At 43.1% G+C, this 72,089-nt stretch overlaps 2 pseudogenes; both read left to right on the top strand.

The window, feature by feature from the left end:
• The first annotated feature begins 54,694 nt into the window (after nucleotides 1–54,694).
• Nucleotides 54,695–58,629, top strand: LOC105494276 (keratin, type I cytoskeletal 18 pseudogene; annotated as a pseudogene).
• Nucleotides 58,630–70,305: 11,676 nt separating this feature from the next.
• On the top strand, nucleotides 70,306–71,828 carry LOC105494281 (C-terminal-binding protein 2 pseudogene; annotated as a pseudogene).
• The last annotated feature ends 261 nt before the right edge of the window (nucleotides 71,829–72,089 follow it).

The following is a 72,089-nucleotide window of genomic DNA, read 5'->3' as shown; positions in this document are numbered from 1 at the left end:
TGCTTTCACAGATAGCTTTTTTTCTAGTTTTTATCATGGGATATTCAGTTTTTCACTTTAGGCCTCAATGAACTCCAAAATGTCCCTTCACAGATTCTACAAAAAACAGTGTTTCCAACCTGTTGAATGTAAAGAAAGGTTTAACTCTGTGAAGTGAATCCACACATCACTAAGGGGTTTTACAGATAGCTTCTTTCTAGATTTTATCTAGGGGTATTCTGTTTTTCATTTTAGGCCTCACTGGGCTCCAAAATTTCCCTTCGCAGATTGCACGAAAACAGTGTTCCAACTCACTGCATGTAAAGAAAGGTTTAAGTCTGTGAGCTGAATCCTCATGTCACAAACCAGTTTCAGAAAGAGCTTCTTTCTAGTTTTTATTCTAGTATTTTTTGTTTTTCACTATAGGCCTCAGTGAGCTCTGAAGTGTCCCTTCACAGATTCTACAAAAACATTGTTTCCAACCTGCTGAATATAAAAAAAGATTAAACTCCATGAGCTGAATCCAGACATCACAAATCACTTTCACAGATAGTTTTTTTGTAGTTATTATGGTGAAATATTCTGTTTTTGACTATAGACCTCAGTGAGTTCTGAAATGTACCTTTGCAGATTCTACAATAATAGTGTTTCCAACCCACTGAATGTAAAGAAAGTTTTAATGTTTTGAGCTGAATCTACTCATCAAAAATCTGCATCACAGACTTTTACTTTTTAATGAAGGATATTCAATTTTTCACTATGGGCCAAAGTAAGCTCTATAATGTCAATTTGCAAATTCTACAAAAACAGTGCTTCCAACCTGATGAATGTAAAGAAGGGTTTAACTCAATCAGCAGAATCCACACATCACAAAGTGGTTTCACAGATAGCTTTTTTATAGTTATTATTGTGGGTGTTTGATTTTTTAATAAAGGCCTCAGTGAGCTTTGAAATGTCCTTTTGCAGATTCTACAAGCAGAATGTTTCCAACCTACTAAATGTAAAAAAGGTTTAAACATGTGAGCTGCATCCAAACATCACAAAGAGGTTTCACAGATAGCTTGTTTCTTGTTTTTATCAGGGGATATTCTGCTTTTCACTGTAGGCCTCAGTGAGCTACGAAATGTACCTTTGCAGATTCTACAAAAACAATGCTTCCAACTGGCTGAATTTAAAGAAAGGTTTACATCTGTCAGCTGAATCCACACATCACAAACTCGTTTAACAGGTAGTTTCTCTCTAGTTTTTAACGTGGAATGTTCAGTTTTTCACTAACAACCTCAGTAAGATCAGAAATGTCTCTTCACAGATTCTATATAAACAGTGTTCCCAACCTACTGAATGTAAAGAAAGCTTTAACTCTGTGAGCTCATTTCTAACATCACTAAGCAGTTTTACAAATAGCTTATTTTTAGTTTCTGTCATGGGATATTTGGTTTTTCACTAAGGGCCAAAATGAGCTGTGAAATGTCCCTTCACAGATTCTACAAAAAAACTGTTTCCAACCTCCTGAATGTAAATAATGGTTTAACTCTGTGAGCTGAATCCAGACATCACAAAGAACTTTCACAAACAGTATCTTTCCAGTTTTTATCGTGGAATATTCAGTTTTTCACTATAGACTTCAGTGAGTTCTGAAATGTCCCTTCACAGGTTCTACACAAACTGTGTTTCTAACCTACTGAATACAAAGGAAGGTTTAACTCTGTGAGCTAAAGTCACACATCACAAAGCTGTTTCACAGATAGCTTCTTTTTAGCTTTTAGCAGGATATTCAGCTTTTCAGTATAGGCCCCACTGAACTGTGAAATGTCCTTTTGCATATTCTACCAAAAAATGTCACCAACCTCATGAATATTTAAAAAAAGGTATAACTCTATGTCTGAATCCACACATCACAAAGTGCTTTCACAGACAGCTTCTTTCTAGTTTATATCATGTGATGGTCAGTTTTTCACTTTAGGCCTCAGTGAGTTTCGAAATGTACTTTTGCAGGTTATACAAAAACAGTGTTTCTAACCTGTTGAATGTAAAGAAAGGCTTACCTCTGTGAGCTGAATCCACACATCACAAAGCAGTTTCACAGACAGCTTCTTTCTAGTTTTTATTGTGGAATATTCAGTTTTTCACTATAGGCCTCAGTGACCTTTGAAATGTCCCTTCACAGATTCTACAAAAGCAGTGATTACAACCTGCTGAGTCTAAAGAAAGATTATTTCTGTGAGTTAGATTTGCACATAACAAAGCAGCGTCACACAGAGCTTCTTTCTAGTTTTTATAGTGGGATATTTGATTTTTCACCATAGGTGTCTGTAAGCATTAAAATGTCCCTCACAAATTCTACAAAAACAGTGTTTTGAACCTGCTGTTGTAAAGAAAGATTTAACTGTGTGAACTCAATCCACACATCACAAAGCAGTGTCACATGTACAAAAAGTGTGTTTCCACCCTGCTGAATGTAAGAAAATGTTTACCTCTGAGCTCAATCCAGACATCATGAAGTAATTTCACATATAGCTTATTATTACTTTTTATGGTGGAATAATCAGATTTTTACTATAGGCCTAAGTGAGCTCTGTAATGTCCCTTCACAGTTGCTACAATAACAGTGTTTCAAACCTGCTGAATGTAAAGAAAGGTTTACCTCTGTGAGCTGAATCTACATATCATAAAGCAGTTTGACAGAGAGTTTCTTTTCAGTTTTTATCGTGGGATATTTGATTTTTCACTATAGGTCACAGGGAGCTCTGAAATGTCTCTTTGCAGCTCCAAACAAAGACTGTTTCCAACCTATTGAACATAGAGAAAATTTATCTCTGTGAGCTGAATCTACACATCACAAAGCAGTTTTATGGATAGCGTCTTTGTAGTTTTTATTGTGGAATGTTCTCTTTTTCACTGTAGGCCTCAGTGAGCACTGAAATGTCCCTTCAGAGATTTTACAAAAACAGTGTTTCCAAACTGCTGAATGTAAAGAAAGATTTAACTCTGTCAGCTGAATCCACACATCACAAAGCAGTTTCACAGATAGCTTCTTTTCAGTTTTTATCTTGAGATACACCTTTTCTCGCTATAGGCCTCAGTGAGCTCCAGAATGTCCCTTGGCAATTTCACAAAAACATTGTTTCTAACCTGCTGAATGTACCAACAAGTTTAACTTTGTCACATGAATGCACACATCACAAAGCTGTTTCACAGATGACATTCTTTCTAATTTCTAGAGTGGGATATTCTTCTTTTTCACTAGAGGCCTCAGTGAGCTCTGAAATGTGCCCTCACGGGTTCTACAAAAACAGTGTTTTCAACCTGCTGAAGGTAAAGAAAGTTTATTTCTGTGAGGTGAATCTACACATTCCAAAGTGGTTTCACAGATAGCTTATTTCTAGTTCATATTGCGGGGTATTCAGTATTTCCATATAGGCCTCTGTGAGCTTTAAAATGTCCCTTTGCAGGTTCTACAAAACAGTGTTTTCAATCTGCTGAATGCAAGAAAATATTTAACTCTTTGAGCTGAATTTACATACCCAAAGTGGTTTCACATCTAATTTTTTTATGGTTTTTATCACAGGAACATTAAGTTTTTCACTATAGGTCTCTGTGAGCTCCAAAATATTCCATCACAGATTCTACAAAAACAGTGTTTCCAACCTGCTTAATGTAACAAAATATTTAAATCTCAGAGTTGAATGCAACATCCCAAAGTCATTTCACAGACAGCTTCTTTCTAGTTTTCATTGTGGGATATTCTGTTTTTCATTATAGAACTCGGTGAGTTCCAAAATGTTTCTTCACAATTTCTACAAAAACAGTGTTTCCAATCTGCTGAATGTAAAAAAATTCTGTAAGTTCAATTTACATATCACAAAGAGGTTTCACAGAGAGCTTTTTTTCTCATATTTATCACAGGGTATTCACTTTTTCACGATTCTACAAAAATGACAAATCTGCTAAATGTAAAGAATGGTTTAACATTGAGAATTGAATCCACACATCACAAAACAGTTTCAGAGATACCTTCTTTCAAGTTTTTATCTCAAACTATTTGGTTTGTCAATATATGCCTCAGTGAGTTCCAAAACATTTTCTCACAAATTCTACAAAAACAGTGTTTCCAATCTCCTGAATGTACAGAAAGGTTTAGCTCTGTGAGCTGAATCAACACATCACAAAGCAGGTTTTCAGATTGTGATTTTTATCACAAGATATTTTGTTTTTCACTATAGGCCTCAGTTACATCCAAAATATCTCTTCACAGATTCCACAAAAACAGTGTTTCCAACAGGCTGAATGTAAAGAGAGGTTGAAATCTGAACTGAATCTACACATCACAAAGTGGTTTCACAGAAAGCTTCTTTCTAGTATTTATTGCAACGGATTTAGTTTTTCACTATAGGCCTCTGTGGGTTCCAAAATGTCTCTTCGCACATTCTACAAAAGCAGTGTTTCCAGCCTGCTGAATGTTTGGAATGCTGAAGCTTTTATTGCAGGATATTTGGTTTTTCACTACATGTTTCAGTAATCTCCAAAGTGTCCCTTCACATATTCTACAAAACAGTGTTTCCAACCTGCTAAATGTAAATAAATGTTTAAATATGTGAGCTGTATACATACATCACAAAGCGGTTTCGCAGAGGCTTCTTTCTAGTATTAATCACAGGATATTCAGTTTTTCACCAAAGGCCTCAGTGAGCACCAAAATGTCCCTTCGCAGATTCTACAAAAACAATGTTTCAAACCTGCTGAGTGTAAAAAAAGTTTTAACTCTTGTGAGCTGTATCCAGATATCACAAAGCAGTTTCAGTTTCACAAATACCTTCTTTCTAGTTTTTATAGCAAAATATTTGATTTTTGCTATAGGCCTCAGTGATTTCCAAAATGCCACTTGGCAGATTCTGCAAAAACCGTGTTTCCAGTATGCTGAATGTAAAGAAAGGTTTAACTCTGTGAGCTGAATCCACACATCACAAAGCGGTTTTACAGACACCTTTTGATTTTTTATCACAGGATATTTGGTTTTTCATTATGGGACTCAGTCAACTTTGAAATGTCCCTTCACTGATTACACAAAAACAGTGTTTCAAACTTGTTGAATATAAACAAATGTTTGACTCTGTGAGCTGAATCTACACCTCACAAAGCAGTTTAACAGATGCTTCTTTCTAATTTTTAATGACTGAATATTCAGCTTTTCACTATATGTTTCAGTGAGTTTTGAAATGTCCCTTTGCAGATTCTACAAAAATAGTGTTTCCAACCAGCTGAACATAAAGAAAGGGTTAGCTCTTTGATCTTATTCCACACATCACAAAGAGGTTTCATAGATAACTTCTTTCTAGTTTTTATTGTAAAATGTTTACTGTTTCAACGTATGCCTCAGTAAGCTCCGAAATGTCCCTTCACAGATTCTGAAAAACCAGTGATTCAACTTGCTGAATATAAAGAAATTTTACCTCTGTGAACTGAATCCACATATCACAAAGCAGTTTCACAGATAATTTCTTTCTAATTTGTAATTGCAGGATATTCAGATTTTCACTTCAGACATCAGTGAGATAAAAAATCTCCCTTTGCATATTCAACAAGAACCGTATTTCCAATTGCTGAATGTAAACAATGGTGTAACGTCATGAGCTGAATCCACACATCACAATGCAGTTTAACAGATTTTTTTAAAAGGTTTTATCACAGGATATTCTGTTTGTAACTATAGGTCTCAGTGAGCTCCAAAACCTCTCTCCACATTCTACAAAAACAGTGTTCTCCACCTGCTGAATGTAAATAAAGATTTTACATTGTAAACTGAATCCACACATCACAAAGCTGTTTCACAGATAGGGTCTTTCTAGTTTTTATCATGGAAATATCTGTTTTTCACTATAGGTGTCAGTGAGATCTGAAATGTCCCATTGCAGATTCTACAAAAATAGTGTTTACAACCTATTGAATGGAAAGAAAGGTTGAACTCTGTGAGCTAAGTCCAGACATCAAAAAGCAGTTTAACAGACAACATCTTTCTAGTTTTTAATGCAGGATATTCTGCTTTCTCTGTAGATCTCAGTGAGCTCCAAAATGTTTCTTCACAGATTCTAATAAACAGTGTTACCAGCCTGTTGAATACAAATTAAGGTTTAACTCTGTCAGCTGAATCCACACATCATGAAGCAGTTTCACAATTATCATTTTTCTAGATGTTATTGTGGGATGTTCAGTTTTTCACTATAGGCCTAGGTGAGCTCTGAAATTTCCCTTTGCAAATTCTACTAAAGGCGTGTTTCCAACCACCTAAATGTAAAGAAAGTTTTATCTCTATGAGCTGATTCCTCTCATCCCAATGCAGTTTCACAAGCACCTTCTTTCTCGTTTGTATTGCAAGACATTTGGTTTTACATGATAGGCCTCACTGAGCTCCAAAATGTCCCTTTACAGATTCTACAGAAAGAATGTTTCTAACCTTCTGAATGTAAATAAATGTTTAACTCTGAGAGCTGAATCCACACATCACAAAGCAGTTTCACAGATAGCTTCTTACTATGTTTTGTGTGGGATATTTGGTTTTTCACTTAGGTTTCAGTGAGCTTCAACGTGTCCCTTCTCAGATTCTACAAAAACAGTGTTTCCAACCTGCTGAATTAAAAAAAAAAAAAAATTTAACAGCATGAGCTGAATCCACACATCGCAAAGAGATTTCACATATAGCTTCTATCTAGTTTTTACAGTGGGATATTCAATTTTTCTCTATAAGACTCAGTAAGCTCTGAAATGTTCCTTCACATATTGTATAAAAACAGTTTTATCATACTGCTGAATGTAAAGAAATATTTAACTCTGTGAGCTGAATCCACACATCATGAAGTGGTTTCACAGATAGCTTCTTTCTAGTTTTTATCGCTGGATATTCAGTATTTCACTATAGGCCTCAGTGAGCTTCAAAATGTCATTTTGCAGATTCTAAAAAAAAAAAAAAAAGGTTTCCAAATTCGGAATATAAAGAAAAGTATACCTCTCTGAGTGGATTCCACACATCACAAAGCAGTTCACAGATAACTTCTTTTTAGTTTTATCATAAGATGTTCGGTTTTTCACTGTAGTCCTTAGTGAGATTAGAAATGTCCCTAGGCAGATTCTAAAAAATACTGTTTAAAAAAACCTGTGAAATGTCAAGAAAGGTTTAAATGTGTAAATGTGTGAGCTGAATCCACACATTACATAGTAGTTTAACAGATACCTTCTGTTTAGTTTTTATCACAAGATCTCCACTTTTATACTATAGGCCTCAGTGAGCTCTGAAATCTCCCTCCACAGATTCTACAAACACAGTGTTTCCCACCTGTTGAATGTAAAGGAAAGTTTAGCACTGTGATCTAATTCCACACATCACAAAGCCGTTTTACAGATAGCTTCTTTTTAGTCTTTATTGTGGGATATTCAGTTTTTCAGTATAAGCCGTGGTGAACTCTGAAATGTTCCTTAGCAGATTGCACCAAAACAGAGTTTCAAACCTGCTGATTGTCATGAAAGGTTTAACTCTGTGAGCTGAATCCACACATCACAAAGCAGTTTCACGGATAGCTTCTTTCTAGTTTTTATTGTGGGATATTCGGTTTTCTCCTATAGGCCTAAGGTGAGGTTCAAAATGTCCCTGCACAGATTCTACAAAACCAGTTTCACAGATAGCTTCTTTGAAGTTTTTTTTTTAATTATTATACTTTAGGTTCTAGGGTACATGTGCATAACGTGCAGGTTTGTTACATATGTATACTTGTGCCATCTTGGCATGCTGCACCCATCAACTCGTCAGCACCCATCAACTCGTCATTTACATCAGGTATAACTTCCAATGCAATCCCTCCCCCATACCCCCTCCCCATGATAGGCCCCGGTGTGTGATGTTCCCCTTAACGAGTCCAAATGGTCTCATTGTTCAGTTCCCACCTATGAGTAAGAACATGCGGTGTTTGGTTTTCTGTTCTTGTGATAGTTTGCTGAGATTGATGGTTTCCAGCTGCATCCATGTCCCTACAAAGGACACAAACTCATCCTTTTTTATGGCTGCATAGTATTCCATGGTGTATATGTGCCACATTTTCTTAATCCAGTCTGTCACTGATGGACATTTGGGTTGATTCCAAGTCTTTGCTATTGTGAATAGTGCCACAATAAACATACATGTGCATGTGTCTTTATAGCAGCATGATTTATAATCCTTTGGGTATATACCCAGTAATGGGATGGCTGGGTCATATGGTACTTCTAGTTCTAGATCCTTGAGGAATCGCCATACTGTTTTCCATAATGGTTGAACTAGTTTACAATCCCACCAACAGTGTAAAAGTGATTCTATTCCTCCACATCCTCTCCAGCAACTGTTGTTTCCTGACTTTTTAATGATTGCCATTCTAACTGGTGTGAGATGGTATCTCATTGTGGTTTTGATTTGCATTTCTCTGATGGCCAGTGATGATTAGCATTTTTTCATGTGACTGTTGGCTGTATGAAGGTCTTCTTTTGAGAAATGTCTGTTCATATCCTTTGCCCACTTTTAGATGGGGTTGTTTGTTTTTTTCTTGTAAATTTGTTTGAGTTCTTTGTAGGTTCTGGATATTAGCCCTTTGTCAGATGAGTAGATGGCAAAAATTTTCTCCCATTCTGCAGGTTGCCTGTTCACTCTGAGGGTAGTTTCTTTTACTGTGCAGAAGCTCTTTAGTTTACATAGATCTCATTTGTCAATTTTGGCTTTTGTTGCCGTTGCTTTTGGTGTTTTAGACATGAAGTCCTTGCCGATGCCTATGTCCTGAATGGTATTACCTAGTTTTCTTCTAGGGTTTTTATGGTATTAGGTCTAACATTTAAGTTTCTAATCCATCTTGAATTACTTTTCGCATAAGGAGTAAGGAAAGGATCCAGTTTCAGCTTTCTTCTTATGGAGAGGCAATTTTCCCAGCACCATTTATTAAATAGGGAATCCTTTCCCCATTTCCTGTTTCTCTCAGGTTTGTCAAAGATCAGATGGCTGTAGATGTGTGGTATTATTTCTGAGGACTCTGTTCTGTTCCATTGGTCTATATCTCTGTTTTGGTACCAGTACCATGCTGTTTTGGTTACTGTAGCCTTGTAGTATAGTTTGAAGTCAGGTAGCGTGATACATCCAGCTTTGTTCTTTTGACTTAGGATTTTCTTGGAGATGCGGGCTCTTTTTTGGTTCCATATGAACTTTAAAGCAGTTTTTTCCATTCTGTGAAGAAACTCATTGGTAGCTTGATGGGGATGGCATTGAATCTATAAATTACCTTGGCAGTATGGCCATTTTCACAATATTGATTCTGCCTATCCATGAGCATTGTATGTTCTTCCATTTGTTTGTGTCCTCTTTTATTTCACTGAGCAGTGCCTTGTAGTTCTCCTTGAAGAGGTCCTTTACATCCCTTGTAAGTTGGATTCCTAGGTATTCTATTATCTTTGAAACAATTGTGAATGGAAGTTCATTCCTGATTTGGCTCTCTGTTTGTCTGTTACTGGTGTATAAGAATGCTTGTGATTTTTGCACATTAATTTTGTATCCTGAGACTTTGCTGATGTTGCTTATCAGCTTAAGGAGATTTTGGGCTGAGATACTGGGGTTTTCTAAATATACAATCATGTCATCTGCAAACAGAGACAATTTGACTTCTTTTCCTAACTGAATACCCTTGATTTCTTTCTCTTGCCTGATTGTCCTAGCCAGAACTTCCAACACTCTGTTGAATAGGAGTGGTGAGAGAGGGCATCCCTGTCTTGTGCCAGTTTTCAAAGGGAATTTTTCCAGTTTTTGCCCATTCAGTATGATATTGGCTGTGGGTTTGTCATAAATAGCTCCTATTATTTTGAGATACATTCCATCAATACCGAATTTATTGAGCGTTTTTAGCATCAAGGGCTGTTGAATTTTGTCAAAGGCCTTTTCTGCATCTATTGAGATAATCATGTGGTTTTTGTCTTTGGTTCTGTTTATATGTTGGATTACGTTTACTGACTTGTGTATGTTGAACCAGCCTTGCATCCCAGGGATGAAGCCCACTTGATCATGGTGGATAAGCTTTTTCATATGCTGTTGGATCCAGTTTTCCAGTATTTTATGGAGGATTTTTGCATTGATGTTCATCAGGGATATTGGTCTGAAATTCTTTTTTTTGTTGTGTCTCTGCCAGGCTTTGGTATCAGGATGATGTTGGCCTCATAAAATGAGTTAGGGAGGATTCCCTCTTTTTCTATTGATTGGAATAGTTTCAGAAGGAATGGTACCAGCTCCTCCTTATACCTCTGGTAGAATTCAGCTGTGAATCCGTCTGGTCCTGGACTTTTTTTGGTTGGTAGGCTATTAATTATTTCCTCAATTTCAGAGCCTGCTATTGGTCTATTCAGGAATTCAGCTTCTTCCTGGTTTAGTCTTGGGAGAGTGTAAGTGTCCAGGAAATTATCCATTTCTTCTAGATTTTCTAGTTTATTTGCATAGAGGTGTTTATAGTATTCTCTGATGGTAGTTTGTGTTTCTGTGGGGTCGGTGGTGATATCCCCTTTATCATTTTTTATTGCATCTATTTGATTCTTCTCTCTTTTCTTCTTTGTTAGTCTTGCTAGCGGTCTATCAATTTTGTTGATCTTTTCAAAAAACCAACTCCTGGATTCATTGATTTTTTGGAGGGTTTATTGTGTCCCTATCTCCTTCAGTTCTGCTCTGATCTTAGTGATTTCTTGCCTTCTGCTAGCTTTTGAATGTGTTTGCTCTTGCTTCTCTAGTTCTTTTAATTGTGATGTTAGATTGTCAATTTTAGATCCTTCTGGCTTTCTCTTGTGTGCGTTTAGTGCTTTAAATTTCCCTCTACACACTGCTTTAAATGTGTCCCAGAGATTCTGGTATGTTGTATCTTTGTTCTCATTGGTTTCAAAGAACATCTTTATTTCTGCCTTCATTTCGTTATGTACCCAGTAGTCATTCAGGAGCTGGTTGTTCAGTTTCCATGTAGTCGAGCGGTTTTGATTGAGTTTCTTAGTCCTGAGTTCTAGTTTGATTGCACTGTGATCTGAGAGACAGTTTGTTATAATTTCTGTTCCTGTACATCTGCTGAGGAGTGCTTTACTTCTAATTATGTGGTCATTTTTGGAATAAGTGTGATGTGGTGCTGAAAAGAATGTATACTCTGTTGATTTTGGGTGGAGAGTTTTGTAGATGTCTATTAGGTCTGCTTCCTGCAGAGATGAGTTCAATTCCTGGATATCCTTGTTAACTTTCTGTCTCGTTGATCTGTCTACTGTTGACAGTGGGGTGTTGAAGTCTCCCATTATTATTGTATGGGAGTCTAAGTCTCTTTGTAAGTCTCTAAGGACTTGCTTGATGAATCTGGGTGCTCCTGTATTGGGTGCATATATATTTAGGACAGTTAGCTCTTCCTGTTGAATTGATCCCTTTACCATTATGTAATGGCCTTCTTTGTCTCTTTTGATCTTTGATGGTTTAAAGTCTGTTTTATCCGAGACTAGTATTGCAACCCCCGCTTTTTTTTGTTCTCCATTTGCTTGGTAGATCTTCCTCCATCCCTTTATTTTGAGCCTATGTATGTCTCTGTATGTGAGATGGGTCTCCTGAATACAGCAAACTGATGGGTCTTGACTCTTTATCCAGTTTGCCAGTCTGTGTCTTTTAATTGGAACATTTAGCCCATTTACATTTAAGGTTAATATTGTTATGTGTGAACTTGATCCTGCCATTATGATATTAACTGGTTATTTTGCTCATTAGTTGATGCAGTTTCTTCCTAGCCTCAATGGTCTTTACATTTTGGCACGTTTTTGCAATGGCTGGTACTGGTTGTTCCTTTCCATGTTTAGTGCTTCCTTCAGGGCCTCTTGTAAGGCAGGCCTGGTGGTGACAAAATCTCTAAGCATTTGCTTATCTGTAAAGGATTTTATTTCTGCTTCACTTATGAAAGTTAGTTTGGCTGGATATGAGATTCTGGGTTTAAAATTCTTCTGTTTAAGAATGTTGAATATTGGCCCCCACTCTCTTCTGGCTTGAAGAGTTTCCGCTGAGAGATCTGCTGTTAGTCTGATGGGCTTCCCTTTGTGGGTAACCCGACCTTTCTCTCTGGCTGCCCTTAAGATTTTTTCCTTCATTTCAACTTTGGTGAATCTGGCAATTATGTGTCTTGGAGTTGCTCTTCTCGAGGAGTATCTCTGTGGCGTTCTCTGTATTTCCTGAATTTGAATGTTGGCCTGCCCTACTAGGTTGGGGAGGTTCTCCTGGATGATATCCTGAAGAGTGTTTTCCAACTTGGTTCTATTTTCCCCCTCACTTTCCGGCACCCCAATCAGACGTAGATTTGGTCTTTTTACTTAATCCCATACTTCTTGCAGGCTTTGTTCATTTCTTTTTCTTCTTTTTTCTTTAGGTTTCTCTTCTCGCTTCATTTCATTCATTTGATCCTCAATCGCTGATACTCTTTCTTCCAGTTGATCGAGTCAGTTACTGAAACTTGTGCATTTGTCACGTATTTCTTGTGTCATGGTTTCATCTCTGTCCATTCGTTTATGGCCTTCTCTGCATTAATTATTCTAGTTATCAATTCTTCCACTTTTTTTCAAGATTTTTAGTTTCTCTGCACTGGGTACGTAATTCCTCCTTTAGCTCTGAGAAATTTGATGTACTGGAGCCTTCTTCTCTCATCTCATCAAAGTCCTTCTCTGTCCAGCTTTGATCTGTTGCTGGCGATGAGCTGCGTTCCTTTGCAGGGGGCGATGTGCTCTTATTTTTTGAATTTCCAGCTTTTCTGCCATGCTTTTTCCCCATCTTTGTGGTTTTATCTGCCTCTGGTCTTTGATGATGGTGACGTACTGATGGGGTTTTGGTGTGGGTGTCCTTCCTGTTTGTTAGTTTTCCTTCTAACAGTCAGGACCCTCAGCTGTAGGTCTGTTGGAGATTGCTTGAGGTCCACTCCAGACCCTTTTGCCTGGCTATCAGCAGCAGAGGCTGCAGAAGATAGAATATTGCTGAGCAGCGAGTGTACCTGTCTGATTCTTGCTATGGAAGCTTCCTCTCAGGGGTGTACTCCACCTGTGAAGTGTGGGGTGTCTGTCTGCCCCTAGTGGGGGATGTCTCCCAGTTAGGCTACTCAGGGGTCAGGGACTCACTTGAGCAGGTAGTCTGTCTGTTCTCAGATCTCAAACTCCATGTTGGGAGATCTACTGCTCACTTCAAGGCTGTCAGACAGAGTCATTTGCATCTGCAGACGTTTCAGCTGCTTTTTGTTGTTGTTGTTGTTGTTTAGCTGCGCCCTGTCCCCAGAGGTGGAGTCTACAGAGACAGGCAGGACTCCTTGAGCTGCTGTGAGCTCCACCCAGTTCGAGCTTCCCAGCCGCTTTGTTTATCTACTTAAGCCTCAGCAATGGTGGGCACCCCTCCCCCAGCCTCGCTGCTGCCTTGCTGTGAGATCGCAGACTGCTGTGCTAGCAATGAGGGAGGCTCTGTGGACATGGGACCCTCCTGGCCAGGTGTGGGATATAGTCTCCTGGTGTGTCCATTTGCTAAGATCCTTGGTAGGGTGCAATATTGGCGTGGGCATTAGCCGATTTTCCAGGTGTTGTGTGTCTCAGTTCCCCTGGCTAGGAAAAGGGATTCCCTTCCCCCTTGCGCTTCCCAGGTGAGGCGATGCCTCGCCCTGCTTCAGCTCTCACTGGTTGGGCTGCAGCAGCTGACCAGCACTGATTGTCAGGCACTCTCCAGTGAGATGAACCCAGTACCTTAGTTGAAAATGCAGAAATCACCTGTCTTCTGTGTCGCTGGTGCTGGGAGTTGGAGACTAGACTAGAGCTGTTCCTATTTGGCCATCTTGCTCTGCCCCAGCTTCTTTCTAGTTTTATCACATAATAATCCATTTTTCATTATAGGCCTCAGTGAGCTCCAAAATGTCCTTTGGCTGATTCTAGAAAAACAGTGTTTCCAAACTGTGAAAGGAAAGCAAAGCTTTAACTCAGTGAACTGAATCCACACATCACAAAGCGGTTTCATGGATACCTTCTTTCTAGTTTTTATTGTGAAATATTCGGTTTTTTACTATATGCATCAGTGAGCTCTGAAATGTCCCTTCACAGATTCTACAAAAGCCGTGTTTTCAACCTGCTATGTGTAAAGAAAGTTTTACTGTGAGTTAAATCCACGGATCACAAAGTAGTTTCACATATAGTGCCTCTCTACTTTTTATGGAACATTTAGTTTTTCACTACAGGCCTCAGTGAACTCCAAAATGTTCCTTTGCAGATGTTACAAAAGTGGTATTGATTGTAAATAGAGATTGAACTCAGTGAGCTGAAACCACACATCACAAAACAGTTTATAGATACCTTGTTTTTAGTTTTAATGGCAGGATATTCTCTTTTTCTCTACAGGCCTCATTAAGTTCCAAAATGTCACTTCACAGATTCTACAAAAGGAGTGATTCCAATTTGCTAAATGTAAAGAAAGCTTTATCACTTTGAGCTGAATCCACACATCACAAAGTGGTTTCACAGATAGCTTCTTTCTAGTTTTTATGAGAGGATATTTTGTTTCTCACTACAGGCCTAAGTGAGCTCCAAAATGTCCCTTCGCAGGTTCTCCAAAAACAGTGTTTTCATTTTGCTGAATGTAAGGAAAGGTTTAACACTATGAGCTCAATTTATATATCACAAAGTGGTTTAACAGAGAGCTTCTTTCTAGTTTTTATTTTGGGATATTCAGCATTTCACCATAGGCCTCATGGACTCTGAAATGTCCCTTCACAGATTCTACAAAAAGAGTGTTTCCAAAATCCTGAATCAAAAGAACAGTTTACCTCTGTGAGATGAATCCAAACATCACAACACAGTTTCACAGATAGCTTATTTCCAGTTTTTATCTGTGGATATTTTGTTTTCCAATGTAGGTTTCAGTGGGCTCCCAAATGTCCCTCTGCAGATTCTACAAAAAGAGTGTTTCCAACCTGCTGAATCAAAAGAAAGTTTTAATTCTGTGAGCTGAAACAACAAACTACAAACCAGTTTCACAGATAGCTTTTTTCTAGTTTTTATCGCAAGGTATTCAGTTTTTCACTCCAGGCCACAGTGAGCTCCAAAATGTCCCATTGCTTATTCTACATAAATGGTTTTTACAACCTGCTGAATGTAAAGAAAGGTTTATCTCTGTGAGATAAATCCACACATCACAAAGCAGTTTCACAGATAGATTTCTTTCTAGTTTTTATCTTGGGATATTCTGTTTTTCAATATAGGCCCCAATGAGCTCTCAAATGACGTTTCACTGATTCTACAAAAACAGTGTTTCTAACCTGCTGAATACAAAGAAAGATTTAACTCTGTGAGCTGAATCCACACATCACAAAATGGTTTCACAGATAACGTTTTTGTAGTTTTTATTGCAAGATATTTGGTTTTTTACTATATGCCTCAGTGAGCTTCAAAATGTCCCCTTGTGGATTCTACAAAATCGATGTTTCCAACCTGTTTATTTTAAAGAAAGGTTTAGCTCTGTAAGCTGATTTCACACATTACAAAGTGGTTTCACAAATCTCTTTTGTCTAGTTTTTATTGCAAGATTATCGATTTTCATTACAGGCCTCAGTGTTCTCCAAAATGTCCCATCACCAATTCTACAAAAACTGTTTTTTTAAACTGCTGAATGTAAAGAAAGTTTTAACTCTGTGAGCAGAATCCACACATCACAAAGCCGTTTCACATATAGTTTCTTTCTAGTTTTTATTATGGGATATTTGGTTTTTCAAGGCATCAGTGAGATTTCAAATGTCCCTTCATGGATTCTACAAAAACAGTGTTTGCCACCTTTTGAATGTGAAGAAAATCACCTCTGTGAGCTGATTCTACACATCACAAAGCAGTTTCACAGATACTTTCTTTCTAGTTTTTATTGCAAGATATTCAGTTTTTCACTATAGACCTCAGCAAGCTTTGAAATGTCCCTTTGCAGATTCAAAAACAAAAAAAAATGTGTTTCCAACATGCTGAATGTACACAAGGTTTAACACTGTAAGCTGAATCCATACATCTCAAAATGGGTTCACAGAGAACTTCTTTTTAATTTTTATCAGGGGAAATTCTGTTTTTAAGTAGAGACCTCAGTGAATTTGAAATGCCTCTTTGCTTATTCTACAAAAATTGTTAAAAACCTGGTGAATGTAGAAAAAGGTTTATGTATGAGAGTTGAATTTACACATCAAAAAGCCTTTCACAGATAGCTTGTTTCTAGTTTTAATCATGGGATATTCAATTTTTCACTACAGGTCTCAGTGAGCTCTGAAATGTCCCTTCACAGATGCTACAAAAACCATTTTTCCAACCTGCTGAATGTAAATAAAAGTTTATGTCTCTGAGCTGAATCAACAGATAGCAAAGCGGATTCACAGAGAGTTTTTTCTCATTTTAATCTCGGGATCTTTGCTTTCTCACTAAAAACCTCAGTGAACTCCAAAATGTCCCTTCACAGATTTGACAAAAACAGTGATTCCAACATACTGGTTGTAAAGAAAGGCTTAACTCTGTGAGCTAAATCCACACATCACAAAGTGGTTTCACAGATAGCTTCTTTATACTTTTTAAACATGGGTTATTCTCCTTTTCACTATAGGCATCAATGAGCTCCAAAATATCACCGAGCAAACTCTACAAAAAGTGTTTTTATTCTGCTGAATGTAAAGAAAGATTTAAGTCTGTGAGCTAAATCCACACATCATAAAGCAGTTTCATAGATACGTTGCTTCAAGTTTTTAATGCAGTTTGTCGCTGAACACCTCAGTGAGCTTCAAAACGTCTTTTCAAAGATTCTACAAAAAAAAAGTGTTTCCAACACGCTGAAAATCTAATCTCAATCTACACATCACAAAGGGGTTTCACAGATAGTGTCTTTGTTCTTTTTATCGAGGGATATTCGGTTTTTCAGTGTAGGTTTTGGTAAGCTTTGAAATGCTCCTTCACAGACTCTACAAAAATTATATTTACAACCTGCTGAATGTCAAAAAAAAAAAAGGTTTAACTCTGAATCAACACATCAAGAAACAGTTTCACAGATAGCTTCTTTCTTGTCTTTATCCTGGCATGTTTTGTTTTTACTATAGGTCTCAGTGATCTCTGAAATGTCCCTTCACAGATTCTACAAAATACTGTTACCATCCTGTTGAATGTAAAGAAATGTTTAACTCTGTGAGCTGAATCCATACATCACAAAGGATCTTCACAGATAGTTTCTTTCTGGTTTTTATCATGGGATATTCTGTTTTTTTAATAGGTTTCATTGAGTTCTGAAATGTCCCTTTGGAGATACTGCAAAAACAGTGTTTCCAAAATGCTGAATGTAAAGAAAAATTTAAATCTGTGAGCTGAATCCACACATCAAAAAGTGCTTTTACAGAGAGCTTCTCTCTAGTTTCATCATGAAATATTCTTTTTTTACCTGTAGGCATCAGTGAGCTTTGAAAGGTCTCTTTGCAGATTCTACAAAAATAGTATCTCCAACCTGCTGAACATAAAGAAAGATTTAATAACATGTGAGTTGAATCCACACATATTAAAGCAGTTTTAAACATAGTTTCATAGTTTCTTTCTAGTTTTTATCGTAGGATATTCAGTTTTTCACTCTAGGCTTCAGTGAGCTTGGAAATATCCCTTTAGAGATTCTGCAAAAACAATGTTTTCTAATTACTGAATGTAAAGAAAGGTTTAGCCCTGTGAGCTGATTCCACACATCACAAAGCAGTTTTTTGGATATCTTCTTTCTAGTTTTTATTGCAAGATATTTGGTTTTTCACTCTAGGCCTCAGTGAGCTGTGAAATACACAGATTCTATAAAAACAGTTTCCAACCTGCTGAATATAACCAAAGTTTTTACTCTGTGAGCTGAAACCACACATCACAAAGCAGTTTCACAGATAGCTTTCTTCTGGTTTTTATCACAAGATATTCCATTTTTCACTACAGGCCACAGTGAGCTCCAAAATGTCTCTTTGCTGATTCTACAGAAACAGTGTTTACAACCTGCTGAGTGTAAAGAAAGGTTTATATTTTGAGTTGAATACACACACCACAAAGCAGTTTCTTAGATAGTTTTTCCTAGTTTTTATTTTGGGATATTCAGTTTTTTACCATAGCCCCAATGAGCTCTGAAATGACGTTTTACAGAGTCTACAAAAACAGTGTTTTCAACCTGCTGAATTTAAGTAAATATTTAACTCTGTGATCTGAATCCACATATCACAGAAAGGTTTCACAGAAAATGTCTTCGTAGTTTTTATCACAAAGTATTCACTTTTTTCCTATCTGCCTCAGTGAGCTATGAAATGTCCCCTCGCAGAATCTACAAAATCAATGTTTCCAACCTGCTGTATTTAAAGAAAGGTTTAGCTCTGTAAGGTGATTCCACACGTTACAAAGTAGTTTCACAAATAGCTTCTGTCTAGTTTTTATTGCAAGATTATTGGTTTTCACTACAGGCCTCAGTGTGCTCCAAAATGTCCTATCACCGATTCTACAAAAACAGTATTTCCAAACAGCTGAATATAAAGGAAGTATTAATTCTGTGGGCAGAATCCACACATCACAAAGCCATTTCACAGATAGCTTCTTTCTAGTTTTTATCACAGAATTCTTAGTTTTTCACCATAGGCCTCAGTGAGCCTTCAAATGTCTCTTCACAGATTGTACAAAAAAAGTGTTTGCAGCCTACTGAATGTGAAGAAAACTTTATATCTGTGAGCTGATTCCAGATGTCACAAAGTGGTTTCACAGATACCTTCACATAAGTTTTTATTGCAAGATGTTTTGTTTTTCACTATAAGCCTCAGTGAGCTTTGAAATATCCCTTCACAGATCCTATATAAAAAAAAAATTTCAACATTCTGAATGTAAACAAAGGATTAACACTGTGAGCTGAATCCACACATCTCAAAATGCATTCACAGAAATATTCAGGTTTTAAGTAGAGACCTCAGTGAACTTTGAAATGTCACTTCACAGATTCTACCAAAACAGTGTTAACAACTTTCTTAATGTAAAGAAATGATCATGTATGAGAGCTGAATTTACACATCAAATAGTGGTTTCACTGACAGCTTATTTCTAGTTTGAATTGCAGATACTCAGTTTTTCACTACAGGCCTCAGTGAGCTCCGAAATGTCTCTTCGCAGATTCTACAAAAACAGTGTCTCCAAGCTGCTGAATTTAAAGAAAGGTTTATGCCTGTGAGCTGAATCAACACATCACAAACCGGTTTCACAGATGGATCTTTTTCTCATTTCAGTTGTGGGATGCTCAATTTCTCACTAAAGTCCTCAGTGAACTCCAAAATGTCCCTTTACAGATTCTATGAAAACAGTCATTCTAACCTGCTGAATATAAAGAAAGGTTTAACTCTGTAAGGTGAATTCACACATCACAAAGCCATTTCACAGATAGCTTCTTTCTAGTTTTTAGCATGGGATATTCAGTTTTTCATATAGGCGTCAGAGTGCTTTCAAATGTCCCTTCACAGATTCTACAAAATCAGTGCTTGTCACCCTCCGAATATGAAGCAAATTTTACTTCTGAGAGCTAATTCCACATATCACAAAATGGTTTCACAGATACTTTTTTCTATTTTTTATTTCAAGATGTTCAGTTTTTCACTATAGGCCTCAGGGAGCTTTGAAATATCACTTTGCAGATTCTTTAAAAAAAAAAATTTCCCTTCTGAAACTATTCCAATCAATTGAAAAAGAGGGAATCCTCCCTAACTCATTTTACAAGGCCAACATCATCCTTATACCAAAGCCTGGCAAAGATACAACAAAACAAGAGAATTTTAGACCAATATCCCGGATGAACATCGATGCGTAAATCCTTAATAAAATACTGGCAAACTGAATTCAGCAGCACATCAAAAAGCTTATCCACCATGATCAAGTGGGCTTCATCCCTGGGATGCAAGGCTGGTTATACATAGGCAAATCAATAAACATAATCCAGCATATAAACAAAACCAAAGACACATGATTATCTCAATAGATGCAGAAAAAGCCTTTGACAAAGTTCAACACCCCTTCATGCTAAAAGCTCTCGATAAATTTGGTATTGATGGAACGTATCTCAACATAATAAGAGCTATTTATGACAAACCCATGGCCAATGTCATACTGAATGCGCAAAAACTGGAAGCATTCCCTTTGAAAACTGGCACAACACAGGGATGCCCTCTCTCACCACTCCTATTCAACAGAGTGTTGGAAGTTCTGGCTAGGGCAATCAGGCAAGAGAAAGAAGTAAAGCATATTCAGTTAGGAAAAGAAGAAGTCAAATTTTCTCTGTTTGCAGAAGAAATGATGGTATACTTAGAAAACCCCATCACTTCAGCCCAAAATCTCCTTAAGCTGATAAGAAACTTCAGCAAAGTCTCAGGATACCAAATTAATGTGCAAAAATCACAAGCATTCTTATACACCAGTAACAGACAAAGAGAGAGCCAAATCATGAATGAATTCCATTCACAATAGCTTCAAGGAGAATAAAATACCTAGGAATCCAACTTACAAGGGATGTGAAGGACCTCTTCAAGGAGAACTACAAACCACTTCAGTGAAATAAAAGAGGACACAAACAAATGGAAGAACATACCATGCTCATGGATAGGCAGAATCAATATCGTGAAAATGGCCATACTAGCAAAGGTAATTTATAGAATTCAATGCCATCCCCATTAAGCTACCAATGACTATCTTCACAGAATTGGAAAAAACTGCTTTAAAGTTCATATGGAACCAAAAAAGAGCCCACATTGCCAAGACAATCCTAAACCAAAAGTACAAAGCTGGAGGCATCAAGCTACCTAACTTCAAACTGTACTACAAGGCTACAGTAACTAAAACAGCATGGTACTAGTACCAAACAGAGATATAAACCAATGGAACAGAACAGAGTCCTCAGAAATTATACCACACATCTACACATCTACAGCCATTTGGCAAACCTGAGAAAAACAAGAAATGGGGAAAGGATTTCCTATTTAATAAATGGTGCTGGGAAAATTGGCTAGCCATAAGTAGAAAGCTGAAACTGGATCCTTTCCTTACTCCTTATACGAAAATTAATTCAAGATGGATTAGAGACTTAAATGTTAGACCTAAAACCATAAAAACCCTAGAAGAAAACCTAGGTAATACCATTCCGGACATAGGCATAGGCAAGGACTTCAGGACTAAAACATCAAAAGCAACAGCAACAAAAGCCAAAATTGACAAATGGGATCTAATTAAACTAAAGAGCTTCTGCACAGCAAAAGAAACTACCCTCAGAGTGAACAGGCAACCTACAGAATGGGAGAAAATTTTTGCCATCTACTCATCTGACAAAGGGCTAATATCCAGAACCTATAAAGAACTCAATCAAATTTACAAGAAAAAAAATCCCGTCAAAAAGTGGGCGAAGGATATGAACAGACAGTTCTCAAAAGAAGACATTCATACAGCCAATGGACACATGAAAAAATGCCCATCATTACTCACCACCAGAGTAATGTAAATCAAAACCACAATGAGATACCATCTCACACCAGTTAGAATGTCAACCGTTAAAAAATCAGGAAACAACAGGTGCTGGAGAGGATGTGGAGAAATAGGAACACTTTTACACTGTTGGTGGGACTATAAACTAGTTCAACCATTATGGAAAACAGTGTGACGATTCCTCAAGGATCTAGAACTAGAAATACCATTTGACACAGCCATCCCATTACTGGGTATATACCCAAAGGATTATAAATGATCCTGCTATAAAGACACATGCACACGTATGTTTATTGTGGCACTATTCACAATAGCAAAGACTTAGAATCAAACCAAATTTCCATCAGTGACAGACTGGATTTAGAAAATATGACACATATACGCCATGGAATACTATGCAGCCATAAAAAAGGATGAGTTCTTGTCTTTTGTAGGGACATGGATGCAGCTGAAGCATCATTCTCAGCAAACTATCACAAGAACAGAAAACCAAACACCGCATGTTCTCACTCATTGGTGGGAATTGAACAATGAGGTCACTTGGACACAGGAAGAGGAACATCACACACTGGGACCTATTGTGGGGAGTGGTGAGAAGGGAGGGATAGCATTAGGAGATATACCTAATGTAAATGACGAGTTAATGGGTGCAGCACATCAACATGGCACATGTATACATATGTAACAAACCTGCACGTTGTGTACATGTACATTAGAACTTAAAGTATAATAATAATAATTTTAAAAAATATTTCCCACATGCTGAATGTACACAAAGGTTTAGCACTGTGAGCTGAATCCACACATCTCAAAATGGATTCACAGAGAACTTCTTTCTAGTTTTTATGAGGGGAAATTCAGTTTTTAAGAACAGACCTCAGTGAACTTTGAAGTGTCCCTTCACAGATTCTACAAAAACAGTGTTAACAACCTGCTGAATGTAAAGAAATGTTTATGTATTGGAGCAAAATTTACACATCAAAAAGATAACTTTTTTCTAGTTTTAATCACAGGATATTCAGTTTTTCACTCTAGGCCTCAATGAGTTCTGAAATGCCCCTTTGCAGATTCTACAAAAACAATGTTTCCAACCTGTTGAATGCAAAGAAAGATTTATTCTGTAAGATGAATCAATACATCACAAAGTGGATTCACAGATAGATTTTTTTCTCATTTTAATCACAGAATATTTGGTTTCTCACTAAAGGCCTCGGTAAACTCCAAAATGTCCCTTCACAGATTCGACAAAAACAGTGATTACAACCTCATAGATGTAAAGAAAGGTTTAACTCCATGAGTTAAATCCACACAGGATTTTCCAACAGTTAAATCCAACAGGAGTTTCACAGATACGTTATTTCAAGTTTTTATCATGGGATATTGAGTTTTTCACTATAGGCATCAGTGAGCTCTGAAATATCACTTCACGGATTCTACAAAAATGGTGTTTCCTATCTGCTGAATGTAAAGAAAGGTTTAACTCTGTGTGCTAAATCCACACATCATAATGCAGTTTCCCAAATACGTTGTTTCGAGATTTTATCAAGGAATATTTGGTTTGTCACCATACACTTTAGTGAGTTTCAAAACATCTTTTCGAATATTCTACCAAAAAAAAAAGTGTTTTTAACTTGCTGAATGTAAAGAAAGGCTAAACTCTGTAAGTTCAATCCACACATCACAAAGGAGTTTCACAGATAGTGTCTTTGTCATTTTTATTGTGGGATATTTGGTTTTTCAGTATACATTTCAGTGAGTTTTGAAATGTCCCTTCTCAGACTCTACAAAAACAGTGTTTACAACGTACTGAATATAAAGAAAGATTTACCTCTGTGAGCTGAATGAACACATCACAAAGTGGTGTGTTCACAAAGCAGTTTCATAGGTAGCTTCTTTCTTGTTTTTATCATGGGATATTCAGTTTTCCATTCTAGGCCTTAGTGAGCTCTGAAATGTCCTTTCACATATTTTACAAAAACAGTGTTTCAAACAATCTAAATATAGAGAAAGGTTAAACTCGGTGAGCTGAATGAACACATCACAACGTGGTTTGGATATACTTTCTTTCTAGTTTTTATCACAAGATTTTCGGTTTTTCACTCTAGGTCTCAGTGAGCTCCTAAATGTCCCTTAGCAGATTCTACACAAAGAGTGTTTCCAATCTTCTGATTGTAAATAAAAGTTTAACTCTGTGAACTGAATCCCCACAATGGAAAGCAGTTTCACAAAGAGTTTTTTTCTACTCTTTATTGTGGGATATTCGGTTTTTCAGTATAGGCCTCAGTAGTCTTTGTAATGTCCCTTCACAGATTCTATGAAAACAGTGTTTCCAACCTGCTGAATGTGAAAAAATATTGAACTCTGTGAACTGAATCCACACATAGCAAGTTGTTTGGCAGATAGCTTTTTCTGTTTTTCGTTGTGGGATATTCTGTTTTTCACACTAGGCCCCAGTGAACTCGAAAATGTCCCTTTGCAGATTCTACAAAAACAGTGTCACCAACCTGTTGAATGTAAATAAAGTTTAACTCTGTAGGCTGAATCCATGAAACACTAAGCAGTTTCAGGGAGAGCTTTTTTCTAGTTTATGTTGTGGGATATTTGGTATTTCACTATGGGCCTCGGCTTTGAAATTACCCTTCACAGATTCTACATAAACAGTGTTTCCATTATTCTGAATATAAAGCAGGGTTTAACTCTGTGAGCTGAATTGACACATTAAAAAGCAGTTTCATAGATAGCTTCTTTCTAAATTTTATGACAGGATATTCATTTTTTCACTATAGGCCTCTGTGAGCTCCAAAATTGCTTTTTGCACACTCTACATAAACAAAGTCTTCAATTTGCTGAATGCAAAGAAAGTTTTAACTCTGTGAGATGAATCCACACATCACAAAGTGACTTCACAGAGAGCTTCTTTCTAGTTTTTATTGCAGGATGCTTGGTTTTTCACTATAAGCCACTGTGAACTCTGCAATGTTTTTTCATAGATTCTACAAAAACAGTGTTTCCAACCTACTGAATGTAAAGAAAGTTCTAACTCTGTGAGTTGAATCCACACATCACAAAGCAGTTTCACAGACATTTTCTTTCTAGTTTTTAGCATAGAATATTCTATTTTTCACTATAGGCCTCCATGAGCCTTGGGATGTCATTTTGCAGATTCTGGAAAAACAGTGTTTTCAACATGCTGAAGGTAAATAAAAGTTTAACTCTGTGAGCTGAATCCACACATCACAAAGAAGTTTCACAAATATTTTCTTTCTAGTTTTTAACACAGGATATTCGGTTTTTCATTATAGGCCTCAGTGTACTTTGTAATGTGCCTTCACAGATTCTAAAAAACAGTGTTTCCATCCTGATGAATGTAAAGAAATGTTTCGCTCTGTCCATTGAATCCACACATCACAATGCGGTTTCACAGATAGCTTCTTTTTAGTGTTCCTCACAGGGTATTTTGTTTTCACTATGAGACTCAATGAGCTCCGAAATATCCCTTTGCAGATTCTACAAAAACAGTGTTTGCAACCTTCCGAATATAAATAAAGTTTTAACTCAGTAAGCTGAATCCACACATCACAAATCAGTTTCACAGATAGCTTCTTTCTAGTTTTTATTGCAGGACATTCGGTTTCTTACTACAGGCCTCAGTGAACTTTGAAATGTCCCTTTGCAGATTCTACAATAACAGTGTTTCCAACCTACTGAAGGTAAAGAAGGGTTAAATTCTTTAAGCTGAATTCACATAATGTAAAGCAATTTCACAGATAGGTTATTTTTACTATTTATTGTGGGATATTCTATTTTTCACTGTAAGCATCGGTGAGCTCCAAAATGTCTTTGGGCAGATTTTACAGAAACAGTGTATTCAACCTGAGGAATACAAAGAAATGTTTAACTCTGTGAGCTCATTTCACACATCACAATGCTGTTTAACAGATACCTTCTTTCAATTTTTTTGAAAGATATTTCTTTTCTCACTATTGACCCCACTGAGCTCCAAAATATCCCTTCTCAGATTCCACAAAAACAGTGTTTCCAATGTGCTGAATGTAAAGAAATATTTACCTCCATGAGATGAAGTCACCCATCACAAAGTGATTTCACATATAGCTTCTTTCTAGTTTTTTTTTTTTTTTTTTTTTTGCAAATTATTCAGTTTTTCACTATAAGATTCGGTAAGCTCAGAAAAGACCCTTCATAGATTCTACAAAAACAGTGTTTCCAACCTGGTGAGTGTAAAGAAACGTTTACCTCTGTGAGATGAGATGAATCTGCACATTACAAAGCAGTTTTACAGATAGCTTCTTTTTAGATTTTATCTTTATAGGTCTCAGTGAGTTCCAAAATGTGTTTTTGCGGATTCTAGAAACTAGTGTTTCCAAACTGCTGAATGTAAAGAAAAATTTAACTCTTTGAGCTGAATCCAGACATTATAAAGTGCTTTCAAAGATATTCTTTCTAGTTTTTATCACAAGATAATCAGTTTTTCACTATAGGTCTCAGCGAGCTCTGAAATGTCCCTTGGCAGATTGTATAACAGTGTTTCCAACCTGCTGAATGTCAAGAAAGGTTTAATTCTGTGAGCCAAATCCACATATAAAAAGCAGTTTCACAGATAGTTTCTTTCTAGTTTTTATCATGGGACATTCTGTTATTCATTATAGGCCTCAGTGAGCTCTGAAATGTTTCTTCACAGAGTCTACAAAAACAGTGTTACCAATCTGCTGAATGTAAAGAAAAGGTTTAACTTTGTGGCGTAAATCCACTTCACAAAGAAATTTCACAGTTAGATTCTTTCCAGTTTTATCATAGGATATTCTGTTTTTCATTATAAGCCTTGGTGAGCTTTGAAATGTCTTTTTGAAGATTCTATAAAAACTATGTTATCAAACTACTGAATGTAATAAAAATTATTAACTCTGTAAGCTGAATCTACACATCACAAAGCAGTTGCAAAGACAGAATTTTTCTAGTTTTTATCACAGTATATTTGATTTTTCACTATAGGCTTCAGGGACCTCTGAAATGTTCCTTGGCAGATTGTACAAAAACAGGGTTTCCAACTTGCTGGATGTAAAGGAAGTTTTAACTCTGTGTGTTGAAGGTGCACAACAGAAAGCATTTTCACAAATAGCTTCTATATACTTTTTCTTGTGGGATATTCGGTTTTTCAGTAGAGACCTCAGTGAGCTTTGAAATGTCCCTTTGCATATCTATAAAAACAGTGTTACCATCCTGCTGAATGTAAAAAAAAGTTTTATCTCCGTGAGCTGAATCCACACATCACAAAAGGTTGTCACAGATAGCTTTTTTCCTAGCTTTTATTGTGGGATATTTAGTTTTCACTATATGCCTCAGCGTGCTCTGAAATGTTAATTTGCAGATTCTACAAAAACAGTGTTACCAAACTTCTGAATGTAAAGAAAAGTTTAACTCTGTGAGCTTAATCCACACTTCACAAGCCAGTTTCACAGATAGCTTCTTACTAGTTTTTATCACAAGATATTCCGTTTTTCACTGTAAACCTCAGTGAGCTCCAAAATGTCTTTTCTCAGATTCTAGAGAAAACGTCTTACCAACCTGCTAAATGTAAAATAATAATAATAATAATTAATTCTGTAAGTTGAATCTACACCTCACAAAGCAGTTACATGGATAGCTTTTTCTAGTTTTTATCATAGGATATTTTATTTTTCACTGAAGTCCCCAGGGAGCCCTGAAACATTTCTGGGCAGATTGTACAAAAACAGTGTTTCCAACCTGCTGAATGTGTAGAAAGCTTTTAACTCTGTGAGCTGAATCCACACATATAAAGTGGTTTCACAGATAGGTTCTTTCCATTTTTTTATGGCAGGATATTCTGTTTTTCACTGTAGGCCTCAGTGAGCTTTGAAATATTTCCTCACAGATTCTACAAAAATAGTGTTTCCAAGCTGCCAAATGTAAAGAAAGTTTTAAGTCTGTGAGCTGAATCCACACATCACAAAGCAGTTTCAGAAATAACTTCTTTCTACTTTTTCTTGTGGGATATTCTGTTTTTCACTGCAGGCCTCAGTGAGCTCTGAAATTTCCCTTCACAGATTCTACAAAAACAGTGTTTCAAACCTGCTGAATCAAAAGAAAGGATTAACTCTGTGAGTTGAATCCACACATCACAAAGTGGTTTCATAGATAGTTTCTTTCTAGTTTTTATTGTGGGATATTCAGTATTTTGCCATAGGCCTCAGTGACCTTCAAAATGTCCCTTTGTACATTCTACAAAAAGAGTGTTTTAAACCTGCCAAATGTAAAGAAAGGTTCAATTCTGTGAGCTGAACCCACACATCACAAAGTGGTTTCACAGATATTTTCTTTCTAGTTTTTCTCGTAGAAAATTCTGTTTTTCACCATAGACCTCAGTGAGCTCTGACATGTCATTTCACAAATTCTACAAAAACAGTGTTTAAATTCTGCTGACTGGAAACAAAGGCCTCACTCTGTGAACAAAATCCACAACATAAAGCCTTTTCACAGATACCTTCTTTCTAGTTTTTATCGGGTGATATTTGTTTTTTCACTATAGGCCTCAGTGAGCTTCAAAACGTCCTTTCACAGATTCTACAAAAACAGTGTTTCCAACTTACTGAAGTAAAGTCTGGATTAACTGTTTTAGCTGAATCCACACATCATGCACAATTTCACACACAGCTTCTTTGTAGTTTTTTTGTGTCAGATAATCAGTTTTTCACTATAGGCCTCAGTGAGCTCTGAAATGTCCCTTTGCAGATTCAACAAAAACAGTGTTTCTAACCTACTGAATGTAAAAAAAGGTTTACTTCTGTGAGCTGAATCTGCACAAACAATGCAGTTTCACACATAGCTAATCTGTAGTTTTTATCACAGGATATTCAGTTTTTCCCCATAGGACTCAATGGGCTCCAAAATGTCCCTTCACAGATTCTACAAAAAGAGTATTTCCAACCTACTGAATCAAAAGAAAGATTTAACTCTGTGACATGAATCCACACATCACAAAACAGCTCAGAACAGTTTCACAGACGACTTCTCTCTAGTTTTTATCAGGGGATATTTGGTTTTTCCCTATAGGGTTCAATCGGCTTTCAAATGTCCCTTCACAGATTCTACAAAAAGAGGGTTTCCAACCTGCTGAATCAAAAGAAAGTTTTAATTCTGTAAGCTGAATCAACACATCACAAAGTGCTCTCAAAGGTACTTTCTTTTTAGTTATTGTCATGGGCCATTAGGTTTTTCACTATAGGCCTCAGTGAGCTCCGAAATGTTCCTTGGAGGATTTAACAAAAACAGTATTTCCAGCCTACTGAAAGTACAAAAAGGCTTCACTCTATGAGCTGAATCCACATCACGAAGCAGTTTCACAGATACATTCTTTCTAGTTTTTATCAAGTGATATTCAATTTTTCACTATAGGCCTCAGTGAGCTTCAAAATGTCCTTTTGCAGCTTCTACAAAAAACAGTGTTTTCAACCTGCTGAATGTAAAGACTGGAGTAACTTTTTGAGCTGAATCCGCACATCACAAACAATTTCACAGACAGCTTCTTTGTAGTTTTTTATGTGGGATAATAGGTGTTTCACTATAGACCTCAGAGAGCTCTGAAATGTTCCTTTGCAGAGTCAACAAAAAAAGTGTTTCCAACCTACTGAATGTAAAAATATGTTTACCTCTGTGAGCTGAATCCACACATAATGCGGTTTCACAAATAGCTTCTTTGTAGTTTTTATAGTGGGATATTCAGTTTTTCATTATCTGCCTCAATGAGACTTGAAATGTCCCTTAGCAGATTCTACAAAAATAGTGTTTTCAACCTGCTGAACATAAACAAAAGTTTCCCTATGTGAGCTGAATCCTCACATAACAATGTGGTTTCACATTACCTTGTTTTGAGTTTTTATCATGGGATATTAGGTTTTCCCCACAGGGCTCAGTGAGCTCCATAATGTCTCCACAGATTTTACAAAAAGTGTTTCCAAGCAGCTGAATGTAAAGAAAAGTTTAAATGTTTGAGCTGAGTCCAAACATCACAGGCAGTTACACAGATATATTTTTATTGCTTTTATTGTGGGATATTTGGTTTTTCACTGTAGGCCTCAGTGAACTCCAAAATTTCCCTTAGCAGATTCAGATTCCACAAGAACAGTTTTTCTAAACTGCTGAATTTAAATAAAGGTTTAACTTAGCAAGCTTCACTTGTGGGGGACTTCTGAGAAAGACACAAGCACCCCACTTCGAATCCTGGGGCTTTACAACCCACCCAGGACAGCCCTTGAGTCTTCTGGGATGTAAGAGACTCCTTCAAATGCTCCCAGCATTCCCTGCGGTTTGGCTGCTTCTCCCCTCTGCCTGCCTCAATATCCCCCTGAGTCCCTGTGACCCGCCCACGCCAGCCTAAAGCCCTGTTTTCACTTGGGGGCCTTCCGTGAGAGACAGACATACCCAGCTCCAAAGCCTAGGGCTTTAAAAATGATGTAGGACAGATCTGGGGGCTTCTGGGATTGGAGAGGCCTCCTTGGGAGGCTCCCAGCATTTCTTGCTGTCTCACCACTTCTCCCTTCTGCCTGCCTCAACGTTCCCCTCTGTCCCTGTGGCAGGCCTATGCCATTCTCTGCTCCATTTTCGCCTTTCACAAAAGACAGACACACCCAGCTCGAAAGCCTGGGGCTTTGCAAATCACAAGGGATAGGCCTGGCAGCTTCCGGGATGAGAGAGGCCTCCTTGGGAGGTTCCCAGGATTTCCTATGGTCTTGCCACTTCTCCCCTCTGCCTACCTCAATGTCACCCTTAGTCCCTGCATCCCACCCATGCCATTCTGTGGCCATGTTTCAATTTGAGCGGGCTATGTGAGAGAGACACACACACCCTGCTCCAAAGCCTGGGGCTTTACAACCACCATCCCGGGAGACTACTGGGGACTTGCTGGGATGGGAGAGGCCTCCTTGGGTGGCTCCCAGGATTTTCTGCAGTTTCGCTGCTTTTCTCCTCTACATGCCTCAACATCTCCCTGTGTCCCTGCGGCCCGGCCAGCCACTCTGTGGCCCCATTTTTGCTTCTGGTACCATTTCGCAAGAAACACACTCATTGTGTTCCAAAGCCTGGGGCTTTACAACACAACCGGTACGCTCCTGTGGGCTTGTGGGATGATAGAGGTTTTCTTGGGAGGCATGCAGCATTCCCTGCGCTCTTGTCGCTTTTACCTCTGCCTGCCTGTACTCCCCCCTGAATACCTGCAGCCCACCCACGCCACCCTGCCACCCCATTTTCGCTTGTATGTGTTTTCTGCGAGAAACACATGCACCTTTCTCCGAGGTCTGGGTCTATACCAGCTACCTGGGACAGCCCTGGTGGCTTCTGGGATAAGAGAAGTCTCCTTAATAGGCTCCCATCATTTCTTGCGGACTGGCCGCTTCTCCCCTTTGCCTGCCTCAACGTGATTCTGTGTTTGTAGGATCAGTCCATGCCACCCTCTGGCCCCGTTTTCACTTTTGGGCTTTTGGGGGCTTGCTTTATTTTTATTTTTATTTTATTTTATTTTATTTTATTTTATTTTATTTTATTTTATTTTATTTTATTTGATGCTGTCCAACTCTGTCGCCCAGGCTGGTGTGCAGTGGCATAATCTCGGCTCACTGCAAGCTCTGCCTCCCGGGTACACGCCATTCTCCTGCCTCAGCCTCCTGAGTAGCTGGGACTACAGGTGCCTGCCACCATGCCCGGCTAATTTTTTTCTTCTATTAGTCGAGACAGAGTTTCACCGTGTTAGACAGGATGGTCTCCATCTCTTGACCTTGTGATCCACCTGCCTCAGCCTCCCAAAGTACTGGGATTGCAGGCGAAAGCCACTGTGCCAGTTCTGCTTTTGGGGGCTTTCTGCAAGAGACAGATGCACCCTGCTCCAAAGCCTGGGGCTTTACCACTTAGCCAGGACAACCCTGGGGGCTTCTGGGATGGGAGAGGCCTCCTTGAGAGGCTCTCTGCATTTTCTGTGGTCTTGTCGCTTTTCCCCTCTGCCTGCCTCAACATCCCTCTGAGTCCCTGCTGCCTGCCCAGGCCAACCTGTGGCCCTATTTTCGCATGTGGGGGCCTTCCCTGAAAGACACATGCACCCTGCTCCATTCCTGGCATTTTATCACCCATCAGGGATACCCCTAGAAACTTCTGGGATGGGAGAGGACTGACTGGGAAACTCCCACCATTTTCTGAGGTCTTGCAGCTTCTCCTCTCTGCCTGCCTCAACATCCTCCTGTGTATCTGTGTCCCACCAATGTTACCTGGCAGCTCCGTTTTTGCTTTACGGGCTTTCCGTGAGACATATGCAACCCACTCCAGAGCCTGAAGCTTTAGAATGCATCCGGGACATCCCTGTGGCTTCTGGGATGGGAGAGGTCATTTTGGTAAGCTCCCAGCATTCACTGTGGTCTCCGCACTTCTCTCTGCCTGCCTCAATATCCCCCTGAGTCCCTGTGGCCTGCCCATGCCAATCTGTGCCTCCGTTTTCTCTTGTGGGGGCCTTCTGTGAGACAAAAATGCACCTCGCTTCAAAGCCTGAAGTCTTAACCAACCCAGGACATACCTGGGTGCTTCTGGAATATCCCCCTCCACGGACACAGAGGATTCCGGGATAGGAGAGGACTTCTGGGAGTCTCCCAGCATTCCCTGCAGTCTTTCTGCTTTTCACCTCTGCCTGCCGCAACACTGTCCTGAGTCCTTGCGGCCCTCCCACTGCAGCCTTCAGCCCCGTTTTAGCTTGTGGGGAACCTTTCGCGACAGACACACACACCCTGCTCCAAAGCCTGGGGCTTTACAACCCACCCTGGACACATCTGGGGGCTTATGTGATGGGAGAGGCCTCCTCGGGAGGCACGCATCATTCCTTGCGTTCTCACAGCTTCTGCCCTCTGCCTTCCTCAATATTCCCCTGAGTCCCTGTGGCTCGCCCACACCACCCTGTGACCCCATTTTTGCTTGTGGGGGCCTTCCTCGAGAAACACACACACCCTGCTCTAAAGCCTGGTGCTTTACAACAATCCCAGAACAAACCTGGGTGCTTCTGGGATGAGAGAGGCCTCCTTGGGAGGCTCCCAGCATTCCTTGCAGGCTTGATGCTTCACCCTTCTGACTGCCTCAACATTCCCCTGAGTCGCTGCAGTCCACCCACACCACCTTGCAGCCCCGTGTTCGATTGTGGGGGCCTTCTGCCAGAGACACACACATTCCACTCCAAAGTCTGGAGCATTACAACGCACCCAGGACAGACCTGGGGGCTTCTGGGGTGGGAAAGGCCTCCTTGGGAGGCTCCCAGCATTCCCTGTGATCTCGGTGCTTTTCCCCTCTGCCTACCACAATGTCCTCCTGAGTCCCTGCGGCCCACCCATGCCACCCTACAGCCCCATTTTCACTTGTGAGGGTCTTCTGTGAGAGACACATGCACTGTGCTAAGAAGCCTGAGGATTTGCAACACACCCAGGATTTTCCTAGGGTCTTCTGGGATGGGGGACGCCTCCTTGGGAGGCTTCCAACATTCACTGCGGTCTCACTGCTTCTCCCCTCTGCCTGCCTAAACGTCCACCTGACTCTCTGCAGCCCAACCTCGCCACCCTGCAGCCCCGTTTTTGCTTGTGGGGGACTCCCGCGAGAGACACATGCACCCCGCTATGGAGCCTGGGGCTTTACAACCTATGCGGGACATCCCTGGGGGCTTCTGGGATGAGAATGGCCTCTTTAAGAGTCTCCTAGCATTCCCTATGGTTTCCCCACTTCTCCTCTATGCCTTCCTCAATGTCCTGTTGTGTCCCTGCCGCCTGGCCACGACACCCTGGGGCCCCATTTTCGCTTGTGGGGAAACAAGCGAAACACACTTGTGTTTCCCGAGAGACACACATGCCCTTTTCCAAAGACGTGCTTTATAACCCAACTGGAACAAACCTGGGGGCTTCTGGGATGGGAGCCCCTCCTTGAGTGGCTCGAAGCGTTCACTGCTGTCTCGCTGATTCTCCCATTTGCCTGGCTCAACGTCCCCATGTGTGCCTGCGGCCCGCCCCCGCCATAATGTGGCCCCATTTTCTCTTGTTGTGGTATCCCGCGAGAAACACACGCACCCTGCTCCAAAGTCTGGGGCTTTACAACCCACCTGGGACACCCATGGTGCTTCTGGAATGGAAGAGGCCTCCTTGGGAAGCTCCTAGCATTTCCTGTGGTCCCCCCGCTTCTCCCGTCTGCCTGCTTCAATGTCCCCCTGTGTCCCTGTGGCCCGCCCAAGCCACCCTGTGGCCCCATTTTCGCTTGTAGGGGTCTTCCGCAAGAGACACATGAACCCTGCTCTGCAGCCTGGAGCTTTACAACCCACCTTGGAAACCCCTGGGGACTTCTTGGATAACAGACGCTTCCTGGAGAGGCTCCCAGCATTCCCTGCAGTCTAGCTGCTTCACCCCTCTGCCTGTCTCAACGTTCCCCTTAGTCCTTGTGGCACACACACACGCCACCCTGTGGCCCCATTTCGGCTTGTGAGGGCTCTCTGCGAGAGATACACGCACCCTGGCCCAACGCCTGGGGCTTTACAACCCACCCTGGACACACCTTGGGGTTTCTGGGATGAGAGAGGCCTCACTAGAAGGCTCCTAACATTCCCTTTGTTTTTGTTGCTTCTCCCCTCAGCCTTCCTCAATGTCCTTCTATGTCCTTACAGCCCACCCACGCCACCCGGCAGCCCCGTTTTCACTTCTAGGAGCATTTCACAAGAGACACAGGCAACCCCTCCAGAGCCTGGGGCTTTACAATTCTCCAGGGACACACCTGGAGCCTTCTGCCATGGGAGAGGCCCCCTTGGGAAGCTCCAAGCATTCCCTCCTCTGCCTACCTTGACATCCTCCTGAGTCCCTGCGGCCCTCCCATGCCACCCTGTGACCACATCTGAGCTTGTGTGGGCCTTACGTGAGAGACACACATCCTGCTCCATAGCCTGGGGCTTCATAAGCAACCAGGGATAATGCTGGGGGCTTCTGGGATGGGCAAGGCCTCCTTGAGACATTCCCAGGGTTCCCTACGGTGTCGCCGCTTCTCCCCTCTGCCTGCTTCAACCTCTCCCTGATTCAGTGCCTACCGCCCCTGCCAACCTGCAGCTCCATTGTTGCTTGTGGGAGCTTTCTGCGAGAGACACACACACACTACTGCAAAGCCTGGGGCTTCACAATACACGAGGGACACACCTGGGGGCTTCTGGGATGGCAGAGGACTCCTTGGGAGGTTCCCAGCATTCCCTGTGGTCTTTCCGCATCTGTCCACTGCCTGCCTCAATGTTCCTCTGAGTCCCTACAGCCCACCCACCCCAACCAGCAGCCCTCTTTTTTGCTCATGGAAGCCTTCACAGAGAGACACACCCACCGTGCTCCAAATCCTGGGGCTTTACAACTCACCTGGGATACCTCTGGGGGATTCTGGGATGGGAGAGGCTTCCTTAAGATGCTCCCAGCATTGTCTGTGGTCTCGCTGCATCTCCCCTCTGCCTGCCTCAATGTCCCCCTGTGTCCCTGTGTCCCACCCACTCCACCCTGGGGCCATATTTTGGCCTGTGGGGGCCTTCTGCAAGAGAAACTGGCACCCAACTTCAAAGCCTGAGGCTTTAGAATGCACCCGGGGCACACCTGGTGGCTTCTGGGATGGGAGAGGCCTCTGTGTTAGGCTCCCAGCATTCCCTGCGGTCTCGCTGCTTCTACCCTCTGCCTACCTCAATGTTCTCCTTTGTCCCTGCGACCCTACCCCGCCACCCTGCAGCCCCACTTTCACTTGTGGTGGCCTTCTGCGAGAGACACACGCACCCTGCTCCAAAGCCTGGTGCTTTACAACCCACCTGGGACATCCCTGTTGACTTCTAGGGTCTGAGAGGCTTCCTTTGGCGGCTCCCAGCATCCATCCCTGCTGTCTCACCGCTTCTCTCCTCTGCCTGCCTCAACATTTCCCTGAGTCCCTGCGGCCTGCCCACGTTATGCTGCATCCCCATTTCCGCTTGTGGGGGCTTTCTGCAAGAGACACACCCACCCTGCTCCATAGCCTGGGGCTTTACAACCCAACCTAGACAGATCTGGAGGCTTCTGGGATGTGAGAGGTGTCCTTTGGAGATTCCCAGCCTTTTCTGTGGTTTCACAGTTCTTCCCCTCTGCCTACCTCAATGGCCCCCTCTGCCACCCATTGGTCTGCCCTCGCCACCCTGTGGCTCATTTTCGCTGGCGGGAACCCTCTGCGAGAGACACATGCAGTCTGCTCCAAAGCCTGGGGCTTTACAACCAACCTGGGACACTCCTGGGTGCTTCTGGTAGGGGAGAGACATCCTTGGAAGGCTCCCAGCATTCCCTGCGTACTCGCTGCTTCTCCCCTCTGCAGGCCTCAAAGTCCTGTTGAGTTCCTGTGACCCGCCCACGCCACTCTGTTGTCTCATTTTCGCTTGCAGGGATTTCGCGAGAGACACACATACCCTGCTCCGAAGCCTGGAGCTTTACAATCCACCAGGACATCGTGAAGGATTTCTGGGATGGGAGAAAACTCCTTGGGAGGCTCCTAGCATTCTGTGTGGGCTCGAAACACGCACCCTGCTCTGGAGCCTGAGGTAATACATCACATTTTCTCAGGACACGAAGGGGACTTCTGGTATGGGAGAGACATCCTTGGGAGGCTTCCAGCATTCCCTGAGGTCTCACCACTTCTCCGGTCTGGCTGCCTCGGCATTTCTCTGAGTTCCTGCAGCCCGCCCACGCCACCCTGTGGCCCCGTTTCAACTTGTTGGGGCTTTCCGCGAGAGACACACGCACCCTTTTCCAGAGTCTGAGGCTTTACAACCCACTTGGGACAACCCAAGGGGCTACTGGGATGGGAGAGGCCTCCTTGGGAGGCTCCAAGCATTCCCTGCGGTCTCGCTGCTTTTTTCCTCTGCCTAATTTGACGTACGCCTGAGACCCTGCGACCCTCCCACATCACCTGGGTCCCCGTTTTCGCTTGTGAGGGCCTTTTGTGAGAGAAACACGCATGCTGCTACAAAGCCTGGAGCTTCACAACCCACCCTGGACATCTTTGGTGACTTCTGGAATGGGAAAGCTTCCTTGGGAGACTCCCAGCATTCCCTGTGATCTTGCCTCTTGGCCACTCTACCCTGAGTCCTGCGGCTCTGCTCGCCCCACCCTGCAGCTCCGTTTTCACTTGTCAGAATCTGCGGTGAGAGACACAGGCACCCTCTCCGGAGTCTGGGTCTTTAAAACCCACCCGAAACAACCACTGGGGCTCCTGGATGGGAGAGGCCTCCTTGGGAGGCTCCCAGCATTTTCTGCGGTCTCTCCGCTTCTCCCCACTGCCTGCCTCAATGTCCCCGTGAGTCCCTGCGGCCGGCTCACGCCGCCCTGTGGTCCCGTTTTGGCTTGCAGGGGCTTTCTGCAAGAGACATATGCACCCTGCCCCAAAGCTTGGGGCTTTACAACCCAACCCAGAACCCCCCCCTTGGAGCTTCTGGGATGGGAGAGGCCTCCTTGGGAGGCTCCCAGCATTCCCTGTGTTCTTGCCACTTCTGGCCTCTGCCTGCGTCAACATTCTCCTGAGTTTGTACACCCTGCACACGCCACACTGCGATGCCGTTTTTGCCTGTGAGGGACTTCCAACGAGAGACAAACGCACCCTGCCCAAAAGCCTAGAGCTTTACCACCACCCAACCAGAACCCCCCTTGGGGATTCTGGGATAGGAGAGGCCTCCTCGGGAGGCTCCCAGCATTCCCTTCGGTCTTGCCGCTTCTCCCCTCTGCCTGCCTCAACGTCCCTCTGTTTCCCTGTGGCCCATCCATGCCACCCTGCAGCCGATTTTTGCTGGTGAGGGCCTTCCGCGAGAGGCACACGCACCCCTCTTTGGAGCCTGGGGCTTTACAACCCGCCAGGGACACCCCTGTGAACCTCTGGGATGGGAGAGGCCTGCTTGGGAGGCTCCCAGCATTCGCTGCTGCCTTGACGCTTCTCCCCTCTGCCTGCCTCATCATCCTCCTGCTTGTGGGGGCTTTCTGCGAGAAATATATGCACGCTGTTCCAAAGTCTGGGGCTTTACAACCCACCAGGGACACTTCTGGGGACTTCTAGGATGGTAGAGACATCGTTGGGAAGCTCCCAACTTTCCCTGCGGTCTCACTGCTTCTCACCGCTACTCCCCTCTGCGTACCTCAACGTCAATCTGAGTCCCTGTGTCCTGCCCACACCACCCTCCCTCCCCATTTCTGCTTGGGAGGCTTTATGTGGCAGACATACGTGCCTTACTCCAGATCCTGGGGCTTTATAACCCACCAGGAACATCCCTGGTAGCTTCTGGGATGGGAGAGGCCTTGTTAGGAGGTTCGCAGCATTCCCTGTGATCTCATTGCTTCTCTCCTCTGACTGCCTCAATGTTCCACTGAGTCCCTACAGCCCACCCACGCCACCCTGCTGCCTTGTTTTCACTTGTGAAGGCGTTCTGCGACGACACACGCACCTTGCTCTAAAGCCTGGAGCTTAACAACCCACCCAAGACACCCCTGGGTGTTTCTAAGATGAGAGAGGCCTCCATGGGAAGTTCCCATCATTTCATGCAGTCTCAGCACTTCTACGCTATGCTTCTACCCTCTGCCTGCCTCAACGTTTCCTTATGTCACTGCTCCCTGCCACCCTACAGCCCCGTTTTTGCTTGGGGAGACTTTCTGTGAGAGACACAGGCACCCTGCTCCTAAGCCTTGGGCTTTACAACCCACCTGGGACACCACTGGGTGCTTCTGAGATGGGAGTGACCTCTTTGGGAGGCTTTCAGCATTCCCTGCAGTCTCTTCACTTCTACCCTCTGCCTTCCTCTATGTCCCACTGAGTCCCAGGGGCACGCCTAAGGCACCTGTGGCCCAGTTTTCATTTGTTGTGGCCTTCCACGAGAGATACATGGAATGTGCTCCAAAGCCTGGGGTTTTATGACCCACCTAGGATACCCCTGTGGGCTTCCGGGATGGGACAGGTCTTTTGGGAGGCTCCCAGCTTTTTCTGCATTCTCGCGCTTCTCCCCTCTGCCGGCCTCAACTTCCCCATGAGTACCTGTGGCCTGTCCACGCCACCCTGCAATCCCGTTGTCCCTTGTGGGAGCTTTCTGTGACACACGCACCCTGGTCCACAGGGTAGGCCTTCGTAACCCACCCGAGACACCCATGGGGGATTCAGGGATGGGAGCGGTCTTTTAGGGAGGCTCCCAGCATTTTCTGCTCTCTTCCCCCTTCTCCCCTTTTTGTGCTTCAACTTCTCTCCCTGAGTCCCTGCCACCCGCTTACACCACTTTGCGACCCTGTTTCTGCCTGAGGGGGCTTTCTGCAAAAGACACACAGACCCTGCTTCAAAGCCTGGGACTTTATAACCCACCCAGGACACCCCTGGGTGCTTCTGGAATGGGAAAGGCCTCGTTGGAAGGCTCCCAGCATTCCCTGCGGTCTCACTTCTTCTCCACTCTGCCTGCCTCAATGTCTCCCTGTGTCCCTGCAGCCCGCCGACGCCACCCTGTTGCCCCGTTTTTGCTTCTGGGGGCCCTCCCCTAGAGACACACACACCCCGCTCCTGAGCCTGGGGCTTTCCTTCGGGGGTTCTGGGAGGGAGATGCTTCCTTGAGAGGGTCCCAGCATTCTCTGTGGTCTTGCCGCTTCTCCCCACTGCTTGCCTCAATGTGTTCCTTCATTCCGCCTTTACCACGCGGCGAACCTGTTTTTGCTTATCGGGGTCTTGTGCAAGAGCCACACCCACACCGCTCTCTAGCCTGGGGCTTCACATCCCATTTGGGACACCCTGGTGGCTCCTGAAATGAGAGGACCCTTCTTGAGAGGTTCCCAGCATTCCCTGAGTTCTCGCCGGTTCTCTCAACAGCCTGCCACGATGTCCCCCTGAGACCCAGTGGCCACTCACGCCACCCTTCGGTCCCGTTGTCGCTTGTGGGGGCCTTCCTGGAGAAAAACACACACCTTGCTCCAAAGTCTGGGGCTTTACAACCACCTCGAGACAGCCCTGGAAGCTTCTGGGATGGGAGAGGCCTCCTTTGGGGGCTCCCAGCATTCCCTGTTGTTTCACTGCTTCTCCTCTCTACCTGCCTCAATGTCCCCCTATGTCCTTGCAGCCTGGTCATGCTACCCTGTGGCCCCGTTTTCGCTTGTGGAGGCCTTCCACAAGAGACACGCAGACCCTGCTCCGGAGCCTGGGGCTTTACAATTCACCAGAGACACCCCTAGGTACTGCCTCGGGAGGCTCCCAGCATTCCCTGCATTCTCGCCGCTTCTGCCCTCTACCTGCCTCAACGTCTGTTGAGTCCCAGTGGCCCATGCATGCCAACCTGCTGCCCCGTTTTCACTTGTGGGGGCCTTTCGGGAGAGATACATGCACCCTGTTCCAAAGTCTGGGGCTTCACGACTCAGCTGGGACACCCCATAATGCTCTTGAATGGGAGAGGGCTTTGGGGGAGGCTTCCAGCATTCTCTGCGGTCTCGTCGCTTCTATCCTCTGCCGTTTCAATATCTACCTGTATCCCTGCAGTCTGCGGACGCCACCGTGCTGATCCATTTTCGCTTGTTGGGGTATATAGAATCTGTTTCAGATTGTGGGGCTTTAAAACCCAACCTGGACACCCATGGGGGCTTCTGGGATGGGAAAGGCCTACTTGGGAGGCTCCCAGCATTCCCTGCGGTCTCACCTCTTCTCCCTTCTGCCTGCCTCAACATCACACTGAGTCTCTGCTTCCCACCCACGCCACCCTGTAGCCTGGTTTCCACTCGTGGGGGCTTTCTGCAAGAGACATGCACCCTGCTCCAAAACCTGGGCTTTACAACCCACCCGGGACACTCCTGGTTGTTCTAGGATGAAGGAGGCCTCCTTTGGAGGCTCCCAGCATTTTCTGCAGTCTCGCCGGTTTTTCTTTTGGCCTGCCTTAACGTCGCACTTTGTCCCTGTGCCCCCCACCCCGCCACCCTGTGGCCCCATTTTCAATTGTGGGGGTATTCCGAGAGAGACACACGCACCGTGCTCCAAAGCCTGGGTCTTTACAACTTACCTGGGACACCCCTGAGGGCTTCTGGGGTTGGAGAGTTCTCCTTGGGAGGTTCCCAACCTTCTCTGCTGTCTCGCTGCTTCTCCCTTCTGCCCGCCTCATTGTTCCCGAGTCCCTGCAGCCTGACCACGTTACAACGCCACCGTGTTTCCTCTTGTGGAGGCTTTTTGTGAGAGACACACACAACCTGCTTCAAAGCCTGGGGCTTTTCAACCCACCCAGACACCACTGGGTGTTTGTGGGATGGGAGAGACATCCTTGGGAGGCTCCCAACATTCCCTAGGGTCTCACCGCTTCTCCCCTCCGCTTGCCTTAACCTCCCACTGTGTCCCTGCAGGCAGCCCACGCCTCCCTGACTCACTGTTTTCACTTGTCGGGGCCTTTCGCGAGAGACAAATGCACTCTGCTCCGGAGTCTGGGGCTTTACAACCCACCCGGGATACCACTCGGGGCTTCTGGGATGGGAGAGGTCTTTTTGAAAGGCTGTCAGCATTCCCTGCAGTCATGCCACATGTCCCCTCTGCCTGTCTCAACATTCCCCTGAGTTTCTGTGGCCAGCCCACGCCACACTACTGTCCCGTTTCCGCTTGTCGAGGCTTTCTGTGAGAGACACAAGTACCCAGCTCTGGAGCCTGGGGCTTTCAAGCCACCCAAAACACCCCTGGGGGCTTCTGGGATGGGAGAGTCTTTTCTAGAAGGCTCCCAGCATTCCCTGCAGTCTCATCGCTTGTCCCCTCTGCTTGCCTCAACGACCCACTGAGTCCCTGCGGCCCATCCACGCCACCCTGCGGCACCGTTTTCACTTGTGGGAGACTTCCACGAGAGACATGCACCCTGCTCCGAAGCCTGGGGCATTACAATGCACCCAGAACACCTCTGCGTGATTCTGTGATGAGAGAGGCCTCCCTCCTTGGGAGGCTCAAAAATTCCCTGCAGTCTCACCGCTTCTCCCCTCTGCGTGCCTCCACATCCCCCTGAGTACTGCGGCCTGCCCACACCACCCTGTGGCTCTGTTTTTGCTTGTGGGCATCTTCTTCAACAGACACACATACCTCGCTCCAGAGTCTGGGGCTTAACAACACACCCGGGAAAGCCCTGGGTCTCCTGGGATGGAAGAGGCCCTTTTGGGAGGCTCCCAACATTCTCTGTGGTCTCATCGCTTCACCCTTCTGCCTGCCTCAACATCAGACTGAGCTCCTGTGGCTTCACACGCCATCCTGTGGCCCCATTTTCGCTTGCGGGGTGCTTCCGCGAGAGACACACGCAACCTGCTTCAAAGCCTGAGGCTTTACAACCCACACGGGAAACCCCTGGGGGCTTCTGGGATAAGACAGGTCTCCTTGGGAGGCTCCTAATATCCTCGGTGGTCTCACCGTGTCTCCTCTCTGCCTGCCCCAACGTTCCCCTGAGCCCCTTCTCCCCTCCCACGCCACCCTGCAGCCCCGTTTCCGCTTGCTGGGGCTTTCTGCGAGAGATACACTCACTGGATTCTAAATCCTGGGGCTTTAAAACCCACCCGGAACACCCGTATAGGATTTTGGGATGGGAGAGGCCTTTTTGAGAGGCTCCCAGAATTCCCTCTGGTCTCACTGCTTCTACTTTCTGCCTGCCTTAACGTCCCCCGGAGTCCTTGCAGCTCATCCACGCCACCCTACGGCCTTGTTTTCACTTGTGGCGGCTTTCTGCCTGAGACACATGCACTGTGCTGCAAAGCCTGGGGCATTACAACTGACTTGGGAAACCCCTGGGGGCTTCTGGGATGGGAGAGGCCTCCTTGGAAGGCTTTCATGATTCCCTGCGATCTCGACACTTCTCTCCTCTGCCTGCCTCCACGTCCACCTTTCTCCCCGTAGCCCGTCCATGCCACCCTGCGGCACCTTTTAGGCTTCTCAGAGCCTTCTGCAAGAGATGCACGCACCCCACTCGGAAACCTGGGGCTTCACAACCCACCCAGGAAAACACTAGGGGCTTCTGGGATAGGGGAGACCACCTTGAAGGCTCCCAGCACTCCCTAAGGTATCGCCACTTCTTCCCTCTGCCTGCCTTAATGTCCCACCTAGTCCCTCAGGCCTGACAACACCATCCTGTGGTGCCGTTTTTGCTTGTGGGGGCCTACTGTGGACTGAGAATTACCTAGGTGCCGAGGCAAGAGACTGAAAGCACAAACTGTTTCAGTATAATACAGAAAATAGTTAAAATCAAAATAATTATAATACAAATTAGATATAGAAATAATAAACAATTATCAATTATTGTTACAGACATTATTAATATTAGCTTTTAATTTTACTCCTTATTACATTATTAATATAACTTAAAAACAACTAGCAGGTATAGGGTTAGGTGCAAAAAGAACATCGTAACAAGTGACCTAGAAGGCAAAAGGTAAGCTTTTTGTTATGCTTGCATAAAGGCTGCTTAAAGGTTCTTTAGTCAAGCGGTAATGCCAGTATCTAAGAAGACACCCATTACTTAACAAACCGCAAAAGAGAGTCTCTTTTCCCTAAAAAAGTTGAGAAACACTTTGCTCCACTAGCTTCTTGTAAAAGACTAGATATTATCCTAGCTTGCCCACAGTTATCCAAAAGCCTAAACCCCTTCTTGTGGTGCTGTGCTTTGATGGTCATGCTCCTTGTCCACTTTCACGTTCCTCCCATACTCTTAGTTCCTCTTTAATGTTTGTAGTAAATAGCGGTAAAAAGAATAATGAAAATCTTAAAGTCTTTAATCTTTCTTATAACTGCTTAGAAGAAAATACTAACCTATGCTGCCTTTTTTTCTCTTTACTTTAGCTACCTAAGAGGGAAGGGCCTCCAGTTTTATGATCAGGTAACTTGCTTCACCTTGGCCACTACCAGTCTCCGCCTCTTAATAGTAGTAGTCCCCCAAGTCCAGCTGTTTTCTCTTTATCTCTTTGTCTTGCATCTTTATTTATTACAATCTCTCGTCTCCGCACACGGGGAAAACACCCGCTAAGCCTAGCAGGGCTAAACCCTACATCTGGCGCCAAACTGCATTCTCACTACTTCTTCCCTCTGCCTGCCTCAAAGTCCCACCCAGCTCCTGCGGCCCGCCAACGCCATCCTGTAGTGCCGTTTTCGCTTTTGGGGACTGTCCGCGAGAGACACACGCAGCCTGCTCCAAAGCTTGGGGCTTTACATCCCAACTTGGACACTACCGGGGGCTTCTGGAATAGGAGAGACCTCCTTGGAAGGCTCCCAGCATTCCCTTCGGTCTCGCTGCTTCTTCCTTCTGCCTGGCTCAACGTCCTCCTATATCCCTGCCACCTGCCCATGCCACCCTGCATTCCCGTTTGCGGTTGAAGGTACTATTTGCGAGAGACACACGCACCCTGCTCAAATGCCTGGAGATTTACAACCCACCTGAGACACTCCTGGGAGCTTCTTGGATGGGGAATTCTCCTTAGGAAGCTTCCAACTTTCCCTACCATCTAGCTGCCTCTTTCCTCTGATGGCGTCAACTTAACCCTGAGTCCCTGCAGCCTGCCCACACACCCTGCGGCCCCGTTTTCACTAGTGGGGGCTTTCTGGGAATAACACACGCACCCTGCTCCAAAGCCTGAAGCATTACAACCCACCCGGGACACGCCTGGAGGCTTCAGAGAGGTCTCCTTCAGAGGCTCTCAGCATTCCCTGCCATCTCGAGGCTTCTCCCCTCTGCCTGCCTCAACTTGCCCCTTTGTCTTTGCGGCACACCCACGCAACCATGCAGCCCAGTTTCCACTTGTTGGGGCTTTCTGAGAGAGACACATGCTTCCCACTCCGGAGCCTGAGTCTTTATTACCCACCCAGGACACCCTTGGGTGCTTCTGTTATAAGAGAGGCCTCCTTGGCCTGCCAGTCTCTATAGACTTAACCTCTGGGGACAGGGCACAGCTAAACAACAACAACAACAACAACAAAAAAGCAGCAGAAACCTCTGCAGATGCAAGCAACTCTGACAGCTTTGAAGAGAGCGGTGGATCTACCAACATGGAGGTTGATATCTGAGAATGGACAGACTGCCTGCTCAAGTGGGTCCCTGACCTCTGAGTAGCCTAACTGGGGGACATCCTCCACTAGGGGCAGACTGACACCCCACACCTCACATGGTGGAGTACACCCCTGAGAGGAAGCCTCCAAAGCAAGAATGAGACAGGTGCACTCGCTGTTCAGCAGTATTCTATCTTCTACAGCCTCTGCTGCTGATACCCAGGCAAACAGGGTCTGAAGTGGACCTCAAGAAATCTCCAACAGACCTACAGCTGAGAGTCCTGACTGTTAGAAGGAACACTAACAAACAGGAAGGACACCCACACCAAAACCTCATATGTACGTCACTTTCATCAAAGATCAGAGGCAGATAAAACCACAAAGATGGGGAAAAAGCAGAGTAGACAGCTGGAAATTCAAAAAATAAGAGCGCATCTTCCCCACCAAAGGAACACAGCTCATCACCAGCAAAAGATCAAAGCTGGATGGAGAATGACTTTGACGAGATGAGAGAAGAAGGATCCAGTCCATCAAACTCCTCAGAGCTAAAGGAGGAATTATGTACCCAGTGCAAAGAAACTGAAAAGCTTGAAAAAAGAGTGGAAGAATTGATAACCAGAATAATTAATGCAGAGAAGGCCATAAACGAACGGACAGAGATGAAAACCATGACACGAGAAATACATGACAAATGCACAAGCTTCAGTAACTGACTCGATCAACTGGAAGAAAGAGTATCAGCGATTGAGGATCAAATGGATGAAATGAAACTAGAAGAGAAATCTAAAGAAAAAAGGAGAAAAAGAAATGAACAAAGCCCGCAAGAAGTATGGGATAATGTAAAAAGACCAAATCTACATCTGATTGGGGTGCCTGAAAGTGAGGGGGAATATAGAACCAAGTTGGAAAACACTCTTCAGGATATCATCCAGGAGAACTTCCCCAACCTAGTAGGGCAGGCCAACATTCAAATTCAGGAAATACAGAGAACGCCACAAAGATACTCCTCGAGAAGAGCAACTCCAAGACACATAATTGCCAGATTCACCAAAGTTGAAATGAAGGAAAAAATCTTAAGGGCAGCCAGAGAGAAAGGTCGGGTTACCCACAAAGGGAAGCCCATCAGACTAACAGCAGATCCCTTGGCAGAAACTCTCCAAGCCAGAAGAGAGTGGGGGCCAATATTCAACATTCTTAAAGAAAAGAATTTTAAACACAGAATTTCATATCCAGGTAAACTAAGTTTCATAAGTGAAGGAGAAATAAAATATTTTACAGATAAGCAAATGCTTAGAGATTTTGTCACCACCAGGCCTGCCTTACAAGAGATCCTGAAGGAAGCACTAAACATGGAAAGGAACAACCGGTACCAGCCATTGCAAAAACATGCCAAAATGTAAACATCACCGAGGCTAGGAAGAAACTGCATCAACTAACGAGCAAAATAACCAGTTAATATCATAATGGGAGCATCAAGTTCACACATAACAATATTAACCTTAAATGTAAATGGACTAAATGCTCCAAATAAAAGACACAGACTGGCAAATTGGATAAAGAGTCAAGACCCATCAGTTTGCTGTATTCAGGAGACCCATCTCACATACAGAGACATACATAGGCTCAAAATAAAGGGATGGAGGAAGATCTACCAAGCAAATGGAGAACAAAAAAAAAGCAGGGGTTGCAATACTAGTCTCTGATAAAACAGACTTTAAACCATCAAAGATCAAAAGAGACAAAGAAGGCCATTACATAATGGTAAAAGGATCAATTCAACAGGAAGAGCTAAGTATCCTAAATATCTATGCACCCAATACAGGAGCACCCAGATTCATAAAGCAAGTCCTTAGAGACTTACAAAGAGACTTAGACTCCCATACAATAATAATGGGAAACTTCAACACCCCACTGTCAACATTAGACAGATCAATGAGACAGAAAGTTAACAAGGATATCAAGGAATTGAACTCATCTCTGCAGCAAGCAGACCTAATAGACATCTACAAAACTCTCCACCCCAAATCAACAGAATATACATTCTTTTCAGCACCACATCACACTTATTCCAAAATTGACGACATAATTGCAAGTAAAGCACTCCTCAGCAAATGTACAAGAACAGAAATTTTAACAAACTGTCTCTCAGACCACAGTGCAATCAAACTAGAACTCAGGACTAAGAAACTCAAGCAAAACCGCTCAACTACATGGAAACTGAATAACCTGCTCCTGAATGACTACTGGGTACACAACGAAATGAAGGCAAAAATAAAGATGTTCTTTGAAACCAATGAGAACAAAGATACAACATACCATTTAAAGCAGTGTGCAGAGGGAAATTTATAACACTAAATGCCCACAAGAGAAAGCCGGAAAGATCTAAAATTGACACCCTAACATCACAATAAAAGAACTAGAGAAGCAAGAGCAAGCACATTCAAAAGCCAGCAGAAGGCAAGAAATAACTAAGATCAGAGCAGAACTGAAGGAGATAGAGACATAAAAAACCCTCCAAAATATCAATGAATCCAGAAGTTGGTCTTTTGGAAAGATCAACAAAATTGATGGACTGCTAGCAAGACTAATAAAGGAGAAAAGAGAGAAGAATCAAATAGACGCAATAAAAAATGATAAAGGGGATATCACCACTGACCCCACAGAAATACAAACTACCATCAGAGAATACTATAAACACCTCTACGCAAATAAAGTAGAAAATCAAGAAGAAATGGATAATTTCCTGGACACTTACACTCTCCCAAGACTAAACCAGGAAGAAGCTGAATTCCTGAATAGACCAATAGCAAGCTCTGAAAATGAGGCAATAATTAATAGTCTACCAACCAAAAAACTCCAGGACCAGATTGATTCACAGCTGAATTCTACGAGAATTCTCCTTGAATTCTACAAGGAGGAGCTGGTACCATTCCTTCTGAAACTATTCCAACCAATAGAAATGAGGGAATCCTCCCTAACTCATTTTATGAGGCCAACATCATCCTGATACCAAAGCCTGGCAGAGACACAACAAAAAAAGAGAATTTTAGACCAATATCCCTGATGAACATCGATGCAAAAGTCCTCAATAAAATACTGGCAAACCGGATCCAGCAGCACATCAAAAAGCTTATCCACCATGATAAAGTGGGCTTCATCCCTGGGATGCAGGGCTGGTTCAACATACGCAAATCAATAAACATAATCCAGCATATAAACAGAACCAAAGACAAAAACAACATGATTATCGCAGTAGATGCAGAAAAGGCCTTTGACAAAATTCAACAGCCCTTCATGCTAAAAACCCTCAATAAATTAGGTATTGATGGAACGTACCTCAAAATAATAAGAGCTACTGATGACAAACCCACAGCCAATATCATATTGAATGGGTAAAAACTGGAAAAATTCCCTTTGAAAACTGGCACAAGACAGGGATGCCCTCTCTCACCACTCCTATTCAACATAGTGTTGGAAGTTCTGGCTAGGGCAATCAGGAAAGAGAAAGAAATCAAGGGTATTCAGTTAGGAAAAGAAGAAGTCAAATTGTCCCTGTTTGCAGATGACATGATTGTATATTTAAAAAACCCCATTGTCTCAGCCCAAAATCTCCTTAAGCTGATAAGCAACTTCAGCAAAGTCTCAGGATACAAAATTAATGTGCAAAAATCACAAGCATTCTTATACACCAGTAACAGACAAACAGAGAGCCAAATCAGGAATGAACTTCCATTCACAATTGCTTCAAAGAGAATAAAATACCTAGGAATCCAACTTACAAGGGATGTAAAGGACCTCTTCAAGGAGAAATACAAGCCATCACTCAGTGAAATAAAAGAGGACACAAACAAATGGAAGAACATACCATGCTCATGGATAGGAAGAATCAATATTGTGAAAATGGCCATAATGCCCAAGGTAACTTATAGATTCCATGCCATCCCCATTAAGCTACCAATGAGTTTCTTCACAGAATTGGAAAAAACTGCTTTAAAGTTCACATGGAACCAAAAAAGAGCCCGCATTGCCAAGACAATCCTAAGTCAAAAGAACAAAGCTGAGGCATCATGCTACCTGACTTCAAACTATACTACAAGGCTACAGTAACTAAAACAGCATAGTACTGGTACCAAAACAGAGATATAGACCAATGGAACAGAACAGAGTCCTCAGAAATAATACCACACATCTACAGCCATCTGATCTTTGACAAACCTCAGAAAAACAAGAAATGGGGAAAGAATTCCCTATTTAATAAATGGTGCTGGGAAAATTGGCTAGCCATAAGTAGAAAGCTGAAACTAGATCCTTTCCTTACACCGTATACAAAAATTAATTCAAGATGGATTAGAGACTTAAATGCTAGACCTAATACCATAAAATCCCTAGAAGAAAACCTAGGTAGTACCATTCAGGACATAGGCATGGGCAAAGACTTCATGTCTAAAACACCAAAAGCAACAGCAACAAAAGCCAAAATTGACAAATGGGATATCATTAAACTAAAGAGCTTCAGCACAGTAAAAGAAACTACCATCAGAGTGAACAGGCAACCTACAGAATGGGAGAAAATTTTTGCAATCTACTCATCTGACAAAGGGCTAATATCCAGAACCTACAGAGAACTCAAACAAATTTACAAGAAAAAACAAACAACCCTATTAAAAAGTAGGCAAAGGATATGAACAGACATTTCTCAAAAGAAGACATTCATATAGCCAACAGACACATGAAAAAATGCTCATCATCACTGGCCATCAGAGAAATGCAAATCAAAACCACAATGAGATACCATCTCACACCAGTTAGAATGGTAATCATTAAAAAGTCAGGAAACAACAGGTGCTGGAGAGGATGTGGAGAAATAGGAACACTTTTACACTGTTGGTGGGATTGTAAACTAGTTCAACCATTATGGAAAACAGTATGGCGATTCCTCAAGGATCTAGAACTAGAAGTACCATATGACCCAGCCATCCCATTACTGGGGATATACCCAAAGGATTCTAAATCATGCTGCTATAAAGACACATGCACACGTATGTTTATTGCGGCACTATTCACAATAGCAAAGATTTGTAATCAACCCAAACGTCCATCAGTGACAGATTGGATTAAGAAAATGTGGCACATATACACCATGGAATACTATGCAGCCATAAAAAAGGAGGAGTTTGTGTCCTTTTTAAGGACATGGATGCAGCTGGAAACCATTGTTCTCAGCAAACTATCGCAAGAACAGAAAACCTAATGCCGCATGTTCTCACTCATAGGTGGGAACTGAACAATGAGATCACTTGGACTCAGGAAGGGGAACATCACACACCGGGGCCTATCATGGAGAGGGGGGATGGGGAGGGATTGCATTGGGAGTTATACCTGATGTAAATGACGAGTTGATGGGTGCTGACGAGTTGATGGGTGCAGCACACCAACATGACACAAGTATACGTATGTAACAAACATGCACGTTATGCACATGTACCCTTGAACTTAAAGTATAATAATAATAAAAAAGAAAAACTTCCAAGCAAGAGTGTTATAAGCATCAAAACTGTTCTTATAACTGAAATACATTCTTTCCAAGGTAACCAAATGTTGAAGAAGTACATCTCCACTAGACCTGCAATATGAGGAATGCTGAACAGAGTCCCTCCCATTGAAAACAAAATGATCTAGACAGTAATGAAATCGTAAGAAAATACAGAACTATCTGGGAAAAACATTCACATGCACAAAAATAAAATTCTGTACTATCACAATAATGGTAGCAACTTCTAATTATGCTATAAAATTTGAAAAAAAAATTATTAGAAACCTCTGGTAATAAATATATAATATAACATAAAGTAATTGATAACACTAGTAACAAAGTTCAGGGCAGATGTAGTAAGAAAGTATTGTTGTATGTCTCTAAAGTTAAGTTGTTTCTGTATTAAAATATACTATTTTAATTGTAACAGGTTTTATGTAATCCCTGTGGTAAAAATTACTTATAGAAATATACAAAAGAAAATGAGAAAGGAATAAAAGCACATCCGTACCCAAAAAAAAAATGAGATACAAAGGAAGATAGAAGGAAAGAAACGAGGCACAAAATAGCTGCTAGAGTAAAATAAAACATTTAATAAGTGTGTTCTGTGAGGGAAACACATGAGGGGAGAAGAAAAGACACACACACAATACCTTTAAGGGTAACAAACTTTATTCTACATAAATGGGAATGCACATCTAATAAGCAAATGATATAATAAGCAAATTGCAATGGGAAGGGAAGAAGGGAAAAGATATATATATATAAAATTTTTTTTTTTTTTACACTCACCAGACTATGGAGGATTCACCACCAGACTGGGAAGTAACAGCCTGGGCTCCAGAGTCGGCCACGCATCCATGCACAGATGAGGAGAGGTCTCATTAAGCTTCAGTGCAGTCTGGGACCCTAGCTTTTTTTGTAATGAGTTGTTTGGCATAAGGTCCAGTCACAGGGGCCCTTCGTGACTGGGCTCAAAGAACACAAAAATATCAACTTGTTTTTTGTGATTGTCTATTGTTTTTCAATAACTAACATATAGGAATAGATTGAAATAGAGATTTCTCTGAAACAGCCCTGGATGAATGCCTCCAGGGGCTCACACAACCTGTTCGTGACTTGGTGACCATTGTTTGTGTCCATGTTCAATTGAGTTCAAATTTAATATTTGACTTTTCCTCCACATTTGGCCTCAATTTCATACTCAATTGTAGAAAAATACACTTACAGATACATGGGAAGGCATAGTTGATATAGATTACAGATACAGGGTAAGCACAGTAGGATTAAAAGCACAGTTAATTTTAAAAAACCACACTCACCATGGCTTTGCAAAAAGAGTAATACTGTGAGAATTGTCAGAGATACACACATAAGCGCTATAAAAAAGGATGAGTTTGTGTCCTTTGTAGGGACATGGATGCAGCTGGAAACCATTGTTCTCAGCAAACTATCGTAAGAACAGAAAACCAAACACCACATATTCTCACTCATAGGTGGGAACTGAACAATGAGATCACTTGGACTCAGGAAGGGGAACATCACACACCGGGGCCTACTATGGGGGGGGGGGGTAGGGATTGCATTGGGAGTTATACCTGATGTAAATGACAAGTTGATGGGTGCTGACAAGTTGATGGGTGCAGCACACCAACATGGCACAAGTATACATATGTAACAAACCTGCATCTTATGCACATGTACCCTAGAACTTAAAGTATAATAATAAAAAAAAAGATCAAGATGCCATAAAAAAAGAGATATACACATAAGCATATCTAATGTCATTCAATTTTGCAACGTAACAGTACGCAGCTGAGCAAATTCATCTGATAATAATATAAGTTCAGTGCTGCTATCATTAAGGGCTTTTTCTACATGTAAGCTTAATATTTTAATTTGTTGCTGAAGCAGGATTTTACCACTTGCAGGGGAGAATACTGTGATAGGGTACCACAATCAGGGAATCTGGAGCATTGGCAAGCACAATGTTTGTAAGCATCTAGATTACTGGGGAGGGAAATATTAACCCAGATGGTGAATGGAATTAATGACCACCTTTACATGCATCTCCCCATCCAATGCGGAGGCAGGTATCACCACCCATAGAACCCGCATACCCAGAGGCCCTCCCCCCCCACCCAGGGAATAGAAAGAGTTCTACTATAATTGTATTACCATAATGTGTAATTTAGTAACAAAAGTGCTGTGTTTCATTTGGGCTTGGGCAAAAATAGACTGTTTGGTTTGGTTAAAAGAACTCCAGGTTGGATTACAAATGTTATTATCCCACCTACATTGGTATCAGCATATCCATTAAGAAATGTTAGCAGGGACGATTCTCCAAGGTAGCCCATTCCCAGTGGCCTCTGGCAACTCAGTACATAGCCAACACCGAATGCAATTGGCTACTGTTGCAGCGGTGGCTACATAGCTGATGAACTCATTATTAGCCTCAGACATAGTGACCCAGGTACTGATTACTAGCAGACAGGTTATTCTCTGTACTAACAAAAATGGAGGGGAACATGACATTGTTTTTCATCTCTAGGAAATTGTACTATGGCTTCATTTTCTGCTCCCATAGCTATAAGGTCGCCAGCCTTACACTGTATCCACATTTTGGCTCCAGGATTTAAGTTGCCCACTTTGGTGTAACCGAATTTTCCAGTTCTGTGTGTTATTTCTATTGGGGCAGAAATTTCCTCGGGGATTAACTGTTGATAAGGTACCACCAAAAATTGAGCAACCCACATCGGCTTTTATTTGTGGGGGGTGGTCGCCTGTTTGTTTTTTGAGACTGAGTTTCACTGTCGTTGCCTAGGCTGGAGTGCAGCGCCATGATGTTGGCTCACTCTAACCTCCACCTTCTGGTTTCAAGCAGTTCACCTGCCTCAGCCTCCCGAGTAGCTGGGATTACAGGAGCCCACCACCATGCCCAGCTAATTTTTGTATTTTTTTTTTTTTTTTTTAGTAGTGATGGGATTTTACCATGTTGGCCAGGCTGGTCTTGAACTCCTGATCTCGTGATCCACCCACCTTGGCCTCCCAAAGTGCTGGGATTACTGGCATGAGCCATCGTGCCTGGCCTGCATCTGTGATTTTGTAACAAAAGAATCTGGAGTGGTATTGCATAAAATGACCTTTAACTCTCCCTGGTAATCACTATCAATTATACCATCATACCTTATGATGCCTCTCATTGCAAGGCTTGGACGTACTGTAATCCATTCATCCACATTCAAGTTTACAGTTATGGTGGAAATTTTGGCCTGTTGATCTGCCTACTGATTAAATAGTCTGTCAAGAGAAAGCAGAGACACATGAGCATCAACACGGAAAACAGTGATATTGGTAGGGTGTGTTAGGATTCAGATATCTTACCAGTATTGTTTTCCCCAAACCTCTTTATTCCCAATTCACCATTTGTTTCTTTACTGTTGGAGCATCCAGGTAGTAAGACCATTTGCTACTGACCAACAGTTGCATATGAGTGACTAATCCCTCTGGCCTCCTCCTGAATTTCCTGGAGAAGGGCTACCAATTCAGCCAGCTGGTTGCTCCCACTGTTTCTTTCATCAGAACCAGTGAGTTTTGGGGGAACTCGTGACCCAAGTCAATCATAAAGACATCATGGTTGAAGCAGAAGTGCTCCATTTCCAGCAAAACCCAATAGCAAGCTAACAGTTGATTTTTGAAAGGGGTATAAGCTTTGCCGGCCTCTGGCAGCTTTCAAGTACAAAACTCAAAAGATACCCTCTTCCCATCTTGTTTCTACCTAAGGCTCCAATTAGACTGTTGATCTAGGACAGTTACTTGCAGTTCTACTGGCCCATTCCATATAGGCAATAGATCCAAGGTTATTTGCACCACTTGTTTAGCTTGTTCAAAAGCCATACTCTCTTTCTTTCCCCAGTGAAAGCCATAGCATTTTCTAGTGACTGCATACAGAGGTTGTAAAATGTTACCCAACTGAGGATCATAATGTCTCCAGAATTCAAACAAGCAAATAAATTTATTGGCCTCCTTTTTTTAGGTGTAGGATTTGCAAATTCTAGTATTTTAGCCTTAGCCTTTGGTAAAATGGACTATTTCCCTGCATTTCATAGGATGCCAAGAAATAGTAGTTTGTGCAGGTCCTTGAATTTTACTATGGTTAATTTCCCATTCTTGAGATAGGAGCTGGATTTTTACCTGCTCCAAGCGCCGGCTGAGTAGTGCTTCAGTTTTACCCTGACTGGACCGTTCAGACAGCTGCTTTTCTCAGCAACAGACTCATAGCTTTGAGCCTGATCAGTCAAGATATAGGCCTGGCATTGGGCTAGGGCCAGTTTGGAAGTCAGATTAGCATCTTCTTTTTCCAGCTTACATTTCTCTTTTAGCAACCAGTCCTTATCTTGACACATTAACTTATAAGCAGTTAGCAAACACCATCTATGCTGGTAAACTCCCTCAGCATCCCCTTTACCTACTGGAATTCCCTGCAGCACCTCACATACAGCCAATGGTTCAAAATGAACTAATTTAGATTCCCAATTCTCACAAAGGTCAGTTCCCTTGGACTACTCAATGGCCAATGGGGAGAACTGGAGGACTTCCCATCCTAGGACATGGGAAGTCCCTGAGGTCCCACTCTGGTCCCTGCAGCTGAAAAATGGCATGCTTTGGCTTTCATATCCTGTTTGTGATACCAAAAATGTTCTCTGTGGGAAACATGTGAGGGGAGAAGAAAAGATGCACACACAATACCTTTAAGGGTAAACAAATTTTATCCCATGTAAATGACAATGCAGATATAATAAGTAAATTGTAATTGGAAGGGGAGAAAGGAAAAGATTTTATATATATATATATGTGTGTATGTGTGTGTGTATATATATATATATACACACATATAGATATATATGGATATATATATATTTTACACTCACTAGGCTGTGGAGGATTCACCACCAGACTGGGACAGCCTGGACTCCAGAGTCGGCCACTCATCCATGTTCAGATGAAGAGAGGTCTCATAAAACTTAGGCATAGTCTGGGACCCTAGCTCCTTTTGTAATGAGCTGTTTGGCATGAGGTCCAGTCACCCAGGCTCTTCATGACTGGACTCAAGGAACACAAAAAGGTCAACTTGTTTTTTGAGATTGCCTATTGTTTTTCAATAACTAACATATAGGAATAGATTGAAATAGAGATTTCTCTGAAACAACACTGGATTAATGCCTCAAGGGGCTCACACAACCTGTTCTGGGACTTGGTGACCATTGTTTGTGTCCATGTTCAAATGAGTTCAAATTTAATATTTAACTTTTCCTCCACAAAGTGTCAAAAGTAATTCCTTCAAATTCAGGAAATTACTTAACTGCTCACAAACTAACCTTCTTGACCGATAGTCATAAATTTAGTACAGAGATTAGAAAAAAAGAAAATCCAACTACATCCTGTCTACAGGAGACTCACTTTATTTATTTATTTTAGAGACGGAGTATAGCTTTGTTCCCAGGCTGGTCTCAAACTCCTAGGCTCCCACCCCCATCTACTAAACTGCTAGGATTACAGATATGAGCCATCATGCTATATAATAACAAAAACAGACTAAAAGTGGCAAGATGTATCAAAAAATTTTATGCAATTGGTAACCAAATGAGGACACAGTATATCACAATTATATTATGCAAAATACATTATAAATAAAAAAATTGTCTTAGTTTATAAAATGTACTACAAATCAAACTGTCAAAGAAGACAAAGGACAAAATAATAATAAAAGGGTTTATTCACTGGAAAAACCTATGAATAAACCTGGAAACCTATGACATATGTGTGTGTGTATATATACACACACACACATATATATATAATTGTGTATGTGTATATATTTATATAATTGTGTATATACACACATATATATATGCACCTTACATGAGGATTTTCAAATATATCCATAATATCTTGACAGAATATAAGCAAAGGACAGTAATATAGCAAGAGTAGAATACTATAGTACAACACTTCTGTAATTTATAATAAAGTCAGATGGAATATTAAAAAACAGAGGACATGAAAATACCATAAAGCAATTTAATGTAACAGATGCATAGAGAACACTCCACACAACAACAAAACTCACAATCTTCTCAATAGCTCATAAAATATTCTGCTAAAAAAAGAAAACCTATTAGACCAAAAAGAAAAATTTTATCAGATTTTTTTTAAATGGAATGTTACAGGCTATAATTTCTGACCAAAAAGATTAAAACTAGAAATCAGTAACAGAAGGAAATTCATAGAATTCATAAAATTCACAAATACATGAAAAACAATTCGCTCTTGAACATACTTTCATTCAACAGTTAGAAAACTTAATATTTTGAACATGTCTCTATTGACCAAAGTGACCTACAGATTTAATACAATGCCTATGAAATTCTTAATTTTATTTTTGACAGAAACAGAAAATGTAACTTCCAAATGTATATGCAATTTCAGGGGACCACAATTTGAAAATTCTACAATTTTCAAAAAGAGAAAAAAGAAAAACTGTTAGAAATATTATAATTCCTGATGTTAAAACATGTTACAAATCTACAGTAGTCAAAGTAGTTAGTTACTGGTACAAAGATAGACAACTAGACCAGTAAGACAGAATGCAAAAAGGATGTAAATTCTCACATATGTATTGCAGCTTTATTTACAAAAATCAATAGGTCAAAGCAACCCATACTTCCCCCAACAAATGAATGAATGAATGAATACAATTTGGAATACAGAGATAATATAATGTTACTCCGTTTTTGAAAAGCAGAAAACTTATTATCTACAATAAAAATACAATCTTGATGACATTATGCTAAATAAAATAAACCAGATACGAGACAGATACTGTGTGAATCCACATGTATAAAATATCTGAAGTAGTAACACCCTTAGAAACAGAATAAGATGGCATTTGTAAAGGGATGAACAAAGGAGAACATGGGCAGTTGTTTCAGGTGTACTGAGTTTTAGTTTTGTAAGATAAAAATATTCTAGAGATATGTCACATAATGCCGATGTGCTTAACATACCTAAACTATATAATTATTGTCATTGTATATTCTTGTAAAATTGTAAATAACTGTCAATTTATGTCTTTCTTATAACAATGCAAAAAACAATACCTAAGTGAGATAGAGTTATAAAGTATTTCAATAATTACCTTCTGCTTCTCTACAAACCTGAGTCCTGTTCTCTCACTTCCTCCCCAGACAGCATGAGCTTCACCACTCACTCCGCATCTTCTCCACCAACTACTGGTCCCTGGGCTCTGTCCAGTTGCCCAGCTAAAGTGCCCAGCAGGTCAGCAGCATTGCCAGCGTCTATGCAGGTGCTGGGGGCTGGGGATCCTGGATCTCTGTGTCCCATTACACCAGCTCCTGGGGCAGCTTGGGTCCTGAGGGCCTGGCCACAGGGATTGCCAGGGGTCTGGCGGGTAAGGAGGACATCCAGAATGAGCAGGAAACCATGCAAGCCCTGGCCTCCTACCTGGACAGATTGAGGAGACTGGAGAGTGAGAATTGGAAGCTGGGAGCAAAATCCGGGAGCACCTGTAGAAGAAGGGACGCTAGATCAGAGACTGAAGACATTACTTCAAAACCATCGAAGACCTGAGAGCTCAGAATTTGCAAATTCTGTGGACAGTGCCCACATCAAACTGCAGATTGACAATGCCTGTCTTGCTGCTGATGACTTCAAAGTGTGAGCCAGAGATGACCACGTGCCAGTCTGTGGAAAGCAATATCCATGGGATCTGCAAGGTCACTGATGACACCAGTGTCAGTCAGATGCTGCTGGAGACAGAGATCGAGGTCTACAAGGAAGAGCTGCTCTTCATGAAGAACCATGAGGAGGAAGTTAAGAGTCTACAAGCCCTGATCCCAGCTCTTGGTTGACCATGGAGGTAGATGTCCCCAAATCTCAGGACCTTGACAAGATCATGGCAGACATCCAGGCCCAATATGACAAGATGGCTCAGAAGAACTAAGAGGAGCTGGATACGTACTGCTGCCAGCAGATTGAGGAGAGCACTACAATAGTCGCCACACAGTCCACTGAGATCGGAGCTGCTGAGATGACTCTCAAGAAGCTGAGATGTACAGTCTAGTCCTTGGAGATTGACCTGGACTTAATGAGAAGTCTGAAGGTGAGCTTGGAAAACAGCCTGAGGGAGGTAGATGCAGATGGAACAACTCAACAGGGTCCTGCCACACCTGGAGTCAGAGCTGACACAGACTCGGGCAAAAGGGCACCAGGCCCAGGAGCATGAGGCCCTGTGGAACATCAAGGTGAAGTTGGAGGTTGATATCGCCTCCTAATGTCGCCTGCTAGAAGACGGGGAGGACTTCAATCTTGGTGATACCCTGGACAGCAAATACCTGCAAACCATCCAAAAGATCACCGCCCGCAGGATAGCGGATGGCAAAGTGGTGTCTGAGACCAAGGACACTGAAGTTTTGAGACATTGATCCAGCAGAAACAAGGTACCCTTTGGGGAGTAGGAGGCCAATAAAAAGTTCAGAGGTCAAAAAATAATTATCTTCAAATCACTGAAGTGTTTCTCACACAAAAGCAATACGAATTCATTAATACATAGATGTGGAAATTAGAACAATTTCCACAACTACTCACCCAGAGAGGACTAAAAAAAAATTGACTACCAACTAATAAAACAAATACACAAGTCATAAACAAAGTGTGATTAATGTTTATACAGGCAAACAGAGAATTATATTGGCAATAGGCATATGGTTGATTCATATTTGACTTTTTTTTCTACACTCTCTTAAAGGGTACAGAGTTGAATATAGTCATACAAAATTCTAATATATAGACAAAAACTAAAAACACAAATGATGCAAAGCATCCTATCCTAACAAGGAAATACAGAAATATAAAACAGTGAAACAAAATTAAATAAACATTAACCGGTGAAATACTGAATAAACAAAGCATACAACTGAAGAATAATTTTTCTAGATAACTACAATGTTCAACCATAACTGAATACCCATAAAGAGCAGATTTTGAATTATTAGCATATGGTTAGAGTAACAAAATTTCACAATAAATGCATTATAATCTTCCATAAAGAGCATTTATTAGAAAAATTTAATAAAGATTTCCATGATATTAGAGAGACTTTTTAATTATGTTCTTCATATACTGTTCCTCTTTTTATACAAAATGTTGCCCATGTTGGAGTGCAGTGGCATAATCTCGGCTCACTGAAACCTCTGCCTCCTGGGTCCTCCTGTCTCAGCCTCCTGAGTAGTTGAGATTACAGGCGTGTGCCACCGTGCCCAGCTAATTTTTGTATTTTTAGTAGAGATGGGGTTTCACCATGTTGGTCAGGCTGGTCTCAAACTCCTGACCTCGCGATCCACCCACCTCAGCTTCCCAAAGTGCTGGGATTACAGGCATGAGCCATCGCACCTGACCTAATTTGTTGTTTTAAAAGCAAAGAAAAGCCTTACAGTTTAAAATATGGAAGCAATATGAATATTGTAAAATATGGTATGAAACATATATAATAAGCAATTAGAAATAAAGTATACTATCATTCAGATACCTGTTGAGGAAAGTAAATGGAAACACTAATGATAAGTTTTTCTATGCAGTAAACTTAGACACACAAATCAAAACTTTTATTAATGTGAAGTGCATACAAAGTATCTAATTCACTTTTTATGTAACATATAAATTCAACATGCTATTTTGAAACTCATGAAGATAAAACTACAGGCTAATTTGGCATACACAAAGATTGGAAGGTGAAAACATACAGATCGCAGTCCCACTAAGCTTTATATATGATTATTAAAATAACTTATTAAGAAATAAGTAACAATTGAGAATTTATTCTATTCCAGACAAGTTTCTAAGTTTTTTATGGCATTAAGGTATTTAAAAATTCTTTAAGGTGAGTAGATACGATAAACTATTCCAAAGGAGAGGTACTTTGTACAGAGAGTTCAAATTTCTAAGTTAGTTCCTACTAAGAAAAAGGAAATGTTTTGACCGATATAACCGGAGATGAAAAAAAGAATAACGTGAAATAGAAGATACAACTTTTTCATATGTGCTGAGGTGCTTTGGGCTCTGATAAAATTTTTGTCAGATTTTTTTGTAGAATCACATTTGAAATCATAGGACTGAAAATTGTAAACGAGAAACATCTGCCATTGGTGTTTATGAAATATGCGAACCAAACCCCAATGTCTACGCTTTTACTCTCACAAACTTCTGACAGGAGGCACAAATGTTTACAAAATAGCTTAATATAGAAGTCTCCTAAAATGTGCAGATTTCCCCAGGTCCCCCAAAACAATGGAAAAGCACTCAGACAACAAGGTCTTCACAGGAATAACAAAAGGAAGAAGAGGACTTTGGCTCTCAGTGTGAATGCCCTGGAATGTTAATAGAGGCACAAAAGAAGTTTTAGAAGATTTAAAAGCATAATAAGTATAGGGTAGAAAATTTCTGTCTGCCTTCTTGGCAGCAAAAGAAGAACATTTAGGATTTTTCAGAACCAATTTCATTGGAGCAGAATTTCCCACACCACATTTTTAAAGTTTCCTCCTTTGCCTTTGCACCTCTAACCTTTGTTATTTGTTCATTCTTTCCTATTGGGGTTTATGTCTATTATTCTTTATCTTTTTAAATTTCAAAGATATTTCCTTTAATGTAGAAGAGGTGCATCCAAGGGAGAGAACACAGTCATGAATTCTTAGTTTCCATTTCCAGTTGAGCCAGTAAGTCCCTTCCTCATTCCTCTTTTCCACTTATCACTAGAGACAGAACCTAAAAACCATGGTTCCAGGCTGCTGAATGCCTAAAACAAAACAGAACAATAACAACAAAATAGGGCATGTTGGAAAAGCTTGTTGTAGAAGGCAACCAAGTCTTTAATTATATTCACCACATCCCTTCTTCCTTCCCAGAACAGCAATTGGGCTCAAGAGAAAACATCCAACTTTTAGTATCTTCCTCAGTATAGAATGAGAACAGTGGAATCTATGTTCAAAGTTTTGGCTTTTTGGATTACTGCCTAATGGCTAGATTCTGTCTCCCTAACAGGGAGTGCTAAAGGAAATGACAGAGTAATGAGAATGACAATTTATGACTGCTGAGAAAAGAGGTTGCATGCTTATTACTGTAAAGGTAAACAGGCTGGAGCTGAACCGGGAATGAAGACACAAGGCAAATGGCAGTGAGAATAGCCTTTATTAGGACTCATGGGTGAGGTTCCTCAGTCCAAAGGTATGGGCTGAGGAAGTCGCACTGAGGGAGGAGGGTAGGGGCTTTTTATAGCCCGAGAGGTAAGGAAGCTGGTTGTACAAACAGGGCCTGGGGGGTCTTGAAACTACTAGGGCAGGAGTCAAGTAAGGGTCATGAGGAAGAAGTCTAACCAACACTGCTGTTTACGAACTTGTGGAATGCAGGTGAGCTGCAGGTCATGGGGGAGTGTGGTTGCCCAGCCGGAACCTCTGACATATGCAAGTCTGCGGGTGTGTTCAAAGAGGAAGGGAAGTCTCGAACAAAGGGCCTGCTATGCCGGGTGGCACCGCCATGTCGGGTCTAGATCCCTGCCTAACATTCCGACCTCTTTCTAATAAGAAAAAAGGGGCAACGTGTTCATCTGGCTGCTTCCTGCTGGTATGGGTTGTCGTGGGATTCTTCGGAAGTCGGAACTTGGGTATAGGGGTGGAGCCACATCTGATTGAAAGTGACCTGGGAGACTTCTTTCATGCAGTACTGGATGAAGCAGAGGATACAGGGAGCTATGAGTAGTAAGAAGTCAATGATTAGTAAGGGGCTTAGGAAGGGTAGGACCCAACCAGCCATGGACGACTGCCACCACTCAAGTGGAGACTCTAATCCTGAGGTTTTTTTGTGGAGTCCTTCTTGGACTTTTTCTAGAGTGAGGAGGTTGGTTTCTACTAGTCCTGACTCATTGATTGATGTAGTAGCAGCATTCTTCATTAAGGAACATACAGCTCCCGCCTTTGTCAGCTGTAAGGAGGTCGAGTGCCCTGCGATTCTGGGCTGCCACCTGGGCAACTGAGGTGATCTGTCATTGGAGGGAAGCCAGGGATTCTGCCGAAGCTTCGATTGCTACCTGTAATCAGGCTGTAAGGTCTTGAGAGGATCGGACAGAATGAGTTAAGGCTCCAGTTCCAAGGCCAGAGGCCACGAGAGATGCGGCTAAAGAGACTCCAATCATTAGCGGAAGGAATACTGCCCTTGCCTGGCTGGGGCAGGCAAGGGACAGAAGAGAGGATAGCTCAGCTTCACTGTACAGGGTGAGGCTGGGGACTAGGGAGATGGGAACGCATAGGGTAGTGTTGGAAGCCTTGAGAGTTTTTGACAGGGTGAAGTTGCACCAAAAATATCTGCCTGGGGGAGGCAGTGAGATTTGGAGGTGTCGATCCTGTCTGGTTACACCAGGAAGCATTAGGGGTGGAGTAGCAAAAGGGGAGTTGTTGTTTATGTGGGTCTTGGAACAAAGGAACTTCTCCCAGGGTTCGGCCGGGAAGGGGAAAGGAGGGGGTTAGGTTAGAGGAGTAAAAAGGGGTAGGTAAAGGTACCGCAACCAGTGGGGGCTTATTCAATGCTGCACACAAGAAACAATGGGAGATATTGTGTACCCCGGCCATATGTACTCTCTGGGCCCCTTCTCTGACTAGGGTTAGCCAAGAAAAACGGCTACCGCTGCCCTGAGGCTTGTTATCTGAGTTGGCTGTGTTGTCTGGGTTGGCTAGAGCTGAGATGATCTCTTCTTATTGTTTGATGTCGAAAGCCAGGCTGACGAGGCTGCTTGTGACCCTGACGTAGGCTCTATAAATCTTGAGTCGGGCTACGGGATAAGACTCGTAGCCGTGTCAGTAAAGGTGAGCCTCTATACCTGATGCCCACCATGGGTCCCACGGGTCAGGAATGGTAAGGAAAAATGTAGGCACTTCTCTTTTTCCGTATGATCTGACTAACCGAACTGTTGATGCCAGTTGCTGCCACTTGGTGTATGACATGTCAAGGTAAGTAAAATGCATGTTACAATAATGATATGGACACACGTTGGTTTCTACCCAGTAATTGAGACAGTTATATTCTACCTGATCACAGAGAAAGCATATGACCGGTTCCACCAGTCAGGGCAACTGTTACAGGCAGAGAAGTTAAAGGTAACTTGACTCTGGCACCCTTGGGGCCGGCAGTCAACTGTGGCTAAGATGTGGGAACTTATGCAATTGTTTTGGGTCCAGGTCTCTGACAGAATCTCCAGCAGAATGGGTTAATGGGGGGAGTTCGGGCAGGAGTCTTACCTAGGCTCAGGAGAACTGGATAGCCGAGGAAGGTTAGGCAGAGGGTCGTTACTGGCATGCGTAAGTCGTAGTTTAATAGGGGCAACAGCCTGAGTCATCCACCTAGAATCATACTGGGTGGGTGCCTTTTTCAGCTGGGACAGATGATACCAGGAGGGAAGGCCGAGGGGCTTGGCAGCAGTGGGCGTGGTAAGGATTACAGTGTATGGTCCTTCCCACTGGGGAGATAAGGCTCAGTGCTGCAGCTGCTTGACCAGTACCAGGTCTCCTGGTGCTACAACGGCGGCGGGATTTTTAGGGTTTAGGGAAGCGGGTGTAGGGAGACACCAGTCCGCGTGTTTTCTTAGAAGCTTGTGAAGGAAGGTTAAGTAAGGGAGTTAGGAGCCTAAGGGAGGGGAGAGGGCTGGCAGCTCCTGGAAGAGAAATGGGCGTCCGTACAGCAGCTCAAAAGGGCTGAGCCCTGTGGGGGCCCATGGAGCTGCCCTGAGACAAGTAAGAGCCAAGGGAAGGAGAGTTATCCACGAAAGGCGGGTTTCTAGAGTGAGTTTGGTTAGATGCAGTTTAAGGAGGCTGTTTGCGCATTCTACCTTACCAGACGACTGCGGATGGTAGGGAATGTGGAGCTTCCAGGTAATCTGGAGTGTGACTGCCACCTGCTGGGTGAGTTTGGAAATGAAAGCCAGACCATTGTCTGATTGGATGGTTCGGGGGAGAGTGAACCTGGGGACGATGTGCTCTAGGAGAATAGTTGCCGTGAATTCTGCAGTCTCTCGAGTGGTGGGGAAAGTCTCAATCCATCCTGAGAAGGTGTCAACTAAGGTCAGCAGGTAGCAAAATGTTTTATGTCGGGGTATGTGGGTAATATCAAGTTGCCAATCTTCTCCTGGCTGGTGGCCTCTTAGCTGATGAGTAGGTCCTGGGTGTCTGAGCCTACTTTGGGGGTTAGTGGCCGAACAGGTGGCACATTGCTGATGTACTTTCTTAATTTGGGCCTGCAGTAAGGGAAGGTGAAAGATGGGTTCTAGGAAGTTATACATAGCCTTGGGTCCTATGTGGAGAGAGCGGTGTATGTTGGTCAGTATATGTACTGCCTGAGTCTGAGGGAGCTCTATTCGGCTGTCAATGAACACCCACCCATCCTTGTTTCGGGTAACACTGGGGTGGGCCATCAGGGTTTGAAGTTCCTGGGAAGAATATGTTGGGGAAAGAAAGAGTAAAGGCACTCGGGGAGGGGAGGAAGTGAGGGCAGTGGCCCGTGCAGTGGAGTCAGCTAGGCTGTTACCTTGTGACACAGGGTCCTTAGAATGCTGGTAGATTTTGCAGTGGATGATGGCTACCTCTTTGTGGGCCTGGAGAGCATCAAGTAACCTCTTTATATGTGGTCCATTGACTACTGGCATCCCTTTGGTGGTAAGAAATCCGTGTTCTTGCCAGAGAATAGAATGAGTATGTGCAATAAGGTAAGCATATTTAGAGTTTGTACAGATATTAACCCTCTGCCCTTCAGAAAGAAGTAAGGCACAAGTAAGGGCAGTGAGTTCAGCCTTCTGGGAGGTGGTGCCTAGAGGCAAGGGCCCAGTTTCAACCGTTTGGGTTGCTGTTACGACAGCGTATGCTGTCTGTCGGCGTCCATTGGGGGTTAAGACAGAACTCCCGTCCACGAACAGGGTATGGTCTGGATGTTCTAACGGCTATTCGGAAAGAACAAGGCAGGCAGGTGGCAGGGTGGTGAGAACTTCTGGGCAGGAACGTGCGGGGGGGAATCGTATCCTAGAGTGGGCAAGAGGGTAGCAGGATTTAGAGGGGGTGAGGTGGTGAGAGTGATGTGAGGGTTTTCAACGAATAGCAGGTGGAACTGTTGAAGCCCAGATGGGGTGAGATGGCTGATACACTTGTGTGTGATGAGATCTGACAGTCAGTGAGAAGAGTAGACTCTGAGAGGATGCCCTAGGGTAAGCTTGAGGGTCTCTTGGGTAAGTTCTGTGGCAGCTGCCAGGGCTCACAGACAAGGTTGCCAGCCCTGGACTGTGGGATCTAACTGCTTGAGAGATAGGCCACAGCCTGGTATGTAGATCCAACCGGCTAGGCTAAGAGGCCAGTAGCTACCTTCTGGCACTCCTCAGTGAATAGATGAAAGGGCCGAAGGGGGTTGGGGAGAGAGAGAGCAGGGGCAGAAAGGAGACAGTCCTGAAGCTTCTTGAAAGAGTTGGCAACCAAGGAGGGGTCGGACAGTGGTCCAGTGGGTGTCTCCTTGGCAGCCTGGGAGAGGGGCTTGGCTAAGACCCTGAAGTTGGGAATCCAATGCCTGAAATACCCTACCAGTCCTAGGAAGGATAAGATCTCTTCCGCATCCTGAAGAGGTTGGAGAGTTTTGATGAGGCTCATTCTATCTGCCGTGAGGCTTTTCGTAGTGGGTGTGAGGAGTATACCTAGGTAGGTGATAGTAGGGGTGCAAAGTTGAGCCTTAGCTGGGGTAACCTGATAACCTCGGTTGCCTAGAAAATTTAAAAGTGTAGCAGTGTCTGCAAGGGAGCACTCCCAGGAAGGACTACATAGTAATAGATCATATAAGTATTGTAGAAGGGTGTTATGGGTTAGGGGGCAGAGGAGGATGTCCCGTGCCAGTGCCTGTCCAAAAAAATGGGGGCTATCTTGGAACCTTTGAGGCAAGACAGTCCAGGTCAGCTGGGAAGGAACATGAGTGTCTGGGTCCTCCCATGTGAAGGCAAAAAGAAAGTGGCAATCTGGGTGTAGAGGGATGGTAAAGAAGGCATCCTTCAGGTCAAGGACAGTGAAATGAGTGGTGTCAGGGGGAATTCGTGAGAGGAGTGTATATGGATTAGGAACAACTGGAAAGGTAGCGACTACTGCCTCACTGATGAGGCATAGGTCCTGTACAAGGCGATAGGCTCCAGAGCTTTTCCATACAGGCAGGATAGGAGTATTATATGGTGAGTTGGTGGGAACTAGAATGTGCTGCCAGAGCAGGCGTGTAATGATGGGTTTTAGTCCTTGTCGGTGTTCAAGGGAGATAGGGCACTAGGGTCTAGAGGGGAACTTGGAAGGGTCTTTTAACCAGATGTGGACTGGAGTGTGGTGCTGGGGCAATGATTGGGGTGGAGGTGTCCCACACCTTAGGGTTAATGGGGACTGGAAAAGGGAGTGGGGGTCAGCCTGGTGGGGTTTGTCAGGTGAGAGAAAGGGGAAGAGGAATGCGAGGTGTGTAGAGGGGTTGGGTCAGAAGTGAACTGAGGCCCCTAGCTTGGAGAGGAGATCTCGTCCTAACAAGGGGACTGGGCACGAAGGAATGATAAGAAATGAGTGTGAGAAGAGGGAGCCATCCAGGCAGCAAGACAGAGGAGAAGTCTGGCAGTACGTGGAGGAGTGCCGCCAATTCCCATGACTGTGACAGTGGAGGGGTGGCTGGGGCCACTGAAGGAAGGCAAAACAGAGTAGGTAGACCCCGTGTCCATAAGGAAGGATATGGACTTACCCGCTACCTGGAGCATAACCCTGGGCTCGGCAAGAGTGAGAAAGGTCCCTGAGTCTGGGGCTCTTCAATCTTCATCAGTGTCGAGGAGCTGGAAGGCGCCTCCAATACCTGGAGGAGGGTCGTCACGTGGAGGCGCAGTGACCGTCCTTAGGTCGGGGCAGTCTGACTTCCAGTGGCCCATCTGCCGACAGTTCAGACAGGGGTGAGTTGGCTCCTTTGCGTTAGGGCACTGCCTGGCCCAGTGGCCATCGTTGCCGCACTTGAAGCAGGCACCAGGTGGCGCTCAGGTAGTACTTCTTTTCTGGGAGCTCCTGGAGCTGGCTGGCCTCAAGGCTGCTACCAAGGACTGGGTGTGGAGTTGTACCTTCTGTTTTAGCCTGGCCTGTCATTGGGCCTCAGCTGCTTCCTCCCTGGAGTTGTAGACCTTGAAGGCCAGTTTGTCTAAATCCTGAATGGGAGTTTGAGGGCTTTCCTCCACCTTTTTAATTTTTTTTTGGATATCAGGGGCCGACTGAGAAATGAAATATGAGGCCAAGATGGTTCCTCCTGTGGAGGAGGCAGGGTCAAGGCGGGTGCACTAAATAAGTGCCTCAGTCAGCCAGTTAAGAAAAACGGCCGGATTTTCATCTGTGCCTTGGACTACATCTTTTAGTTTGTTAAAGTTGACTGATTTATTAGAGGCTGCCTGCATGCCAGCAAGAAGGCACGAACCATCACGTCTCGCCTGCCTGTCCTACCTGGTAGTCCTGCCTGTCCTACCTGGTAGTCCCAGTCAGGCTCGCTGAGGACACTGCCTCGGTACCAACTGGCATGGCAGGATGAGTTAAATGAACCTGGTTAGCGTGCTGCCTGGCTGCCGCTAGGATGAGCTCCCTCCTCAGGAGACAGGGTTGAGGTCATAATGACATGGAGGTCATGCCCGGTGGATCATATGCCTGGCATAGATACCTGAACTCTTTGATATAACAAGTAGGATTGGCCAAAAAGAAGCCTGCATGCTCCTCAACCTTAGACAAATCTGCCAATGAAAACAGCACATGGACCCAGACTACTCCTTTGGCGCCTGCCACCTCTCGCAAGGGACACAGGAGGTCAGTCCTGGACTGAGTATGGGCTGAGACAGGCGAGGAAGGGGAGGAGGTGGAGGTAGGGGAGACAAAATCTGTCGGGTTTGGTAAGGGCACATGAGGGGTGGAACGGAGGGGAGGCGTTGAGGATGGGGATAATGGCGGGTCAGTGTAAGGAGGAGGTTGGGCAGGAGACCAGAGGGGTGGCCAGGATAGGGTGTCAGGAGGCTCAGAAAAAGAGGAGGAATCATCCCTCTCCTTGCTTGAGAGAAGAGACTTTGCAAGTAGAACCTGAGCTAACGAGCATTGGGCACAGAGATCTGGGCGAGAATGCAAGTCCCAAAAGGCTTGAACATAGGGTATCTCATGCCATTTGCCTAGTCTCTTGCAGAAGTTGGTCAGATCCGTAAGGATGTTAAAGTCTAGAGTGCTTTTTGCAGGCCACTGAGACTGATTATCCAATTTATACTGTGGCCATGCAACTGTGCAGAAGAAAATGAGCCACTTTTTTTTTTATGTCTTGGCTGAGACTTAAAGTCTGGAGATTCACCAAGAGGGGATTTTCAGTCTGGTTTGGACTAGGTAGTTCCCATGGTCCTAAGACAGGCAGTCCAGAGGCAATGGCAGCGTCCTCCTACTGTCACGCAGAGTGTGGGGTATGGCGGTTTCCGGGGAGGTTGGACTTCTCCTTGTCCCTGGTGCCAAGGTCACAGTTGACTGTAGGGAGCCCCTGACGTGGCCACACATTTTGGACAGGGACTTCCCAGAGGGGGCCTACAGGACAGGGGAAAACTTACCCAGCAGTGATCCAATTGAGTCTTGGATTTGGTGAAACGGCTCCCAGCTCAGAAAGAAGGTCCTGGCTTGGGGAGAGGAGAGCCTGCCCGACCCGGCAGGGGTCTGGGGGAGGGGTGTCCTCCCGGGTTTCGGCACCAAATGTAAAGGTAAACTGAGGCTGGAGCAGAACCAGGAACGAAGACACAAGGCAAATGGCAGTGAGAATAGCCTTTATTAGGACTCATGGGCGAGGTTCTTTGGTCCAAAGGTGCAGACCAAGGAAGTCGCGCTGAAGGAGGAGGGTAGGGGCTTTTTATAGCCCAAGAGGTAGGGAAGCTGGTTGTACAAACAGGGCCTGGGGGGTCTTGAAACTACTAGGGCAGGAGTCGAGTAAGGGTCACGAGGAAGGGGTCTTTGGAAACTGTTAACCGAAACTGCTGTTTACGAACTTGTGGAACGCAGGTGAGCTGCAAGTCATAGGGGAGTGTGGTTGCCCAGCTGGAACCTCTGACATATGCAAGTCTGTGGGTGTGTTCAAAGAGGAAGGGAAGTCTCGAACAAAGGGCCTGCTACGCCGGGTGGCGCTGCCATGTTGGGTCTAGATCCCTGCCTAACAATTACAGCGCCAAAGAAATGAACACTGCAATAAACTGGGGAGGCAAAATACTACAGTGTCTGGAAAATAATGGGAACAATACCTTTACCTTAAAAATACACACACAAGCTCAGAGAAGACACATATAAGACCCTGTTAATGAAGCACCAGAATAAACAGCTCACTGATTGCTGTATTATCTTGTAGTAAGAAAGTTTGTACATACTACTTTACAGAGTTGTTTTATAAATTTCTGAATCTCATCAAAAGATTACAGAGCATACAGAGAGGGCAGAAAACAAGTCCCAGTTGAAAAAAACAAAATAAATCTACAAATACTGACCTTTAAAAATCTCTGTTGACCTTTAAAGGTCAAAATTTGTAGGTTTGTTCTATTTTTTTGTTGTTGTTATTGTTGCATTATATAATTTTAAAAATCAAAATAATTATTAAAGCTGCTTAATGAGGCCAGTGCCCCTCTGGTCCGCAGGGCCCAGGCAAGGGAGGAGCCTTGATACCACCAGGGTGGGCCCCCAGCCCTCCCCTGATACTCAGAGCAGGGGAAGGGACCTGGCTGCACCAGGCAGGAGCCACCTCCACCTCCAGCAGTAGTGGACTCTGGGCACTCCAGACCTGGGGTCATAGTGAGTTTTGTTGATTGACTGAGCAATGGTGGCTGAGTTGCAAGCAAATGGGTTTCATCACCTTAAATGGTTTTGAACCAATGAAGCTGTATTCCTTTAAAAAGACTGACAGCCTATTGTGTGAACTATAGAGTTTGTGGACAGATTTATACTGGGTTCATAGCATCATGCACGCAGAATCCTGTGAGTTCCTCTAAGTTATTAAAGGCCTTTTGATATGAGGGTTGAAAAGTTCCACAAAACATGGCCTTTGTAGATTAGCACAAAGTCAAGACAAAGTGATTGGACAGAATTTATGAAGGAATCAACCCCCAGATTATCAATGAGCCCCTGCACCCCCGCCCCCTGGTGGCACTGCTGAACAGCCGCAACTGCTCTGTGGAGATGCCCATTCTGAAGGACCTGGCCACTGTGGCCTTCTGTGATGCACAGTCCATGCAGGAGATCCACAAGAAGGTTCTAAATGAAGCCATGAGTGCCATGATGTACCACACCATCACTCTCACCAGGGAGGACCTGGAAAAGTTCAAGACCCTGAGAGTGATTGTGAGGATAGACAGTGGTTATGACAACGTGGACATCAATGCTGCCAGCGAGCTCGGAATTGCTTTGTGCAACATACCGTCTGCAGAGGTGGAAGAGACAGCTTACTCCACCATCTGGACCTACTCAATCTGTACCAGAGAAACGTGTGGCTGTACCAGGTACTGTGGGAAGTCACATGAGTTGAGAGCATGGAGCAGATCTGTGAGGTGGTCTCAGGAGTAGCCCACCTCCATGGGGAGACGCTGGACCTCATACAGCTTCAGTCACACAGGGAAGGCTGTTGCAATTCAAGTCAAGGCCTTCGGATTCAGCGTTCTATTTTTTGAACCCTACTTGCAGGATAGGATCCAGCGGTCCCTGGGCATGCAGAGGGTCTACACCCTGTGGCTTTGCTGCATCAGAGCAACTGAGTCTCCTTGCACTTCAATCTCAACGAACATAACCACCACCTTATCAATTACTTTACCATAAAGCAGATGAGGCAGGGAGCATTCCTTGTGAATGCAGCCCATGGAGGCCTGGTGGAGGAGAAAGCCTTAGTACAGGCCATCAAGGAGGGCAGGATACAAGGGATGTGTACGAGTTGGAGCCCTTTAGCTTTGCTCAGGCTCCATTGAAAGATGCGCCAAATCTCATCTGCACTCCTCACACTGCCTGGAACAGCAAGCAGGATTGCTGGAGATGAGGGAGGCAGCTGCCACTGAGATCTGCCTAGCCATCACAGGTGGCATCCCAGAAAGCTTAAGAAACTGTGTGAACAAGGAATTCTTTGTCACATCCGCACCTTGGCCACTCATAGACCAGCAAGAAACTCATCCTGAGCTCAATGGTGCAACATACAGATATCCACCAGGCATCATGGGCATGGCTCCAGGAGGATTTCCTGCACTCATAGAAGGGGTAATCCCTGGAGGCATCTCAGTGACTTACAACCTTCCAACAGTGGCACATCCTTCCCATGTTCCCTTTCCCAACGAACCAACAAAACACGGAGACAATCAAGAGAACCTCAACGAAAAATACCAGAGAACGCAGGAAGGTAATCATTCAGATACACTTGAGACGAAGAGACGGTGAAAAATAGATGAACTAAGAAAAATAATCTGACGGTCTTTGTAACTGATTCTGAACATATGCATCATTGATGTTGTAGTGTTAAATCTACAAGAGCTAGAAAACTGAAGATGTCATCTGCTTACCAAAGAGCTGAAAAACTAGGATGTGACTTATTAATGACCAACTGTTGTTATTGTGTGTTAAGTTTTTCATATGTGCATAAAATCACAAAGAATAAATAGAGCTTTTTCCTTCATTAGTCCTTTGGGCACAGCCGGTCTTGAACACCCTACTCTAGAATGTTGCATCGAGAGTTCAAACATCAAAATTAAAAAAAAATAACAGGAAATCCCCATCTTGTGACTTGAGTCCCTTCAGTGTACAGGGGCTGGTTACCTCTTTTTGCTAATAGAAAGATCACATTA

This window comes from Macaca nemestrina, chromosome 20 (genome assembly GCF_043159975.1).
Source record: "Macaca nemestrina isolate mMacNem1 chromosome 20, mMacNem.hap1, whole genome shotgun sequence".
NCBI lineage: Eukaryota > Metazoa > Chordata > Mammalia > Primates > Cercopithecidae > Macaca > Macaca nemestrina.
The sequence above is the reverse complement of the archived record's forward strand: the minus strand, read 5'-3'. Positions and strand labels throughout refer to the sequence as shown.